We start from the raw sequence: 72,089 nt of genomic DNA on the forward strand, positions 1-72,089 counted from the left end.
CAGCGTCTCAGCCACCACATCTGACCGACGGATGGGCGACAAATGGCAGCGTCTCAGCAGATCTGGCCGTCTGATCTGTGACAAGTGGCTGCCTCTCAGCCGCCAGATCTGACCAACGGATATGTGACAAGTGGCAGCCTTCAACGCTCAGATCTGGCCGTCCGATCTATGACAAGTGGCAGTCTCTCAGCTGCATAATCAGCCAACGGATCTGCGACAAGTGGTGGCTTCTCAGCCAGAGGATAGGTAACAAGTGGCGCCCTCTGAACGGCCTTTTCAAACCAACGGATTTGTGACAAGTGGCAACCTCTCAGCAGTCTGATCTGGCGACGGATCTCAGGACATGTGGCAGATTTACATTGGGTGTACGCACCCGATCACCAGCGGTTTTGGTTTAGCTTGTAACGCAGGTAATTTACAACTCTTTCGCCATAAAAAAACGGGAGAGGGCCATGAGAAATGCAGATCTTTCCTTTCGAACCAGACGCAGCGCCATTGATGCAGAGCTCTATCAGACGCTAAAATGGAGTTATAACGATTTACCTGATCATAACTTATTTTGCGCTGGTTTTCTTGAGGATGCAGAGATTCCTGTGGAGACGTGGGTAGAAACGCAGAGCGCAGAAAATTTGGTCTGCTATCTGATTACAAACTTATGAAATTATCGGCGTACAAACTGCTCGAAAAATTATCAGTTTATATGCGTATACGCTTATAAGTTGATACACAGAAACTTATCGTCTCATAACTAGATAAGCTTATGAATTTATAAACAGAGGAGCTTATAATATTATAAGTCATGGGCTTATCTTCCTATAACCACAAGAGCCTATCATCTTATAAGTCCAAGGTCTTATTAGTCTAAACCTGAGATGCTTATCAAATTATAAGTGCGTAAACTTATCATTTTATAACCCAACAAACTTTTCAGTTTATAATCTGATAAGCTTATAATGCTATAAGCAGAAGAGGTTATCAAGCTATATGCATACGTGCTTATAGTATTATAAGTCATTGGGCTTATCTTCCTATAAGCAGATTAGCATATCATCTTATAAGTCGGAGTTCTTCTCATTTTATAAGCATCAGTGGTTATCAAATTAAAAGTGCAAATACTTATAATTTTATAAGCATCTACGCTTATCAGCTTATAATAAGATATTCTAATGTTCTTATAAGCAGAGTTCTTATCAAACTACAAGCAGGGAAGCGTATCAGTTTATAAGCAGATCAGCTTTTCAATTTATAAGCAGATAAGCGTATACTCTTATAAGCACCAGCAATTATCAGTTTATAAGCTTATCAGATTATAATCCAGTGAACTTATCCGTTTATAAGCCGAAAGTAGATTATCAGTTTATAAGATATCTACAATGAACAGTCGGGCTTATCAATTTGTAATCAGATAAACTTATCAGTTTATAAACTATCAAATTACAAGCACATAAACCCATAGGCGCATACGCTGTTCTGTTATCCATTTATCTGCAACAGCCGAAGCACAAAAGAACTCTGAGGCGCTGCGGCGGGAGACAGCAACCGAAGCAGGTCAGGTTGCAGGTATGTTTGAGGCGTTGCGGCGGACATAATACCCATTCAAGCTCTTCACAGAGATTAGGGTTGCATATGACCGTCTTCGTTGTTGGTTGGCACGCGCGATTTATAATACAATACGGGACTCAGTATCGACAACGGTCGCCATAATGTTTGACACCATGTGAAGCGACTGTAATTTTAGATGTCATTATACGATCGTAGCTCTCTCCATGAATCATATTGGAGACAAAGGACTGCCATTGAGAGTCTTAAGGAATTGTAGTTCAAATATGCATTAAAACGTCTTTGCATTAAACACATGAAAACAATGGGAAAAACAATTAAAGCACCCAATTAGAGTTCCCGTTGCTGCAGACTGCCATAAACTGAGTTCATGATTTCCGAAGAAACATCTACTTCACATGAAAACCATGTACAGGTAACCTGCCAGATCTCGGCTGTTTAGGACGTGACAAGTGGCGCCCGTTCAATGGTGCTGTTTTGGGCTTGACAAGTGGTGCCCATCCAATGGCCAGGTAACCTGCCAGATCTCAGCTGAGGTAACGTGACAAGTGGCACCACAGGACAGTGGAGTAAGGAAACAAGGGTTGACTGAAGAATTTAGGTTACAAGATATGATGGATTTGTAAATTGGTTCCTTTGTATGAATTTTTGGTGGGATGATATACTTGTTGTGCTTTCGATATTATCATTGTTATGAATGTTAGGTTGGGCTAATAGTGTAATAAATTGAAAGATTGGTGAACTATTATTGTATTGTGAAAAACTACTGCTATGCTACATTGTCATACACTGTATATCATCTCTGTTTAGAATATTATTTTAAAATCAACAGAAACTACCTTGTGATATTGAAACCCTAGGCTTGTGATATTCCAATGCACCTCATGTCTCTTGAACATTAAATTGTTCACTGAAATTATCTTGTGATATTGAAACCCTAGGCTTGTGATATTCCAATGCACCTCATGTCTATTGAACATTAAATTGGTCACTGTTTTTACATTTCTGACTTGTGTCCCCACAACATTAAATTATTCACTGTTTTTACATCTCTAAGCTATGATAGCTCTAAAGGTGTTTTATTTAACGAAAGTAATCATCATGAAATGCACAAACACATAGAGTAACTCCTTTGTGAGTTAAAATAAGATCTTTGTATCTTTATCATTATTCAATCACTATGAATGCATAATTTGTGACTCTCACAATCACAAGCATAATGTGTGGTCCATTTCTCAACATTTTTTCTCTGCTTAATTTTATATTTATCCTAAAAGGATGTCAACATTTTTTCTCTGCTTAATCTTATATTTATCCTAAAAGGATGAAGACATTGAAATTAAAGTAAGAAAAACTAAGAGGGACCAACAACGACCAAAAAGAAAGATAAATTAAATTAAGGAGACATGCCACAATAAGAATTTTACTCACCTTCTAGTGGAGGTGGAGGAAGATCCGACCAATGGTTCATGAATTTTTATGCTTTTTTCTAATAGGTTCTCGATTTTTTATGCCATTTTTTCTAATGCATGCTTCTTGCTTCCATGGTGGGGATGCCTCTAATTTAATTAGAAGAGCTTTTTTCATAGTATGGATCTCTCTATATAGATTATAGATTATCGATATATACATGCATAATAGCCCACAAATCAGAGTCGTCTACTAGAACGATATCAATTTATGAATATGGATTCCTTTGGCTCCCATTCATAAAGCTGACCGTCTTCCAATAAGTTATCCTATGTTGCCACATCTCCGCATGATTCCTATGACTCGTGGTCCATCCATTTTTTTTTTTGAAAACTATGTAGAGCTTCCCAAATTTTCTTGGAACTTTGGAATAGATAATTTGATGGATGTTCCAATGGACACGCCTTTGGTTTTGCAGTCACCTTCCGTAGTCCACTACATTACCAACCAATAACATCTCCGCATGATTCCCATGACTCGTGGTACATCCTGTTTTTTTTTTGAAAATCTATGTAGAGCTTCCCAAATTTTCTTGGAACTTTGGAATAGATAATTTGATGGATGTTCCAATGGACACACCTTTGGTTTTGCAGTGACCTTCCATAGTCCACTACATTACCAACCATGAGTGACATATCATTGAGCCTAACCTCACTACTGTTAAGTAGAGTCCTTTGGCCATAAATGCAGTAAATATATGTGCTATGGACATGCTTATATGTACTATTGACATGCCCTTTGGACAATAACTTTTCCTCTAATGATGCTCCTAGTCCAAGTGGAACTGAGTCCAGATGGGGTAACTGGTGTTGTAATTGATTCTTTTAAATCACCATCCCAATTGTTAATTACACCTAACTTCCTATTTAACTCACCTTACCCCAATTCAACTAATGCCATCCTTTGGTGGTGTAATTGATTCTTTTAAGTCACTCTCTCAGTGGTCAATTACACCTTATTGCATATATAACTCTCCTTACCCGAATTCAACTAATGCCATCCTTTGGTGGTGTAATTGGTTCTTTTAAATCACTCTCTTAGTTGTCAATTACACCTTACTGCATATTTAACTTACCTTACTCCAATTCAACTAACGCTATCCTTGAGAGTGACTTTTATGTATCCTCTATCTCATCATTCTTAGCATTCCTTTACCTATTGGACCTAGTCATTTCTGAAACAACATGATTGTGTTGTTTTGTAAGTGGCAGTGATAGTGGGCACTAGAAAAAAAATAAAATAAAATAAAAATAAATAAATAAATAAATCCCACAAATTCCACACTTATAAAGCATGTAATTCATGTAAGATAGTTCATAAAAAAAAAAAGAAAAAAAAAAAAAAAAAATTCCACAAATTCCACACTTATAAAGCTTGTAATTCATGTAAGATAGTTCATAATCAAACAAATTAATATAATAAGTTCACAAATAGATTGACAATTGCTAGCATCATAGTCTTCACTTGCATATAGATCTCAGACAACTACTCCATTAGGTTCATCTGTTGATTAATTGGATTAGGTTCATCTATTGACTAATTTGATTAATCTTAGTGAGACACCTTTTAGTCTTCTTCACTTGCATAAAGATCTCAAACAACTACTCCATTAGGTTCATCTGTTGACTAATTGGATTAGGTTCATCTATTGACTAATTGGATTAATCTTAGTGAGACACCTTTGAGCCAGGTTGTGATCCAGGTGTTGACACTTTGATTGTAGGTAGGTACGAGATCTTTCAATGTGTGGGGTTCTCCTTTAGTGATCGCTGAGAATGTGGAGATTGTTGATCTAGTGGCTAGTGCAATTCGATTTAGCTAGGCTTCAACAACTTGTACTCGCAATTTTATCAATCATTTAGCTAGGTGCAAGAACTAGTAGTTCTCCTTTTTATGTTTTATCTTCTCAGCAATAACAATTCCACTTTTGTGTTTTATCTTCTCAACAATAACAATTCCACTTTTGTTGTATCCTCTTCAATTTATTAGTTGGATTGCTTGTCAATTTGCTTGGATTTGCCAACCTTTTCATGTCAATATAGACAACTAGTAACTTGTCCTTTTGCATTTCGATTGATGTGTGACTTACTTATTCTAGATGGATTTGACTTCTTTCTCCAATTATTCTTGGCTTTAATAGCCATTACCTTACTATCAATATCTTTCAATGTCCATACTTCAAACAAGTTTACCTCTCATTGGAGAGACATTTAGAGTACACCTAGGTATTCCAGTATGACATACTTTCACGTTCAAAAACTTTTGTGATTTTTTGTCAAGATCGCTGAAATTCATGGAAAGTAATTAACAATTTAACACTAGGCTCATAATGTTCAATATTTCATTTAAACATAATGTAAAAAACAAACATTTTGTAAAAATGATTCATTAGACAATGGAAAAACTTGTCAACATAACACGAAAGCAAATATGGATGATTTTATATTTTTATTATGCATTACCTAACACAAAAGCAAACATGGATGAGATTTTATCTTTTTATTATGTGTTCTATCCGTTATATACACTCGCCTTAATTTGCAATCCCTTCCTTGCATTGAAACAATTATTTTAAAGCAAATATGGATGATTTTATATTTTTATTATGCACTGCCTAACACAAAAGCAAACATGGATGATATTTTATCTTTTTATTATGTGTTGTTCTATCCGTTATATACACTCACTTAAGTTTGCAATCCCTTCCTTGCATTGAAGCAATTATCTTTAAATCAAGTTTTCCAATTTCTATAAGCATCTATCATCTCTATCTTCACAAACAAAATTTTTGCTTGATAAAAATTACTCATAAAAATAACTAATAACCCATAACAATAGCACAATTCAGCTCTCAACATTCTAAAAACTTAGATGTTTTGTTTCTATGAAAAAAGAAGCCCCTCCATTTGTGGGTTGGGTTATGAATAATCTCCAATGAAATGAAAATCAATATCAATGTAAGTTGTTGAAGCATTAATTCATAATCATGCAATTTAGCTTTGCTTTTCCATATATTTAAATATATTTCATGAAGAAATTTTGTTAAACCTATCAATAAGTAATCAACATTATCAATTTGTCGATTACCTATCTAAACCTCTAAGAACATCCACTATGTGTCTAGACTTCTAATACCTCTAATAGCATCCACTAGACTCAAGACTAACATTATTTCGACATAGACTCAAGACAATAACATTATTTCAACATTATTTCCACTAGACTCACCTCTGAAAACATCAAATTATTTCGACATAGACTCAAGACAATAACATTATTTCAACATTATTTCCACTAGACTCACCTCTGAAAACATCCACTATGTGTCTAGACTTCTAATACCTCTAATAGCATCCACTAGACTCAGGACTAACATTTTTTTCGACACATTATTTCAACATTATTTCCACTAGACTCACGACTAACATTATTTCGACATAGACTCAAGACAATAACATTATTTCCAAATTGACATTATTTCTGCCTCATTCACACTCCAAGAAACAAAGTTGTGTGCTATAGACCACACTCCAAGAAACAAGGTTGTGTGCTATAGAGCACACTCCAAGAAACAAAGTTGTGTGCTAGGCGTAACAAGTGGAGGCATAACAAGTGGAGAAGATGAAACAATGGGTAGTAAATCAGGCACATTCTAACAATGACCCACATTTTGTTTGAAAGTTTGCCAATTTACAATAAGCTATATGCTCTCCATGTTATCAAAGCAACTAGAATTCATGCATTCAGAGATAGTTACAGATTCATGTATTCAAAGATAGTTATAGATTCATGCATTCAGGGATCAAAGCAACTAGAATTCATGCATTCAGAGATAGTTACGGATTCATGCATTCAGAGATCAAAGCAACTAGAATTCATGCATTCAGAGATAGTTACAGATTTCATGCATTCAGAGATAGTTGAAAGCGCTATAAGCATGCAAGTCTTGTAAATTGCAACTACCAATGGTATAAACGAAGCCTAGCAACTAGAATTCATGCATTCAGAGATAGTTACAGATTTCATGCATTCAATTCATGAATTCAGAGATAGTTACATATTTCATGCATTCAGAGAATCCTAAGCAACTAGAATTCATGCATTCAGAGATAGCTACAGATTTCATGCATTCAGAGATAGTTGAAATCTCATGCATTCAGAGATAGTTGAAAGCGCTATAAGCATGCAAGTCTTGTAAATTGCAACTACCAATGGTATAAACTTTCATGCATTCAGAGATAGTTACAAATTTCATGCATTCAAAGATAGTTGAAAGTGCTATAAGCATGCAAGTCTTGTAAATTGCAACTACCAATGGTATAAACGAAGCCTTTAAGGCAGAAATAAAAAAATATGAGCAGTATTCCATCAATTGCTTTTGGTAAATATCTATATCAATATAGGTTTTTATTGCAAGTGCTTTCTGGTTTATTGTTTATTATAGAATTCCATCAAAAGCAAAACACAAAGGCTGCGGCAATGGAAATATATGAGCAATAAATATCTGTATCAATATGTTTTTGTCTGTATCAATATGTTTTTTTTTTTTACAAAAGTCCATCAAAAACAAAACACAAAGGCTGCGGCAATGGAAATATATGAGCAATAAATATATGTATCAATATGTTTTTGTCTGTATCAATATGTTTTTTTTTTTACAAAAGTCCATCAAAAACAAAACACAAAGGCTGCGGCAATGGAAAAATATGAGCAATAAATATCTGTATCAATATGTTTTTTAACAGAAGTCCAAAAAAACAAAAAAACAAAACACAAAGGCTGCGGCAATGGAAAAATATGAGCAGTAGATATATGTATCAATGTTTAAACAATAGCCATCAACTGCAAGATTCTTGCTTTCTTGCTTTCCATAGATATCTGTATCAATGTTTAAACAATAGTCATCAACCTTTCCATAGATATCTGTATCACTGTTTAAACAATAGGCATTTTTTCTCAATTGAATTACTGAATCTGAGTTCCAATAGTATTCAACCCAAACATGCTGACTGAGTTATTAAATATGATATTCCCGAGTCTGACAAAGTTTCGGCATAAACCAGATTTGTCTGAATGCACATGAACATATGAAAATATTCGTGGTACAAAGAAAGGTTAGATATATGTATCAATATTTAAACAATAGCTATCAACTGAAAGATTCTTGCTTTCCATAGATATCCATATCAATGTTAAACAATAGTTATCAACCTTTCCATAGATATTTGTATCACTGTTTAAACAATAGGCATTTTATAGGCATTTTTTCTCAATTGAATTACTTGAATCTGAGCTCCAATAGTATTCAACCCAAAAATGTTGTCTGAGTTAATAAATATAATATTCCCGAGTCTGACGAAGTTTCGGCATAAACCAAATTTGTCTGAATGCACATGAACATATGAAAATATTCGTGGTACAAAGAAAGGTTAGATATATGTATCAATATTTAAACAATAGCCATCAACTGAAAGATTCTTGCTTTCAGTAGATATCCGTATCAATGTTTAAACAATAGTTATCAACCTTTGCATAGATATATGTATCACTGTTCAAACAATCGGCATTTTTTCTCAATTGAATTACTTGAATCTGAGCTCCAATAGTATTCAACCCAAAAATGCTGACCGAGTTAATAAATATAATATTCCCGAGTCTGACAAAGTTTCGGCATAAACCAGATTTGTCTGAATGCACATGAACATATGAAAATACTCGTGGTACAAAGAAAGGTTAGGTTTCAAATATAGACACTGAGAAACCCTCGAAAAGAATATTCATGAATTGCACTCCAATGACACACTTTCAATTTTTACACGACTTAGAAAAATATAGTGACCAAGATTGCACAGTTGCCTAATCTCATCTATAGTACTGAACAATATCTGGTGAAAATTACATTCCTCATGGAATGCCTCGAAAACAAGTGAAGCATTTCACTCACAATACTCTACCATTATTCATGGTATTCTTGTAAATAAAGAGTCGGTAGACACTTGTTCTTATGTTCCCATTGAACTACCTTGACGATGGTTCCGAACCTTGGTGACTTGATGTTGGATTTGATCCGACAGTTGCATTATCTGGGGGAGGTCCAACACCCCATCTCTCAATTGAATTACTTGAATCTGAGCTCCAATAGTATTCAACCCAAAAATGCTGACTGGGTTAATAAATACAATATTCCCGAATCTGACAAACTTTCGGCATCAGAATTTGTCTGAATGCCCATGAACATATGAAAATACTCGTGGTACAAATAAAATGGAAACTGAGGAACCCTAGGAAAGAATATTCATGAATTACGCTCCAATGGCAGAGTTTCAATTTTTATACGACTTAGAAAAATATAGTGACCAGGATTGCACAGTTGCTTGATCTCATCTATAGTACTGAACAATATCTGGTGAAAATTACAATCCTGGTAGAATGCCTCCAAAACTTCCATTATCTGGGGGAGGTCCAACACCCCATTTCTCAATTGAATTACTTGAATCTGAGCTCCAATAGTATTCAACCCAAAAATGCTGACTGGGTTAATAAATATAATATTCCCGAGTCTAACAAAGTTTCGTCACCAGAATTTGTCTGAATGCCCATGAACATATGAAAATACTCGTGGTACAAAGAAAATGGAAACTGAGGAACCCTCGGAAAGAATATTCATGAATTACGCTCCAATGGCAGACTTTCAATTTTTATACGACTTAGAAAAATATAGTGACCAGGATTGCACAGTTGCTTGATCTCATCTATGGTGCTGAACAATATCTGGTGAAAATTACAATCCTGGTAGAATGCCTCGAAAACTGGAACACAAGCGAAGCATTTCACTAACAATACGCTACCATTATTCATGGTATTCTTGTAAATAAAGAGTCGGTAGACACTTGTTCTTATGTTCCCATTGAACTACCTTGACGATGGTTCCGAACCTTGGTGACTTGATGTTGGATTTGATCCGAGAGTTCCATTATCTGTGGGAGATCCAACACCCCATTTCCCTTCTTACTCCGAAGGCTCAATAACATGAACTCCATCTGTCATTCCAAGAGCAAATTGATTCGGTTCGGATGGATGTGATGCAACGACCAGGGGATAGGGATTACTGCTGCATAAATAACCCAAACAATAAATTAAATTGTAATATGAACAATAAATTAAATGACAGTATGCGCTTGTCAAAAGCCAAATCTTAAAAATAGATGTATCAACCATGACAGAATGAAAGAGCTCATTTACCTGTTCATTCCCGTTGGTAAATATGCACCTAAATATGCAGAAGGTGCAGTGCGACAGTGAGACATCGAGCTTTGTGCATCAAACACTCCAATTGCACCATCACAGAAGCTCGCATAAATTAGGGCGCTGTTACATGAGTGTATAGCACTTGGCACTTGAAAAAGGAGTAGATAGGGAATCATGAGGAGACTACTGCGATGCAACCATGTAACAAGGTCATCCAATCAGATACATAAGGTAGGTGACATTATATGACTGTCTATGTTTGAATTCAAGACTGCTTACAAGTACTTCATGAGGAGACTACTGCAATGCAACCATGTAACAAAGTCATCCAATCAGATACAGAAGGTAGGTGACATTATATGACTGTCTATGTTTGAATTCAAGACTGCTTACAAGTACTTACATAGTGCAAGCGTTCCAACTTGGAAGCATTATATACAGTGAGCTGGTTCTCATGCACAACAAACAAGTGAATTTAATTATTATGAAACTGTACTTTGTATCCTCGATTTGTATCCTCGACTGTTTGGTAATGATCTTCCTGGCTGTACTGGTACAACTTAATTTAATTATTATGAAACTGTACTATTGTATCCTCGACTGGTGGTGATGATCTTCCTGGCTGTACTGGTAGAATTTTTAACTTCCGCTTGTCTCACCCATCTATGCCCCGAGGACGTAACTGCCAAAAGACGTGGTTGTGAGTACATGAACATTTCTACTCGGTAAATTTATGTATTTTTTAAAGTGAACATCATGGAATCACTAATTAGCATGCCATGAAATCAGTGATCTAGATAAATTGGGAGCCTTTGAGTTCTTAGCCTATAGTGAGGAACGTTAGGCAAGAGCCTTCTAGAGTGATCCTAAACTGAACACCATTTCTCCCATAATTTGAAAGTTGAAGGTGAGATTAGAGAATAAACCCTTAATTAGCTTGCCATGAAACCAGTGATTTAGATAAATTGGGAGCCTTTGAATTCTTAGGCTATAATGAGGAGCATTAGGCAAGAACCTTCTACAGTGATGATCCTGAACTGAACACCACTACCCACAATTACCCACATAATTTGAAAGATGAAGGTGAAGACCAGAATAAACCCCTAACCAGACCAATGTAACAATAAATTATATATATATATATATATCTATATATATATATATATATATATATATATATATATATATAATCGGAATCATTAAAATGAAACTAGTCTTTAGGTAAAAGGCTCTGTTACCTTAAATGCCATCATATTGAATAAGGAGACCTTGCCACCAGTTCACCAGAAGCAGACATCATATAAAAATCATTCTTAGACAAAGCTATACAAGCAGCGGCTTCTTCTAAATTTGTGTCAACAATGTCATTATTCATAATAATCCCACTAACTGGCTGCCACATCTGTGGTGGAATCATTACTACATAAAAAACAGCTGCAAATTATATATCCAAAAGTATAACAAACAAATAAATAAAACAAGCTAAAATAAAAAGGAAGCAAATAACAACTACTAAAGAACCCCACCTTTCCAGGATTCGGTCACTCCGCGAGAGCATTGGATGGTAGTACTAAAACAGCAACACCGGAATTGGTGTATATCACTCTTACTACCTGCAAAAAATAGCGCATCACTAGTTTGGATCGATCAATATCGACAGAATTTAGTGTTTTCTGTAATAGAAGGATGATTGCATACCTCACTCGCATGCAACCTGAGAGTACTACACTGACCCGAATCATTGATTCAGTCAATTTCCAGTTCTTGCTCGTCTGTAACCTCATCGAGAAGCCTTGGTTTAACCTTTGGGGTCAGATTGCTATCTATACTACTGTGCACACATGTCTCGAGTGTCAGATATTGTTTTAAAGGGGGAAAAAACAAAATCCTATGCTATAGGGAAACTTGAAAGCAACAATATCTGGACTCTGGAGTGTAAGTTTAGAAAATGATAAGACAAACTAAATTGAATCTAGCTGGACAAATATGCTAGATTCTAAAGAATAATACTTGAAAGCAACAATATCTGGACTTTGGAGTGAAAGTTTAGAAAATGATAAGACAAACTAAATTGAATATGGCTGGACAAATATGCTAGATTCTAAAGAAATAATTCTAGGGGAAAGCACTTACAAAATTGGTCATTGACAATGCAGGTGGAAGTCTCCCTGAACGTTCTATACCGTTGGGAAGGGAACCAGGAGCATTGACGGCGGGAGGCATGACATTCACAATTGAAGTCTGAATAGTAAAATGATTAGTTAGAATTTAAACTTTACTATTAATTAGCAGTGCATGTACACAGTAAATGTGCATGGAAGAAGCAATTTACCTTTGTTGGCATTGTCTCTGGTGCCGACCCTCGTTCCCTCCAAGGATCACTCTCCAACATGTGAATTAAGCGAAATCCCTCTGCATTGGCTAAGATCTTTGTGCCATTGTCATTTGTTGCGACTTACTGAAATCCCTCTGCATTGGCTAAGATCTTTGTGCCATTGTCATTTGTTGCGACTTACCGAAACCTGAAACGAAGGTGATTGGCTAAGATCTTTGTGCCATTGTCATTTGTTGTGACTTACTGAAACGAAGGTGAGGACTAGCCTGCAGCTTTTTGGAAATAATACAAAGATTAGATCAAGACAACTTAAAATAATGCGTTGAAACTTTTTTGGTCAAAACCATTATCTTTCAAACTATAAAAATAAACCATCCTCATCTTAAAAAATAACTTCTTACCAAACTACCCTCAACATCAATTGTTGCCAGGATATTGGTGTTATCCATGCCCCAGAACTTTATTTGAAATTCGTCACCAGCTGCCAAGAACCTATTCCTAGTTGCATCAAATTGCACAACACTTAAGGAACGCTTCCTAAAACCACAATATGTCTGCTTGATTGTTCCCTCACTTTCATTCCACTCAACCAGGTATGAATCACCATCTTTACATGCTCCACAAGAGAAGCGCCTAATAAAACACAGATGATTATATACTTCAGAAAAGGCATAGTCTTGAAAGAGCAAGCATAGAAAATTGGAGAAAGTAACATTCATGTGGAAAGGGCACAGTATTGACAGAGCAAATATAGAAAATTGGAGCAAGTAACACTCAAATCCACATGAAGACACTTTACAAACTAAACATCATTCCAAGTTGACATTTTACCTTCTTCCGTCAGCGCTACAAGTCATTGTAGTGCACCATAAGTCATTGTAGTGCACCAGAGGCCCTGCAAGATCATACAACCAGGCTTTGATCTTTCCATCAATCGATATAGAAAATTGGAGAAAGTAACATTCATGTGGAAAGGGCATAGTCTTGACAGATCAAATATAGAAAATTGGATAAAGTAACACTCAAATCCACATGAAGACACTTTACAAACTAAACATCATTCCAAGTTGACATTTTACCTTGTTCCATCAGCGCTATAAGTCATTGTAGTGCACCAGAGGCTACAAGCCATTGTAGTGCACCAGAGGCCCTGCAAGATCATACAACCAGGCTTTGATCTTTCCATCAATCGATATAGAAAAAACACAATGCATATTAACAAAGAATCATAATCCGTCTATCTTTAGTGCAATAAAGTATTTTTCACATGGCCAAAAATTCAAAGGAAGCCAAACATCAAACAAAAATAGAATATGCAAACTCGAAAACAACAAGAATTTAATATTACTCAGCCGCAATGCACATAAAGTGTTCAGGGCTCAAGGAACGAAGTACCTGAATATTTTCTTACTAGTGAGGACAAAATGAATATACAGGGCCTTCACGACCTTCAAATGTGTATTGTTTTCGACCAATTATTGTATCCCACATCTACAAGCACAAACAATTTTCTTTTTCTTTTTCTTTTTTTAAATTTTCATATACAAGTAAACAACAACTATTATCCACATCTACAAGCACAAACAATTTTATTTTTCCTTCTTTTTTTTTTTTAATTTTCATATACAAGTAAACGACAACTACAATTTTATTTTATCCTTTTTTTTTAATTTTCATGTAAAAGTAAATGACAACTATTAGAATGAGTATGGACATATGATAAAGCAGATTACCTTGATGATCCTATCATCCCCACATGCAATTATGTGGGGATTTGGGAGGTAGGGATGATGGGCATTCAATGCTACATGATCAAACTTAATTGCTTTCTTAGGGCATCTGAGCACTCATAACAAGACACAAGAAATAAATTGACCTTGTTAATTTTCTTCGATCATATATTCCTTAGGGTATCTAAGCACTCATAACGAGACACAAGAAATAAATTGACCAGTTTGGACGATCATGGCCACCTTGAAGGATGATGGCCTTCATCCAAGATGTTTTCCATGTATCGTACTCAATGAAATATCTTCAAGTATCTTTAACTTTGATAAGGGGATGACCCTATATCAACATGTATTTGCTAATCTTACCTTTAGCTCTTTTCTCTTTCCTTTTTATCTTGCTAGTCTATATTAGAAAATTCTTTTGATTTTACATGAATAAAGGGCTGTGTCCCACCAACAATCTATTAAAATTGACAACTAGGGCCAAATTCCACTTTGGATAACTCATTTGGAGATAATGATTCCAAATTTCCTTTGATGTTACATGAATAAAGGGTTGCGTCCCACCAACAATCTATTAAAATTGACAACTAGGGCCAAATTCCACTTTAGATAGCTCATTTGGAGATAATGATTGCATTGAATTCCTCTAGGCATCTGAGCACTCATAAAAGACACAAGAAATAAATTGACTAGTTTGGACGATCATGGTCACTGTGAAAGATGATGGCCTTCACACAGGATGTTTTCCATGTATCACACTAAACGAAAGATAGATGATGGCCTTCATCCAAGATGTTTTCCATGTATCACACTCAACCAAATATTTACAAGCATCTTTAACTTTGATAAGGGATGACTTTATATCAACATGTATTTGCTAATCTTACTTTTAGCTCTTTTCTCTTTCCTTTTTATCTTGCTAGTTTATATTACAAATTTTCCTTTGATTTTACATGAATAAAGGGTCGCGTCCCACCAACAAACTGTTAAAAATGGCAACTAGCGCCAAATTCTACTTTGCACAACTCATTTGGAGATAATGATTGTATTGAATTCCTCTTTTTGAGAGGACCCAAATTGACCTAAAGATCATCAAATTTGGACAAGGGAAAATGTATTTTCAAATTGTAAGCCCACATGTGCATATTTGATCAGGTCAGCTATAAATACAAGTGACCTCAACCTCATTTGAACATTATCATGAGATATTCTTCTATTCTCTTTCTTATTTTTGGTTCGCATCACTGTTTTAGGGTTTTGGGCCTCAGTCGCAGGCATGTCACAGAGAGATCTCAGTTGCAGTCACTCGCTGGCCGACTCATCTGTGTGACTAAAGCATTTTAGTCGCTTGCACAACATGTCCTCCATGCGACCGAAAGTTAGTGTTTGGTTTTTCAGTTATCTGAAATTTTTGCTCGTTCACTGCAGTGTTCGGCGATTGATCGCAGAGAATGAAAATTCATTATAGGCTTCTGAATTCGGGTTTTGAGTATGAGCATGGTTAGGTTCATCTCATGGATATTGTTTAGTTGATTTTTGTTGGATAAGCTGAGGGTTTTGCACCCAAAGTTGTGGGTGTGAATCCATGAAGAGATTTGATGACTTGGCACTTAGACATGATAGAGCACCCTTAAAGGGGCAATGGGTTGCTTCAAGCACACAAAGAGCCTTTGTCACTGTGGAAAAATAATGTTTATATGTTTTGGGTGGCTGAATTGTTTTAAAGATCAAGTCGGCCTTCATTAAAGAGTCCCTTCTTGAAGGGATAAATGTCACCCTAAGAGAAAGATATAAATATGTGAGAGGAGAGACCTCATTCCACACATCCAAGGAGCAACACATAAAAGAATATACCTCTAAAATAGCTGCAGATTAGGAGTTCAAGTGAAGTGGAGGAGCATTTTTGTGTCTTCTTGAGACTGTTTTGAGGATGATATTAATAGGCAACAAGCCAAGGACTAAGAGGGTAATTTTGGGCAAATTTTGTGCACGTTTGAGGAGGTTTTTCTCTATATTTCATGCCGCAAGTTCTTTGGATTGATAGCAGGTGAACGACAAATCTTTTGGGGAGGGCAAAGAGACCTAGTAGGATGCCTAACCTAGGCCACAATGACAACAGGGGACAACGTAGTTAGAAGAGCCCTGAAGTGAGGGAAAACACAAGTTTTGTATCGGAATTTAGGGTTGACGTCTGCCCTCACTAGAGCTCAAAAATTGCATTGAAACAGAGGTCAAGGGGAGCAGGGGGAGGTTGCAGAACAAGGTATGTTTGTCCTTCTGTTTTGATGTTGTTTTTTAGTGGATGGTTGTCCTAGTTTTGACAAAGTTGGAGAGGCATCTAAAGGACAGTGTGGAGGGTAGAAGAAGGTGTCCTTGCAGCCCTAGATCAATTTAACAAGGAATTTGGCTACTATAAGAAGGACAAACTTTGAGAAGCCTAAGGGTTTGGTTCTCGGAGAAATAAGGGTAGCCAAGTAGGCTTATGAATCATCCCTAAGTTAATCTTCGGAAAAGGACTATAGACAATCATAGTAGGCAACCCTCCATGCCCTAAGATTGTCTACATTGGAGCAACACAAGAAGGCAATAGTGGCAAGAAGTCCCAATGAGCTGAGGAGCAACAATGGGTAATCTCAGAGTTATTCACAAACAAATTTGTGAACAACTCACAAGAAGACCCTATGTGTTGATTCATGGATGGACTAATGATCAACTAGAGGGCAATTGGTGGACGTGTTCAGAGACCTAAACAAGCGGGATTCATTGATAGAGGCAGATTGGTGTTGTAGTTTGGGAGCCAAAGGACCGACATATGTGTTCAGGACACATGGACTGAAAGGGTTGTGGAGCACTAGATCATGTTGGAATTTCTAAGTCTAACTGTTAGAAATCCTTCATGTACTTTCTGATTTATTTCTTCCTACTTGTTGCGTTAATTAACAAGTTATTTACCATGTAAATACTGAAATTAACAAGTTATTTACCATGTAAATACTGAAAATAAATACAAGTACAATCTCAACACATACAGATCATCAACTGAAGGAAAAACAAGCACACATGTGACATTGTTATTTTTGGACTAATGTCCCCAGAAAAACCTAATGCGGGAAAACCAGTGCAGCGATCTGAGGGTTTTATTATTAAGCAGTTTCAAAATACAATCTGGGTGCAAAACATGGCTCACCCAACAGAGAATGCCCTCGGCAGTAGTACCTCTCAGTGGGAGACAGATATCAGCCCTAATCTGCTCCACGAAATATCCCAGCGTCAGCCTCTCTGGCCCAGCGTCAGCCTCTGTGGCCTCTGCGTCTCCCACGCTGGCCCTCCTCAGGCTTTGCACAGCTCCTGGCTGCCTCTACATGGCCTCTGGTTGCTTTTGCGTGGCCTCTAGCTGGCTCTGCATACCCCCTCTCCCGGCTTCTACGCTGATGCTACCAGTGCTATCTCTGCCTCTTTGCTATTGCATTCACTACCCCTCAACTGCAACTCTTTCGATTTCCTCAGCAAACCCTGCCCCAAAAAATCAAATTCTTGATCAACTCGGTGTGTCCTCCAACTGACCCTCAAGTCCCTTCTTATACTTTTCTCGTTGGCAATTCAACGACCGAGATTAAGTCCCTAATCAACAACTAAGATTAGATCTGGCTTGATCCATGACTTTTGGACCATTCTAACTCAGTTTTATATTAATTCACATTAATATTTTCTTTTCCCTAAGTCTAAACTTAGGGATTCCATTAAAAATATTAATTATTTTAATATCTCCCAAATTGGTTAGATTCTGCCCAAACCATTTCTGGGTCATGGAGATCTCATGTGCTTTAGCCTCGCCACCAATTTTCAAGGCTAGAGCACATCTGATGCTACCCCAAATCAACACTCCCTCTTAGCGAGGACTGTGCTCTAGTAATACTCCTCACTGAGCATCACCCTGATCATCTGGCATCGGTCCCTGTGCTGATGCTAGCCCTGTTGCCCAACATTCTCTACACTGCTGCATCATGTACTGCTACCCAGGGCCCTACTACTGTCACTGCTGCATCTGTACGACAACTCCCTCTACATCTGTGTTGCTGCCCATGGCCCTACCACTACCACTGTTGCATCTACCCTTCAACCCCTCTCATCATGCTGCATCATGCTGCCCATAACACTGCCATTGTTAACTGCTGCACTGCAACTTAGTTACTGAGAAGTAAGTAACTGATCTCCCAACTCTAACATCTCCGTCAGGCTAGAAATACTCTGATGTTGAAGCTCCCTCTGTCACTGACAAGTGCTCCCTCTCTGACCTCTGTGCTACTGCAACAACTCTGTGCATCTCGCACTGTTGCCTCATGTTGTCTTAAGACACCTGCACTGTAGCTCCCTCTGTTGCTCCATCTGCATCCGTCTCTACCGACATCCACCAGTCTTGCTACTCCTCTTCGGGGCTCCCCTAGCAAGGTAATATCCAAGAGGTTGTGTACCTCGAGGGTCCTGCCCCTCATCGCTTGTAGTCTGTCTAACTATAGCTCGATGTCTCCCGACTTCCTTTCAAGTGGCGCATGAACACTCATGGCACAGTCATCATCTGTCTCCACTTCTTTCTCCGCTACCCAGTTCCCCACAATGCTTCCTACCTTGGGTAGCCTTTTGATCTCTTCTTGACGAAGAACCGCCCACAGTTCCACCCAATTTGGAAGGGTCGACTTGCCCAATATGCTCTGGACAAATACCTCCCAATCCTTTAAGACTGCATTCAATTCGGTCCTCACCATCATCTCCTCATCCGGCGTGGCCCCTATGGAAGTCAGTTGATCTCAGATCTCCTTCAATTGACCGAGGAAGGTGTCAATCTGTTCTCCCTTCTGCATCTGGTATGACCGCCACTGATTTTCTAGTAGCATCTTCCTCTGCATGGAATACAATTTCGTCAGGGCCTCCCACATCGCATTTGTCGTGTCCTTTTCGGCAATATGTGGTACTACATGGTCCTTGACCTTGTCGAGGATGATGCTATTGGCCCTCGCCATTGCTTCCTCGTACTTTTCGTTCTTAGCCGGGTCAACTGGGATCGCTATCGTGTTCAAGGCGAAGTGCTTGAGACAATCCCTGTCTAGAACGAACAAGATCCTGGCCTTTCAGACTACGAAGTTTGAGGCTATGTCCTGTCTGTCCTCATCTCTTACCCCATTCGTTGCCATTTCGCTGCTCCTGTTTTAACTCCCCTGAGTCTCTCTACTTCCCTCCTGGAAGTTCTCGATGTCACTCCCTTTGAGCCTCGATTTCCCTCTTGGAAACCCCTTTGTCAATGTCGAGATGCCCTTACTTTGATCAGTAGTGCAGTTGCACCACTGATCCGGATTTCTTGGCTAGAAATCCTCGACAGCGACTCCCTCCTCCTTGGTCTTGCCCTGTTAGGTACTGTTCTGACCACAGTACCCACTAGCTTCACTCCGCAACTTACCCACATCGTCTTATCCCCTAGCAAACTGAAGGTTAGAGCCTTTAAGCTCTGCGCAATCTCGGCACCATCAAAATCTACACCTCTTGGCCACGGGCGTCAATCCTTACTCACTGAGAAAGATGACCGGGCACTACGTAGGTCAGGTCAGCTCCTTTCTGCAATTGCGTTGATCCTTTTCCCGGCTCAAGCTGCTGACACAGGCACTGCGTCACCCCTGCCTCGCTGCTTTTCTGTTAGGAACAACTTCTGTCACTCGAGACATCTGTTTCTGTTGTTGCTGCTTTGCTCGGCTGATGCCCTCAGTTATCCTATGATCAGCAACCATGCTCCGATACCATGTTGGAATTTCTAAGTCTAACTGTTAGAAATCCTTCCACAACTTTCTGATTTATTTCTTCCTACTTGTTCCATTAATTAACAAGTTATTTACCATGTAAATACTAAAGTAAATACAAGTACAGTCTCAACACATACAGATCATTAACTGAAGGAAAAGCAAGCACACAAGTGACACCGTTATTTTTGGACTAATGTCCCCGGAAAAACCTAATGCGGGAAAACCAGTGCAGCTATTTGAGGGTTTTATTATTAAGCAGTTTCAGAATACAATCTGAGTGCCAGAGATGGCTCACCCAACAGAGAATGCCCTCGACAGTAGCACCTCTCAGCCGGAGACAGATATCAGCCCCAATCTGCCCCACGAAATCTCCCAACGTTAGTTTCTAGGGTCTGTGTTAGCCTTTCTGGCCCAGCATCAGCCCAACATCAGCGTATTTGGCCCAGCGTCAACCTCTCGGGGCTCTACGTCAGCCCCTGGCGCCTTTGTGTCTCCCACGATAGCCCTCCTTAAGCTCTACGCAGCTCCTCACTGCCTCTACGTGGACTCTGGCTGCTTCTGCGTGGCCTCTAGCTGGCTCTGCGTCAACCCTCTCTTGGCTTCTGCGCTGATCGCTGATGTTCTCCCGGCTTCTGCGCTGATGCTCCCGGTACTATCTCTGCCTCTTTGCTACTGCATTCACTGCCCCTCAGCTGCAACCCTGATCACTCCTTTGATTTCCTTAGCAACGGCTAGGATTAGGTCTGACTTGATACATGACTTTTGGACCATTTTAACTCAGTTTTATATTAATTCACATTAATATTTTATTTTCCATAAGTTTAGACTTAGGGGCTCCATTAAAAATATTAATTATTTTAATATCTCCCAAACTTGTTAGATACTACCCAAACCATTTCTGGGTCATGGAGATCTCATGTGCTTTAGCCTCTCCACCAATTTTCAAGACTAGATCACATATGATGCTACCCCAAATCAACACATCAACAAGTAGGTCAAGTGTTGTCTTGTTCAGGGTAGATTGGTTGAAGCACTGACACCGAACCCTAGTTTGTATTTCTAGTATTAGTGATTGTATGAGGGCCATGATCCCTGGTACCAGAGCTCTAAACAATGTACTACAGTTTGTTAATATAACGAAGTTTTGTTAATATAACGAAGTTGGGTTGTTGAAAAATGATAAGTTGTCTATTTATGTACATGTTGATTTTTTGTTGTATTTATTCCATTGTGCAAAGTAGTTTGTTATGTCATTTGAGTTGGTTGTGTAATAGATTCTTAGACCCTAACCTACATTCTCTAGTGACGTGGGAAAACAACATCCTCATCTCTAGTGCACATTGTGTAGGGGTGTGCGTGTGATGTGGAGCAAAAAAGCACATAAATCTAAACATTCCATTTGATGTATATGTCAAACCACTAACTGAGTGGTACTACCCAAGAACCATGCTAGAAGGAAAAAACTTAAAGTAAATAAATAATAATAATAACACTATTTTGTTGGAAACCAACATGACTCACCCATCCTTTGGGTGGCATTTACATTGCCTATCTTCTCAACTTGACCCTCCGAGACACTACAATTGCAGTCACTCAATTCACAAAGTAATATTCTATATGAGATCATGAATAAAGCACGAGTTTAAATAACAAATATACAAAGCGATGTATTAAACATACACATACCGAGCCTACTCCCTGAGAACCATGCTAGAAGGAAAAAACTTAAAGTAAACAAATAATAATAATAACACTATTTTGTTGGAAACCAACATGACTCACCCATCCTTTGGGTGGCATCTACATTGCCTATTTTCTCAACTCGACCCTTCAAAAACTACAATTGTAGTCACTCACTGCGCAAAGTAATATTATATATGAGATCATCAATAAAGCACGAGTTCAAATAACAAATATACAAAGCAATGTATTAAACATACACATACCTACCATATACAAAGCGATGTATTAAACATACACATACCTACCCTCCCTTCCCTTGGCTTATATTTTAGCAACAAATAGAATAAATCACTTACAATTTGTAGAATGTCTCACCCATCCACTGCCGAAATTGTAGAATGTCTAATGCATCTTCACCACTTCACCTTTGTAGATTGTACAATTGTAGCTCTTCACTATATAAAGAAGATCAATGTAGTTGATTATGACAACATAGATAAAGCATATTATTAGAATATTTCTATTTAGTATTTAATGCTCAGTCTTTTAGCTGTTGCTATTTTTATTCTTTTAGCAGTTTCTTAGATGAAACTATTTGTTTCCATATTCTACATAGAAACTTGATGTTTCTATTATTGTAAATATCTTTGTATTATCATTGAGTTGTTTGCTCATTTCTGAATTAGTTCATTCGATATTCTTTTATGGTATCGGAGCTTGGACCCAGGTTCAATTCCCCCAAGTTGCGTTTGAGGGGGGGTGTTGGAAGAATCACCGCACCTCTATAGAATCCGTAATTTCCACCCTGGGATCCTAGTTACTGGCTTGTAATGTTTAGCAATACCTGTGGGTTTTGGTGTAACGGCAAACCTCCACATGGTATCAGAGCACAGGGATTTTTTTCGAAATAATTTTTCATAGTTTGAAAAATTCAGTAGTTCATTTCGAAACTGCTCTCAGGGTCTGTAGATTTCTTGATTAGCTATCCTCTTCGTATCCTAATCTCTTGAGTTCCTTCATTCCTTTCTAAGGTCGAGCCCTCTGTAAGCCAGGTAGCCTTCACTAAGTCTTAGCCTCGGCTTTGCTCACTGTGATAAAAGCTTACAGTTGTCAATCTCGATACAGAAAGGGATTCTTCTCCTGCATTATCACTTTATGAGGAATTAACTTTGTGGCGGTGCTCGGAATCGTAAAATTGCTTTGAAATTAAAATCCGGCATTTTGAATCCGGGGGCAGCAGTCTATTTGTCGGTTGAACAGTTTATTTGTTTGAAGACGTGTTGTCTCATGGTTCTCGTGGTCCTTGAAGTCTAGCCACTGAAGAGGAAGAATACACGCAAGTTCAAGGACTCGGTATTTTTTTGTCGCAATTGACGGGGATGAGCACAATCTGTAAAACCCGTATCCGGTTCCCACCATCGCTGTAATAGCCAGTAGCCAGCTTCTGCGCTTTCTGCACACGGAAACCGCGTTCGTGCTCATTTTCTGAGCCATCCTCTGTAATTCCATTGCACAATTTATGGGATATGTCGAACTGAGATAAAGGCTGGGAGGAACGATACTGTGGCGCCGTCACGATATTTGGAATCGCACGCCCGAAACATATCCACCAGATCTGATTCCGAAACATCCGTCTAAGCCTGAATCAGAATCCGTCTAAGCCTGAATCGCACGCCCGAAACATCCGTCTAAGCCTGAATCAGAACCGGAAGCTGTAGCGGAAACCGAAGTTGAAGTGTTTGCGTCACCAGAAGCAAAATCCAAAGCCGAAGCTAAAGTTAAACCGTATTTTGGCTCACGTATTTTGGCTCACGTATTCGACAGATCGAGATTCTGACGGCATTTTTCACATGACGGCATTTTCCAGATCATAGCCAAGCACCTGATACATTATGGTCGATACACAGTAAAACTTGTTCAGGCTTCCGCAAGGGTCTTTCTGAGCTCCGTTATTTTAATTTTCTTTGAAGCGGTGGGACCAGAACAGCAAATATAATCGTGGACAGCTTCAGTCTACGTATTTTTTTCTCTCTCTTCAAATCAGCTTTAATTTTATGAAGATACATGCGACCTCTTGTCATGGTTTTGGTCTGGTGTTTTGATCTGGTACAGATCTGAGTTATTTTTTTTGTGCAAGCCTATTTCTTTCAAAGCAGAATTTGTTAAGGTTTGGTACAGTCATCTTGAAAGAGGAATTTTAAGCAGGCAGCTACATTTTTTTTGTGTGTCAGACTTCTGTATTGTCTTTGGAAAAATGGCCACGCTCACCAATCTGATGTTAGAAGGAAATCAACGCTTTAATGGCAGCAACTATAACATTTGGAAACAAAGAATGCTGACCATTTTTTAATACAGGCGTCTTGATCAGCTCATTTTGGGCAAAGAGCCTCGTCCCGGTACAGCTGGTACCGATCAAGATAAATTTGATGATCGAAATCGAGAGGTTGTTATGCTTCTCAAGCTCTCTGTCGCTGATGATCAGTTACCACAGATTCCTTCTGGCAAGACCGCTGCCGAAATCTGGCAACAATTGAAAGAACTGCACGAGACATCTGACAAAAGCAGAGCATTTTTTCTCAAAAATCAGTTGTTCTCCATCATGATGGATGAACATATGTCTTTACAGGAACATCTCAACAAAATTAAAGACATTCGAGATCAGCTCGAAGCCATTGGTCGGACCATGGAGGAGGAAGATATGGTAGTCATTACTCTGAAAAGTCTACCGAAATCTTATGAACACTTCATCGAAACACTCAACATTACGACCACAGATGTTGATCTGAAGTTTCCAGATTTATGTACCAAACTTCTGCAGCAGGATCGGTGGAAACAACAGTTTAGTAGTGGTGCTTCATCAGTGTCCTCGGAAAATGCATTTGCTGCAAAATACCAGTCCTCTCAGTCCTTTCAGCAGAAAGGCTCTTCTCAGCCTTTTGATCCTGCTAGGAAGAAAAGTGTGCAGTGTAATTACTGTCACAGGTTCGGTCACATGAAGAAAGATTGCCGACAGAGGATTGCTTCTGAACAGAAGAAACAGGGAGGGCCACATCAGACCGCAAATGTTGCAGAACATTCCGAGCAGACAGATTCTTCCTTTTACGCCTTTATGGCTAAAAGGTCTTCAGAACATGTTCCCTCCTCTGCATGGTACATTGATTCTGGTGCATCACGCCACTTCTCTCACAGGCGTGACTGGTTTATTGACTTCTCACCTTTCAGTGATTCCGTGGTATTTGGTGGAGGTGAAAAGTACACTGTAGCTGGCAGGGGTACAGTTCAAATTCAGTCTGGTGGACGTACACTCATATTTCTGAATGTATACTATGTTCCTGGTATGGAGATTAATCTGCTATCTGTCAGCCAGATTATGAGGAATTCTCCTCAGCTTGATGTTGTGTTCAGTGCACACAAGTGCTCCATCATTGACAGGGAGACTAGTCTAACAGTTGCTGTTGGGCTAGAGGACCATGGTCTATACAGGCTACTTGACACTGGTGACTCTCCAGAAGTGGCTCTAGCAGCACGTGTCTCTCCCATCAGCACTCTATGGCATCAGCGATATGGGCATCTAAATATGCAGTATCTCTCTCAGCTCTCTCGGGAGGGACTTGTGTCAGGATTACTTGATATTCAGACTCAGCAGTTGGGGGTATGCAGCACCTGTCAAGCGGGAAAGCAACATCGGTCTTCATTCAAAAATGGAGAATCTTGGCGCGCAACTAAGGTACTTCAGTTACTTCATGCTGATATTTGTGGTCCTATGAATACAGCTTCTATCACTGCTTGCAAATATTTTTTACTTATTGTAGATGACTTCAGTAGAAAGATGTGGGTGTATTTTTTAAAAAATAAATCTGATGCTCTTAGTACCTTTCAGAAGTTTAAAACCTTAGTTGAAAAAGAATTTGGTTGTAATATCATGACCCTTAGGACCGACAATGGGGGGAATTTTGTTCTTCAGCTTTTGCCAACTTCTGTGATATCCATGGCATCAAACGTCAATTAACCACACCTTACACTCCCCAGCAGAACAGTGTTGTCGAGCGTCGCAACCGCACGGTTGTTGAAATGGCTCGTTCCATGTTACAACACAGGAGTGTTCCAAACAAATTCTGGGCTGAAGCAGTATTTATTGTTGTTTACCTTCTTAACCGATCACCTACTCAGGCTGTTAAAGGGAAGACTCTTGAAGAAGTTTGGTCTGGTCGTAAGCCTAAGATCAGTCACCTCAAAGTATTTGGCTCAGTTGCATATGTTTGGATTCCATCTGCTAAGCGCTCTAAGTTGGATTCCAAAAGCCAGAAACTCATGATGACAGGTTACAGTGATCATCACAAGGCCTATAGGCTGATAGATATAGCCACTGGTCGTCTTAGCTTCAGTCGAGATGTAGTATTTGATGAAGACAGAGGATTCTTTCAGTCTTCTTCTTCTGAGCAGCGTTCTGAGGATCAGCCTCACAGTGTTCTTCTTCCGGTCGGTCCACCTGATGGGAGGGATGATGTAGCATCAGTATTTGATAATACTCTATCTGAGCTTCCTCCAGAAGCTAACCCTCCCCTTGCTGCCCCTATTGCTCTTGAGTCTTCTCCACCTCCTCCTGATATTGGTTCCTCTACTCCTGATATTGGTTCTTCTTCTCTTCGGCCTAAATGGTGGGCTAAAACCATTGGTGATCTCCGGGATGATGAGCTCCTTGAAGGTAGAACTTCTAGACATAAGAACAGACAACAGTCTACAGTCAATTTTGCTCTTATGGCTAACCTACACAGTATTTTTGAGCCTCAAACCTATTCAGAGGCTAAGGGTACATCTGAGTGGGAACAAGCTATGGAAGCCGAATTCCAGAGTCTTCAGAAGAATCACACCTGGACACTTTCTGATCTTCCTGCCGAAAAAAAGCCCATAGGCTGCAAATGGGTGTATAAAGTGAAATACAAAGCTGATGGAACCATAGACAAGTATAAAGCTTGTCTTGTGGCTCGAGGGTTCTCACAGAAGGAAGGCATCGATTATGAGGAGACTTTTGCTCCTACAGCCAAGATGAGTACCATAAGGCTTGTCCTTGCCCTAGCAGCTCAGTTCAATTGGAAAGTTCATCAGATGGATGTAAAGAGTGCTTTCCTAAATGGTGATCTCCAAGAAGAAGTCTACATGACGCAGCCTCCAGGGTTCAAGGTTGCTGGTCAAGAATAGAAAGTGTGTTGGTTAGCTAAAGCAATCTATGGATTGAAACAAGCTCCTCGGGCTTGGTACATGAAAATTGATCAGTACCTGACAGATCAGGGTTTTCAGCGGAGCACATCTGATGCAAACCTGTATATCAAGCATACTGGTGATGATATCTTGTTTGTGGTTGTCTATGTGGTTGACCTTATCATTACTGGCAGCTCTGCACATTTGATCCATGGGATCAAACAAGATCTATGCAGAACTTTTGAGATGACAGACTTGGGACTTCTTCATTACTGTCTGGGGGTTGAAGTCTGGCAGACTGAAAATCAGATCTTTCTCTCTCAGTCCAAGTATGCCAAAAATCTTGTGGAAAGGTTCAGAATGCAGGATTGCAAACCGGCCACGACTCCTATGGAACCAGGGCTCAAACTTTCAGCACAGTCACCCTCTCCCCTTGTGGATGAAACTTTATTCAGGCAATTAGTGGGCAGTCTCATCTATCTTACTGCTACCAGACCTGACATCAGTTTTGCAGTAAGCTACATTTCCCGCTTTATGTCAGCTCCTAAAGCTGATCATTGGATAGCAGCAAAGCGGGTGCTACGATATGTGCGTGGTACTTCTGATTATGGCCTCTTATATACTCACAGTTCCAATCCTATTCTCAGTGGCTACACTGACTCTGATTGGGCCGGTTCGGTTGATGACCGTAAATCTACAGCTAGGTATGTGTTTAGTCTAGGATCTGGTGCTGTTACTTGGACTAGTAAGAAGCAACAGGCAGTGGCTCTCTCCTCAACAGAAGCAGAGTATCGAGGAGCAGTTAAGGCATCCTGTGAGGCAGTTTGGCTTCGACGTATGCTTGCAGATATGCATGTTTTCCAGACAGGGCCTACTTCTTTGTTTTGTGATAATCAGGGAGTGCTCAAACTTGCCAAGAATCCAGTCTTTCATGAACGAACAAAGCATGTGGAAACTCATTGCCACTACATTCGCCAGCTGGTTGAAGACGGCTCAGTTCAGTTGCAATATGTTCCCACAACAGAGCAGCCAGCCGACATTTTCACCAACCCTCTTGGTCCTGATAAATTTGTAAAATTCCGAGGGTCTATTGGTGTTGTAAATAGATTGAGCATTAAGGGAGGGTATTAGAATATTTCTATTTAGTATTTAATGCTCAGTCTTTTAGCTGTTGCTATTTTTATTCTTTTAGCAGTTTCTTAGATGAAATTGTTTGTTTCCATATTCTACATAGAAACCTGATGTTTCTATTATTGTAAATATCTCTGTATTATCATTGAGTTGTTTGCTCATTTCTAAATTAATTCATTCGATATTCTTTTACATATAATAAATTTAATAGCAAAAAATGGAGCCACAAATTAGCAAAATATACTTTTAAGTGAAACGCATTAGGTGTGTTGACTCACCCTCATTTATGAACAATAACCTCCTCCATTTTTTTTGTCTGCTTCCTTTGTTTCCTTTTCCACACCAACAAGTGAAACCGAGACCAAATTACAAAGAATGTGAAAAAAGAAAAGAAAAACGAGTACAACAAACCCAATAAATGAAACCAAGGCAAAACTACAAAAAAGAGAAAAAAAAAAGGTGAAACAAAGAAAAACGATTACAACACAAAGCATGGCCATGCTCAAACTCAACAAAAAAAAATATGAACAAAGAAAAAAATGCAAACACCCGTTCTACACATTATCTCTCCTGCAATGTACCGTCCTCTCCTGGAAGGAAAAGAAGTAAACTAAATGAGGTTAAAATACACATAGTTAGTAATGGTACACATATTTCAAAACCAATAATTATTCATACTAGGAAACATACCTCCCCTAGAGTTTGTTTTATAACAATGAATCATCTCTTTTGTATTCCACTTGCTTGTGCTCATCAAAACAAGTCATCTCGAAGGAAAATAAGTAAATTGAATAAGTTTAAAATACACATAGTTAGTAATGGTACACATATTTCAGAACTAATAATTATTCATAATAGGAAACATTCCTCCCCTAGAGTTTGTTTTATAACAATGAACGATCTCTTTTGTATTCCACTTGCTCGTTTTCATCAAAACAGGACATCTATAGAAGATACAAAATAAGCTATTAGAATTGTTATATAAATTAAACTAGAGATTAGAATGAAATTATTAATCATAATAAGAAACACACCTTTCTTTGAGTTTGTTATATAAAAAGAGAGGCCATTTTGTATTTCGCATGTTCATGCTCACTGGACAAATATTCTGCAATAAATACATAAAAAATATTAAATTTCTAATAAAAGTTAAACTAGAGAGTTTGAGGCATGAACTTGTCATGCAACTTAGTTTGAGTCCAATTGACATATGGAAAAAAAATATAAATTATCACACAAAATATAAATTTTCTAGACTACATGTACTTGTACTAGGAATAATACAAACAATGCTTTCATAAGAGGTAAATTTTTTTGTTTGAAAATGAATCTAAACATATCTAAACAAATTGAACTCCCAAAACCATAGGGTCCACAAGGCAATATTTTTTTTTGTTTGAAAATAACCTAAACATATGTAAACAAATTGAACTCCCAAACCATAGGGTCCACAAGGCAATAGTGTTGTATGTTGGCATGATGGTTGGTTGGTTGAAAGGTCAATATGCTTGCTTGCTCAATTTTACCCACTTCTTCTTGCTTGCTCAACTTCACCCACCTCTCTTAAAAAGACAAAAAAAAAATACAAATTTAAAAAAACCATGTGATGTATACGTGAAACCACTAATTGAGTAATACAACCCAAGAACCATGCTCGAAGGAGAAATAGTAGTGCAAACAAATAATAAAAATACTATTTTATTGGAAAACTATGACTCACCCATCCTCTATGCTCCATTTGCATTGCTTAAAGTATCTTCTCCACTCGACCATCCCAGACACTACAACGGTAATCACTCACCGCACAAAGTAATCTTGTATGTGAAATCATAAATAAACCATGATAGAAATTGAATAAAAAATATACATAACGATAAATTAATCATACACATACCTGCTAACTCTTCAGTAATGTTATAGCAGCAACAATTATGAACAGTAAGCCTGGAAATGTGAACCCCGTTATAACTTTTCTCTCTATTTTGTATCAAATTTTTCGGAAAATCTCAAACCTCACACCCATTAACAAGATCATACTACCTTGCAGCCATGACAAAAGGATGAATCATTGTGCAAGAAACATATATTACGGTGGATTAAAGCACAATATTATTATGTAGGAAAAAAATATGGCTCACCAATCCTTTGCGATATGTTTGTAGAATCTCCCAGGTATTTTCACCACTTCACCTTCATAGACTACACAACTGTAGTCGCTCACTACACAAAGAAAATAAATATAGTTGAGTTGTGAACACATATAAACCATATAATAAATTGAAAAACAAGCAAATAGAGTCACGAATGAGAAAAAGATAATTGTGAGTGAAGTGCATTATGTATAGTTAGGGTGATTCACCTTCATTTATCAATGATAACCTCCACCTCATTTCTTTTCATATTTTCTCCATGCAAACGAAACCAAGACCAAACTACAAGAAATGAGAAAACGAGTACAACACAAAGCATGGTCACTCTCAAACTTGACAAAAGCAAAACATGTAGACAACAACAAACAAAAAATTGCAAGCATCCCCCTTGCATATTATATCTATTGCAATGTCCTCTCCTCCACTGAAAAGAAAAAAAGTGGGGTGATTGACATATCAACATAGATAGTAATGATAAGCATATTTAAAAACTAATAATTATTTAGAATAAGAAACATACCTCCTTTAGAATTTGTTATTTTAACGGTAGACATTGCTTTGTATTCCATTTACTTGTGCTCACCAGAATAAGCCATCTACAACAGATACATAATAAAATATTAGAATCATTATACAAGTTAAACTAGAGAGTTGAATGTAATAATCAATCATAATATGAAACATACATGTCTTTGAGTTTTGTAGGGGAGCAACAAGAGATTGCAGAACGAGGTATGTTCGTCCTCTTGTTTTGATGTTGTTTTTTAGTGGATGGTTATCCTAGTTTGGACAAAGTTTGGGGGGCATCTAAATCATTGTGTGGAGGGTAGAAGAAGGTGTCCTTGCAGCCCTAGATCAGTTTGAAAAGGAATTTGGCTGCTATAAGAAGGAAAAACATTGAGAAGCCTAAGAGTTTGGTTCTTGGAGAAATAAGGGTAGCCAAGGAGGCTTACGAATCATCCCTAAGTTAATTGTTGGAGAAGGACTATAGACAATAATAGTGGGCAACCCTCCATGACCTAAGATTGTTTACATTGGAGCAGCACAAGAAGGCAATAGTGGGAAGAAGTCCGAAAGAGTTGAGGAGCAACAGTGGGTAATCTCAGAGTTATTCACAAACAAAGTTGTGAACAACTCACAAGAAGACCCTATGTGTTGATTCATTGATGGACTAATGATGAACTAGAGGGCAGTTGGAGAGTCGTGTTCAGAGACCTAAAGGAGCAGGATTCACTGATAGATGCAGATTGGTGTTGCTATAGTTTGGGAGCCAAAGGAACGACATGTGTTCGGGACACATGGACTAAAAGGGTCGTGGAGCGCTACATCAACAAGTAGGTCAAGTGTTGTCTTGTCCCAGGTAGATTGGTTGAAGGATTGACACCGAACCCTAGTTTGTATTTCTTGTATTAGTGATTGTATCAGGGCCATGATCCTTAGTACCAGAGCCCGAAATAATGTACTACAGTTTGTTAATATAACGAAGTTGGGTTGTTGAAAAGTGGTAAAAAGTTGTCTATTTATGTACATGTTGATTTTTTGTTGTATTTATTCCATTGTGCAAAGTAGTTTGTTGTGGAATTTAAGTTGGTTGTTTCATAGATTCTTCGACCCTAACCTACATTCTCTAGTGACGTGGAAAAACAACATCCTCGTCTCTAGTGAACATTGTTTAGGGGTGTGCATGTGATGTGAAGCAAGAAAGCACATAAATTTAAACATTCCATTTGATGTATATGTCAAACCACTAAATGAGTGGTACTACTCGACAACCATGCTAGAAGGAAAAAACTTCAAGTAAACAAACAATAATAACACTATTTTGTTGGAAACCAACACGGCTCACCCATCCTTTGTGTGGCATCTACATTGCCTATCTTCTCAACCCGACCCTCTGAGACACTACAATTGTAGTCACTTACTGCACAAAATAATATTATATATGAGATTATGAATAAAACACGAGTTTAAATTACAAATATACAAAGCGATGTATTAAACATACACATACCTGCCCTACTACACGAGAACCATGCTAGAACGAAAAAATTTCAAGTAAACAAATAATAATAACACTATTTTGTTGGAAACCGACATGACTCACCCATCCTTTGCGTGGCATCTACCTTGTCTATCTTCTCAACTCGACCCTCCGAGACACTACAATTGTAGTCACTCAACGAACAAAGTAATATTATATACGAGATCATGAATAAAGCACTAGTTTAAATAACAAATATACAAAGCGTTGTATTAAACATACACATACCTACCCTCCCTTGGCTAATATTTTAGTAATGAATAGAATAAATCACTTAAAATTTGTAGAATGTCTCACCCATCCTCTGCGACAGTTGTAGAATATCTAATGCATCTTCACCACTTCACCTTTGTAGATTGTACAATTGTAGCTCTTCACTACATAAAGAAGATCAATGTAGTTGATTATGACAACATAGATAAAGCATATAATAAATTAAATAGCAAAAAAATGGAGCCACAAATTAGCAAAATATACTTTTAAGTGAAGCACATTGCATATAGGTGTGTTGACTCACCTTCATTTACGAACAATAACCATCATTTTTTTTGTCTGCTTCCTTTGTTTCCTTTTCCACACCAACAAATGAAACCGAGAAAATTACAAAGAACGTGAAAAAAAGGAAAACGAGTACAACAAATCCAATAAATGAAACCAAGACAAAACTACAAAAAAAAGAGAAATAAAGCTGAAACAAAGAAAAACGATTACAACACAAAGCATGGCCATGCTCAAACTCAACCAAAAAAAACATGAACAAAGAAAAAAATGCAAACACCCGTTCTGCACATTATCTCTCTTGCAATGTACCGTCCTCTCCTGGAAGGAAAAGAAGTAAACTAAACAAGGTTAAAATACACATAGTAATGGTACACATATTTCAAAACCAATAATTATTCATAATAGGAAACATGCCTCCCCTAGAGTTTGTTTTATAACAATGAATGATCTCTTTTGTATTCCACTTGCTCGTGCTCATCAGAACAAGTCATCTACAAAAGATACAAAATAAGCTATTAGAATTGTTATATAAATTAAACTAGAGATTAGAATGAAATTATTAATCATAATAAGAAACACACCTTTCTTTGAGTTTGTTATATAAAAAGAGAGGCTATTTTGTATTTCACATGTTCTCATTGGAGAAATACTCTGCAATAAATACATAAAAAAATATTAAATTTCTAATAAAAGTTAAACTAGAGAGTTTGAAGGCATGAACTTGTCATGCAACTTAGTTCGAGTCCAATTGTATTCCATGCCATATCACAAAAAAATATAAATTATCACAAAAAATATAAATTTTCTAGAATAGATGTACTTCTACTAGGAATAATACAAAGAATGCTTTCATAAGAGGTAAATTTATTTTGTATGAAAATGAACCTAAACATATCTAAACAAATTGAACTCCCAAAACCATAGGGTCCACAAGGCAATAGTGTTGTATGTTAGCACGATGGTTGATTGGTTGAAGGGTCAATATGCTTGCTTGCTCAACTTTACCCACCTCTTATATAGGGCATGTACTATGGAGAGCCAAAAAAATACAAATTTAAAAAAACCATGTGATGTATACGTGAAACCACTAATTGAGTAATACAACCCAAGAACAATGCTCGAAGGAGAAATAGTAGTGCACACAAATAATAAAAATACTATTTTATTGGAAAACTACGACTCACCCATCCTCTATGCTCCATTTACATTGCTTAAAGTATTTTCTCCACTCGACCATCCCAGACACTACAGCGGTAGTCACTCACCGCACAAAGTAATCTTGTATGTGAAATCATGAATAAACCACGAGAGAAATTGAATAAAAAATATATAGAGAGATAAATTAATCATACACATACCTGCTAACTCTTCAATAATGTTATAGCAACAACAATTATGAACAATAACCCTGGAAATGTGAACCCCGTTATAACTTTTCTCTCTATTTCGAATCAAATTTTTCGGAAAATCTCAAACCTCACACCTATTAACAAGATCATACTACGTTGAAGCCATGGATTAAAGCACAATATTATGTAGGAAAAAAATATGGCTCACCAATCCTTTGCTATGCGTTTGTAGAATCTCTAAGGTATTTCACCACTTCAAGTTCATAGGCTATACAACTGTAGTCGCTCACTACACAAAGAAAATAAATATAGTTGAGTATGAGACCCCATATAAACCATATAATAAATTGAAAAGCAAGCAAATAGAGTCATGAATGAGGAAAAGATAATGAGTGAAGTGCATTGTGTATAGTTAGGGTGATTCACCTTCATTTATCAATGATAACCTCCACCTCATTTCTTTCATTTTCTCTCCATGCAAACAAAACCAAGACCAAACTGCAAGAAATGAGAAAAAGAATACAACACAAAGCATGGTCACTCACAAACTCGACAAAAACAAAACATTTAGACAACAACAAACAAAAAATTGCAAACTTCCCCCTTGCACATTATTTCTATTGCAGTGTCCTTTCCTCCGCTGAAAAGAAAGAAAGTGGGGTGGTTAAGGTTAAAATACAAACATAGATAGTAATGATAAGCATATTTAAAAACTGATAATTATTTAGAATGAGAAACATACCTCCTTTAGAATTTGTTATATAACGATAGACATTGCTTTGGATTCCATTTACTTGTGCTCACCAGAACAAGCCATCTACAACAGATACATAATAAAATATTACAATCATTATACAAGTTAAACTGGAGAGTTGAATATAATAATCAATCATAATATGAAACATACATGGCTTTGAGTTTTGTTATATAAAGGGGAATAATCCATTCTGTATTTCACGTATTCGTGCTCACTGGAATCAACCATTTGCTTGGTAGGTCCTCCAAACCCTAGGGTACAAGGTTGTGAAGGATTTGGAACTGCATGGGATTTGTGGGCAAAAGTACCCAAGTTGTCGTCTTTGCACCCAAAGTTGTGGGTGTGAATCCATGAAGAGATTTGATGACTTGGCACTTGGACATGATAGAGCACCCTTAAAGGAGCAAGGGGTTGCTTCAAGCACCAAGAGAGCCCTTGTCACTGTGGAAAAATGAACGTTTATATGTTTTGAGTGGGTGAATTGTTTTAAAGATCAAGTCGGCCTTAGTTAAAGAGGCCCTTCTTGAAGGGATAAATGTCACCCTAAGCGAAAGATATAAATATGTGAGAGGAGAGAGCTCATTCCACACATCCAAGGAGCAACACATCAAAGAATATACGTCTGAAATAGATGAAGATCAAAATGAGTTCAAGCGAAGTGGAGAAGGAGCATTTTTGTGTCATTTGAGACTGTTTTGAGGACAATATTGATAGGCAATAGGCCGAGGGCTAAGAGGTGAATTTTGGGCAAATTTTGTGCACGTTTGAGGGGATTTTTCTCTGTGTTTAAGGCCTCGACAGGATTGATTGCAGGTGAATGACATATCTTATGGGGGGGGGCGGAGAGGCCTAGTAGGATGCCTAACCTAGGCCACAATCACAACAGGGGACAACGTAGATAGAAGAGGCCTGAAGTGAGGGAAAACACAAGTTTTGGATCAGAATTTAGGGTTGAAGTGTGCCCTCACTGGAGCTCAAAAATTGCACTGAAGCTGAGGTCAAGGGGAGCAGCAAGAGGTTGCAGAACAAGGTATGTTTGTCCTCTTGTTTTGATGTTGTTTTTAGTGGATAGTTATTCTAGTTTGGACAAAGTTTTGAGGGGCATCTAAAGGACTGTGTGGAGGGTAGAAGAAGGTGTCCTTGCAACCCTAGATCAGTTCAACAAGGAATTTGGCTGCTATAAGAAGGACAAACTTTGAGAAGCCTCAGGGTCTGGGTCTTGCAAAAATAAGGGTAGCCAAGGAGGCTTATGAATCATCCCTAAGTTAATTGTTGGAGGACTATAGACAATCATAGCGAGCAACCCTCCATGCCCTAAGATTGTTTACATCGGAGCAGCACAAGAAGGCAAGAGTGGGAAGAAGTCTGAAAGATCTGAGGAGCAACAATGGGTAATCTTAGAGTTATTCACGAACAAAGTTGTCAACAACTTAGAAGAAGACCCTATGTGTTGATTCATTGATGGACTAATGATAACCTAGAGGGCAATTGGAGAGCCGTGTTCAGATACCTAAAGGAGCAGGATTCATTGATAGAGGTAGATTGGTGTTGTTGTAGTTTGGGAGCCAAAGGAACGACATATGTCTTCGGGACACATGGACTGAAAGGGTTGTGGATCGCTACATAAACAAGTAGGTCAAGTGTTGTCTTGTTCAAGGTAGATTGGTGGAAGGAATGACACCGAACCCTGGTTTGTATTTCTTGTATTAATGATTGTGTGAGGGCCATGATCCCTGGTACTAGAGCCCTAAATAATGTACTACAGTTTGTTAATATAATGAATTTGGGTTGTTGAAAAGTGGTAAAAAGTTCTCTATTTATGTACATGTTGATTTTTTGTTGTATTTATTCCATTGTGCAGCGTAGCTTGTTGTGGCATTTGAGTTGGTTGTGTAATAGATTCTTAGAGCCTAACCTACATTATCTAGTGACGTGGAAAAACAACATCCTCGTCTCTAGTGCACATTGCCTAGGGGTGTGTGTGATGTGGAGCAAGAAAGCACATAAATTTAAACATTCCATCTTATGTATATGTCAAACCACTAACTCAGTGGTACTACCTGAGAACCATGCTAGAAGGAAAAAACTTCAAGTAAACAAATAATAATAACACTATTTTGTTGGAAACCAACACGACTCACCCATCCTTTGTGTGGCATCCATATTGCCTATCTTCTCAACCCGACCCTCCGAGACACTACAATTGTAGTCACTCACTGCAACAAGTAATATTATATATGAGATCATGAATAAAGCACAAGTTTAAATTATAAATATACAAAGCGATGTATTAAACATAAACATACCTGCCCTACTACACGAGAACCATGCTAGAAGGAAAAAACTACAAGTAAACAAATACTAATAACACTATTTTGTTGGAAACCAACATGACTCACCCATCCTTTGGGTGGCATCTACATTGTCTATCTTCTCAACTCGACCCTCCAAGACACTACAATTGTACTCACTCAATGAAAAAAGTAATATTATATATGAGATCATGAATAAAGCACAAGTTTAAAAGACAAATATACAAAGCGATGTATTAAACATACACATACCTACCCCCCTTTGGCTAATATTTTAGCAACGAATAGAATAAATCACTTACAATTTGTAGAATGTCTCACCCACCCTCTGCCACAGTTGTAGAATGTCTAATGCATCTTCACCACTTCACCTTTGTAGATTTTACAATTGTAGCTCTTCATTACATAAAGAAGATCAATGTAGTTGATCATGACAACATAGATAAAGCATATAATAAATTGGATAGCGAAAAAATGGAGCCACAAATTAGCAAAATATACTTTTAAGTGAAGCACATTGCATATAGGTGTGTTGACTCACCCTCATTTACGCACAATAACCTCCATTTTTTTTGTTTGCTTCCTTTGTTTCGTTTTCCACACCAACAAATGAAACCGAGACCAAATTACAAAGAACGTGAAAAAAAAAAGGAAAACGAGTACAACAAACCCAAAAAATGAAACCAAGACAAAACTAAAAAAAAAAGAGAAAAAGAGCTTAAACAAAGAAAAACGATTACAACAAAAAGCATGGCCATGCTCAAACTGAACAAAAAAAAACATGAACAAAGAAAAAAATGCAAACACCCTGTTCTGCACATTATCTCTCCTGCAATGTACTGTCCTCTCTTGTAAGGAAAAGAAGTAAAATGAACAAGCATAAAATACACAGTTAGTAATGGTACACATATTTCAAAACCAATAATTATTCATAATAGGAAACATACCTCCCCTAGAGTTTGTTTTATAACAATGAACACTCTCTTTTGTATTCCACTTGCTCGTGCTCATCAGAACAAGTCATCTACAAAAGATACAAAATAAGATCTTAGAATTGTTATATAAATTAAACTAGAGATTTGAATGAAATTATTAATCATAATAAGAAACACACCTTTCTTTGAGTTTGTTATATAAAAAGAGAGGCCATTTTGTATTTCACGTGTTCTCACTAGACAAATATTCTGCAATAAATACATAATAAAATATTAAATTTCTAATAAAAGTTAAACTAGAGAGTTTGAAGGCATGAACTTGTTACACAACTTAGTTTGAGTCCAATTGTATTCCATGCCATATCACAAAAAAATATCAATTATCACAAAAAATATAAATTTTCTAGACTAGATGTACTACTAGGAATAATACAAACAATGCTTTCATAAGAGGTAATTTTTTTTGTTTGAAAATGAATCTAAACATATCTAAACAAATTGAACTCCCAAAACCATAGGGTCCACAAGGCAATAGTGTTGTATGTTAACATGATGGTTGATTGGTTGAAGGGTCCATATGCTTGCTTGCTCAACTTTACCCACCTCTTCTATAAGGCATGTACTATGGAGAGCCAAAAAAATACAAATTTAAAAAAACCATGTGATGTATACGTGAAACCACTAATTGAGTAATATGACCCAAGAACCATGCTCGAAGGAGAAATAGTAGTGCAAAGAAATAATAAAAATACTATTCTATTGGAAAACTACGACTCACCCATCCTCTATGCTCCATTTGCATTGCTTAAAGTATCTTCTCCACTCGACCATCCCAGACACTACAGCGGTAGTCACTCACCGCACAAAGTAATCTTGTATGTGAAATCATGAATAAACCAAGAGAGAAATTGAATAAAATATATACACAGCAATAAATTAATCATACACATACCTGCTAACACTTCACTAATGTGATAGAAGGAACAATTATGAACAAGAACCCTGGATCCATTATAACTTTTCTCTCTATTTCGTATCAAATTTTTCGGAAAATCTCAAACCTCACACCGATTAACAAGATCATACTACCTTGAAGCCATGACAAAAGGATGTATCATTGTGAAAGCAACATATATTACGGTGGATTAAAGCACAAAATTATTATGTAGGAAAAAAATATGGCTCACCAATCCTTTGCAGTGCGTTTGTAGAATCTCTAAGGTATTTTCACCAACTTCACCTTCATAGACTATACAACTGTAGTCGCTCACTACACAAAGAAAATAAATATAGTTGAATATGAGACCCCATATAAACCATATAATAAATTGAAAAGCAAGCAAACAGAGTCACGAATGAGGAAAAGATAATTGTGAGTGAAGTGCACTGTGTATAGTTAGGGTGATTCACCTTAATTTATCAATGATAACATCCACCTCATTTCTTTCATTTTCTCTCCATGCAAACAAAACCAAGACCAAACTACAAGAAATGAGAAAACGAGTACAACACAAAGCATGGTCACTCTCAAACTCGACAAAAACAAAACATGTAGACAACAACAAACAAAAAATTGCAAACTTCCCCCTTGCACATTATTTCTACTATAGTGTCCTCTCCTCCACTGAAAAGAAAAAAAGTGGGGTGGTTAAGGTTAAAATACAAACATAGATAGTAATGGTAAACATATTTAAAAACTGATAATTATTTAGAATAAGAAACATACCTCCTTTAGAATTTGTTATATAATGATAGACATTGCTTTATATTCCATTTTCACAAGAACAAGCCATCTACAACAGATACATAACAAAATATTAGAATCATTTTACAAGTTAAATTAGAGAGTTGAATGTAATAATCAATCATAATATGAAACATACATGTCTTTGAATTTTGTTATATAAAGGGGGATAATCCATTCTGTACTTCACGTATTCGTGCTCACTGAAATCAACCATTTGCAATAGATACACAATAAACTATTAGGACCCTAATCAAAGTTAAACTAGAGAGTTGAAGGCAGGAACTTGTCATCCAACTTAATTACAATCCATTTATATTCCATGCTATATCTCCAAATATATAAATTTTCTAAACTAGAAGTAATTCTACTAGAAATAATGCAATTAATGTTTTCATAAGAGAAATAATTATTTTTGTAGAGGGATCTAAGCATATTTAAACATATTGAACAACCAAAATCCTAGAGGCCACAAGGCAATAGTGTTGTCTATTAGCACAATGGTTGATTGGTTGAAGGGTCTGTATGCTTGCTTGCTCAACCTTACCGTCCTCTAATGATATTTGTAGCTTGGTAGGTACTCCAAACCCTACGGTACAAGGTTGTGAAGGATTTGGAACCGCATGGGATTTGTGGGCAAGAGAGTACCCAAGCTGTGGGCTTTGCACCCAAAGTTGTGGGTGTGAATCCATTAAGAGATTTGATGACTTGACACTTGAACATGGTAGAGCACCCTTAAAGGAGCAAGGGGTGGGGTTGCTTCAAGCACCTAGATAAATGTCACCCTAAGCGAAAGATATAAATATGTGAGAGGAGAGAGCTCATTCCACACATCCAAGGAGCAACACATCAAAGAATATACCTCTGAAATAGATGAAGATCAAAAGGAGTTGAAGTGAAGTGGAGAAGGAGCATTTTTGTGTCTTCTTGAGACTGTTCTGAGGACAATGTTGATAGGCCACAGGCCGAGGGCTAAGAGGTGAATTTTGGGCAAATTTTGTGCACGTTTGAGGAGATTTTTCTCTGTGTTTAAGGCCACAGGTTCTCTGGATTGATTGCAGGTGAACGACATATCTGTTGGGGATGGCGGAGAGGCCTAGTAGGATGCCTAACCTAGGCCACAATCACAGCAGGGGACAACATAGTTAGAAGAGGCCCTCACTAGAGCTCAGAAATTACAATGAAGCCGAGGTCAAGGGGAGCAGCAGGAGGTTGCAGAACAAGGTATGTTTGTCCTCTTGTTTTGATGTTGTTTTTTAGTGGATGCTTATCCTAGTTCGGACAATGTTTGAAGGGTATCTAAAGGACTGTGTGGAGGGTAGAAGAAGGTGTCCTTGCAACCATAGATCAGTTCGACAAGGAATTTAGCTGCTATAAGAAGGACAAACTTTGAGAAGCCTAAGGGTTTGGTTCTTGGAGAAATAAGGGTAGCCAAAGAGGCTTATGAATCATCCCTAAGTTAATTGTTGGAGAAGGACTATAGACAATCATAGTGGGCAACCCTCCATGCCCTAAGATTGTTTACATTGGAGTAGCACAAGAAGGTAATAGTGGGAAGAAGTCCCAAAGAGCTGAGGAGCAATAGTGGGTAATCTCAGCGTTATTTGCAAACAAAGTTGTGAACAACTCACAAGAAGACCCTATGTGTTGATTCATTGATGGACTAATGATCAACTAGAGGGCAGTTGGAGAGCCGTGTTCAGAGACCTAAAGGAGCAGGATTCATTGATAGAGGCAGATTGGTGTTGTTGTAGTTTGGGAGCCAAAGGAACGACATATGTGTTCGGGACACATGGACTGAAAGGGTTGTGGAGCGCTACATCAACAAGTAGGTCAAGTGTTGTCTTGTTCAAGGTAGATTGGTTGAAGGACTGACACCGAACCCTAGTTTGTATTTCTTGTATTAGTGATTGTATGAGGGCCATGATCCCTGGTACCAAAGCCCTAAATAATGTACTACAATTTGTTAATATAACGAAGTTGGGTTGTTGAAAAGTGGTAAAAAGTTGTCTATTTATGTACATGTTGATTTTTTGTTGTATTTATTCCATTGTGCAAAGTAGTTTGTTGTGGCATTTGAGTTGGTTGTGTAATAGATTCTTAGACCCTAACCTACATTCTCTAGTGACGTGGAAAACAACATCCTCGTCTCTAGTGCACATTATCTAGGGGTGTGCGTGTGATGTGGAGCAAGAAAGCACATAAATTCAAACATTCCATCTGATGTATATGTCAAACCACTAACTAAGTGGTACTACCCAAGAACCATGCTAGAAGGAAAAAACTTCAAGTAAACAAATAATAATAACACTATTTTGTTGGAGTCTTACACGATTCACCCATCCTTTGTGTGGCATCAACATTGCCTATCTTCTCAACCCGACCTTCCCAGACACTACAATTGTAGTCACTCACTGCACAAAGTAATATTATATATGAGATCATGAATAAAGCACAAGTTTAAATAACAAATATACAAGGTATGTTTAAATTGCAGAACAAGGTATGTTTGTCCTCTTGTTTCGATGTTTTTTTTAGTGGATGGTTATTCTAGTTTGGACAAAGTTTGAGGGGCATCTAAAGGACTGTGTGGAGGGTTTAAGAAGGTGTCATTACAGCCCCAGATCAGTTCGACAAGTAATTTGGCTGCTATAAAAAGGACAAAGTAATATTATGTATGAGATCATGAATAAAGCACAAGTTTAAATAACAAATATACAAGGTATGTTTAAATTGCAGAACAAGGTATGTTTGTCCTCTTGTTTCGATGTTTTTTTTAGTGGATGGTTATCCTAGTTTGGACAAAGTTTGAGGGGCATCTAAAGGACTGTGTGGGGGGTTTAAGAAGGTGTCATTACAGCCCCAGATCAGTTCGACAAGTAATTTGGCTGCTATAAGAAGGACAAACTTTGAGAAGCCTAAGGGTTTGGTTCTTGGAGAAATAAGGGTAGCCAAGGAGGCTTATGAATCATCCCTATGTTAATTGTTGGAGAAGGACTATACACAATCATACTGGGCAACCCTCCATGCCCTAAGATTGTTTACATTGGACCAGCACAAGAAGGCAATAGTGGGAAGAAGTCTGAAAGAGTTGAGGAGCAACAATGGGTAATCTCAGAGTTATTCACAGACAAAGTTGTGAACAACTCACAAGAAGACCTTATGTGTGTATTCATTGATGGACTTATGAACAACTAAAGGGCAGTTGGAGAGCCGTGTTCAGAGACCTAAAGGAGCAGGGTTCATTGGTAGAGGCAAATTGGTGTTGTTGTAGTTTGGGAGCCAAAGGAACGACATATGTGTTCGGGACACATGGACTGAAAGGGCTGTGGAGTGCTACATCAACAAGTAGGTCAAGTGTTGTCTTGTTCAAGGTAGATTGGTTGAAGGACTGACACCGCACCCTAGTTTGTATTTCTTGTATTATTGATTGTATGAGGGCCATGATCCCTGGTACCAGAGCCCTAAATAATGTACTACAGTTTGTTAATATAACGAAGTTGGGTTGTTGAAAAGTGGTAAAAAGTTGTCTATTTATGTACATGTTGATTTTTTGTTGTATTTATTCCATTGTGCAAAGTAGTTTGTTGTGGCATTTGAGTTGGTTGTGTAATAGATTCTTTTACCCTAAACTACATTCTCTAATGACATGGAAAAACAACATCCTCATCTCTGGTGCACATTGTCTAGGGGTGTCCGTGTGATGTGGAGCAAGAAAGCACATAAATTTAAACATTCCATCTCATGTATATGTCAAACCACTCACTGAGTAGCACTACCCGAGAACCATGCTAGAAGGAAAAAACTTCAAGTAAGCAAATAATAATAACAATAATTTGTTGGAAACCAACATGACTCACCCATCCTTTGTGTGGCATCTACATTGCCTATCTTCTCAACCTGACCCTCCGAGACACTACAATTGTAGTCACTCACTACACAAATTAATATTATATATGAGATCATTAATAACGCACGAGTTTAAATTAAAAATATACAAAGCAATGTATTAAATATACACATACCTTCCCTACTACACGAGAACCATGCTAGAAGGAAAAAAATTCAAGTAAACAAATAATAATAACACTATTTTGTTGGAAACCAACATGACTCACCCATCCTTTGCGTGGCATCTACATTGTCTATCTTCTCAACTCGACCCTCCGAGACACTACAATTTTAGTCACTCAATGAACAAAGTAATATTCTCTATGAGATCATGAATAAAGCACAAGTTTAAATAACAAATATACAAAGCAATGTATTAAATATACACATACCTGCCCTCCCTTTCCTAATATTTTACAAACAAATAGAATAAATCAGTTACAACTTGTAGAATGTCTCACCCATCCTCTGCCACAGTTGTAGAATGTCTAATGCATCTTCACCATTTCACCTTTGTAGATTGTACAATTGTAGCTCTTCACTACATAAAGAAGATCAATGTACTTGATTATGACAACATAGATAAAGCATATAATAAATTGAATAGCAAAACAATGGAGCCACAAATTAACAAAATATACTTTTAAGTGAAGCACATTGCATATAGGTGTGTTGACTCACCCTCATTTACAAACAATAACCTCCATTTTTTTTGTCTACCTCCTTTGTTTACTTTTCCACGCCAACAAATGAAACCGAGACCAAATTACAAAGAACGTGAAAAAAAAAGGCAAACGAGTACAACAAACCCAATAAATGAAACCAAGACAAAAAAAGGTTGAAACAAAGAAAAATGATCACAAGATCGCATGGCCATGCTCAAACTCAACAAAAAAAAAAAAAACATGAACAAAGAAATAATGCAAACACCCATTCTGCACATTATCTCTCCTGCAATGTACCGTGCAATGTATCGTCCTCTCCTGGAAGTAAAAGAAGTAAACTGAACAAGGTTAAAATACACACAGTTAGTAATGGTACACATATTTCAAAACCAATAATTATTCATAATAGGAAACATACCTCCCCTAGAGTTTGTTTTATAACAATGAACGATCTATTTTGTATTCCACTTGCTCGTGCTCATTAGAACAAGTCATCTACAAAAGATACAAAATAAGCTATTAGAATTGTTATATAAATTAAACTATAGATTAGAATGAAATTATTAATCATAATAAGAAACACACATTTCTTTGAGTTTGTTATATAAAAAAGAGGCCATTTTGTATTTAACGTGTTCTCACTCGACAAAAATTCTGCAATAAATACATAAAAAAATTATTAAATCTCTAATAAAAGTTAAACTAGAGAGTTTGAAGGCATGAACTTGTCATGCAACTTAGTTCGAATCGAATTGTATTCCATGCCATATCACAAAAAATTATAAATTATCACATAAAATATAAATTTTCTAGACTAGATGTACTTCTACTAGGAATAATACAAACAATGTTTTCATAAGAGGTTATATTTTTTTGTTTGAAAATGAATCTAAACATATCTAAACAAATTGAACTCCCAAAACCATAGGGTCCACAAGGCAATAGTTGATTGGTCGAAGGGTCAATATGCTTGCTTACACGACTTTACCCACCTCTTCTATAGGGCATGTACTATGGAGAGCCAAAAAAAATACAAATTTATAAAAACCATGTGATGTATACTTGAAACCAGTAATTGAGTAATACAACCCAAGAACCATGCTCAAAAGAGAAATAGTATTGAAAACAAATAATAAAAATACTATTTTATTGGAAAACTACGACTCACCCATCCTCTATGCTCCATTTGCATTGCTTAAAGTATCTTCTCCACTCGACCATCCTAGACACTATATCAGTAGTCACTCACTGCACAAAGTAATCTTGTATGTGAAATCATGAATAAACCACGAGAGAAATTGAAAAAAAATATACAGAGCGATAAATTAATCATACACATACCTGCTAACTCTTCAGTAATGTTAGAGCAACAACAATTATGAACAATAAGCCTGGAAATGAACCCCGTTATAACTTTTCTCCCTATTAAGTATCAAATTTTTTGGAAAATCTCAAACCTCACACCCATTAACAAGATCATACTACCTTGAAGCCATAACAAAAGGATCAACCATTGTGCAAGCAACATATATTACGGTGGATTAAAGCACAATATTATTATGTAGGAAAAAAATATGGCTCACCAATCCTTTGTGGTGCGTTTGTAGAATCTCTAAGGTATTTTCACCAACTTCACCTTCATATACTATACAACTGTAGTCGCTCACTACACAAAGAAAATAAATATAGTTGAGTATGAGACCCCATATAAACCATATAAAAATTGAAAAGCAAGCAAATAGAGTCATGAATAAGGAAAAGATAATTGTGAGTGAAGTGCATTGTGTATAGGTAGGATGATTCACCTTCATTTATCAATGATAACCTCCACCTCATTTCTTCCATTTTCTCTCCATGCAAACAAAACCAAGACCAAACTACAAGAAATGAGAAAACGAGTACAACACAAAGCATGGTCACTCTCAAACTCAACAAAAACAAAACATGTAGACAACAACAAACAAAAAATATCAAACTTCCCCCTTGCACATTATTTCTATTGCAGTGTCCTCTCCTCCGCTGAAAAGAAACAAAGTGGGGTGGTTAAGGTTAAAATACAAACATATATAGTAATGATAAGCATATTTAAAAACTGATAATTATTTAGAATAAGAAACATACCTCCTTTAGAATTTGTTATATAACGATAGACATTGCTTTGTATTCCATTTACTTGTGCTCACCAGAACAAGCCATCTACAACAGATACATAATAAAATATTAGAATCATTTTACAAGTTAAACTAGAGAGTTGAATGTAATAATCAATCATAATATGAAACATACATGTCTTTGAGTTTTGTTATATAAAGGGGGATAATCCATTCAGTACTTCACGTATTCGAGCTCACTGGAATCATCCATCTACAATAGATACACAATAAACTATTAGGATTCTAACCAAAGTTAAAATAGAGAGTTGAAGTCGAGAAATTGTCATCCAACTTAATTACAATCCATTTATATTCCATGCTATACCTTAAAATATATAAATTTTCTAAACTAGAAGTAATTCTACTAGGAATAATGCAATTAATGTTTTCATAAGAGAAATAATTCTTTTTGTAGAGGGATCTAAGCATATTTAAACATATTGAACAACCAAAATCCTAGAGGCCACAAGGCAATAAGTCTTGTCTATTAGCACAATGGTTGATTGGTTGAAGGGTTTGTATGTTTGCTTGCTCAACCTTACCATCCTCTGTTGAGATTTGTAGCTTGGTAGGTACTCCAAACCCTAGGGTACAAGGTTGTGAAGGATTTGGAACCACATGGGATTCGTGGGCAAGAGAGTACCCAAGTTGTGGGTGTGAATCCATGAAGAGATTTGATGACTTGGCACTTGGACATGATAGAGAACCCTTAAAGGAGCAAGGGTTTGCTTCAAGCACCAAGAGAGCCCTTGTCACTGTGTTAACGTTTATATGTTTTGAGTGGGTGATTTGTTTTAAAGATCAAGTCGGCCTTAGTTAAAGAGGCCCTTCTTGAAGGGATAAATGTCACCCTAAGCGAAAGATATAAATAAGTGAGAGGAGAGAGCTCATTCCACACATCCAAGGAGCAACACATCAAAGAATATACCTATGAAATAGATGAAGATCAGAAGGAGTTAAAGCCAAGTGGAGAAGTAGCATTTTTGTGTCTACTTGACACTGTTTTGAGGACAATATTGATAGCCAATAGGCCGGGGGCTAAGAGGTGAATTTTGGGCAAATTTTGTGCACGTTTGAGGAGATTTTTCTCTGTGTTTCAGGCCGCATATTCTCTAGATCGATTGCAGGTAAACGACATATCTTTTGGGGAGGGCGAACAGGCGTAGTAGGATGCCTAATCTAGGCCACAATCATAGTAGAGGACAACGTAGCTAGAAGAGGCCTGAAGTGAGGGAAAACACAACTTTTGGATCAGAATTTAGGGTTGATGTGTGCCCTCACTAGAGCTCAAAAATTGTACTGAAGTCGAGGTCAAGGGGAGCAATGGGAGGTTGCAGAACAAGGTATGTTTGTCCTCTTGTTTTGATGTTTTTCAGTGGATGGTTATCCTAGTTTGGACAAAGTTTGAGGGGCATCTAAAGGAGTGTGTGGAGGAAGAAGAAGGTGTCCTTGCAGCCCTAGATCAGTTCGACAAGGAATTTGACTGTTATAAGAAGGACAAACTTTGAGAAGCCTAAGGGTTTGGTTCTTGGAGAAATAAAAGTAGCCAAGGAGGCTTATGAATCATCCCTAAGTTAATTGTTGGAGAAGGACTATAGACAATCATAGTGGGCAACCCTCCATGCCCTAAGATTGTTTACAATGGAGCAACACAAGAAGGAAATAGTGGGAAGAAGTCCGAAAGAGCTGAGGAGCAACAATGGGTAATCTCAGAGTTATTCACAAACAAAGTTGTAAACAACTCACAAGAAGCCCTTATGTGTTGATTCATTAATGGACTAATAATCAATTAGAGGGCAGTTGGAGAGCCATGTTCAAAGACCTAAAGGAGCAGGATTCATTGATAGAGGCAGATTGGTGTTGTTGTGATTTGGGAGCCAAAGGAACGACATATGTGTTCGGGACACATGGACTGAAAGGGCTGTGGAGTGATACATCAACAAGTAGGTCAAGTGTTGTCTTGTTCAAGATAGATTGGTTGAAGGACTGACACCGAACCCTAGTTTGTATTTCTTGTATTAGTGATTGTATGAGGGCCATGATCCCTGGTACTAGAGCCCTAAATAATGTACTACAGTTTGTTAATATAACGAAGTTGGGTTGTTGAAAAGTGGTAAAAAGTTGTCTATTTATGTACATGTTGATTTTTTGTTGTATTTATTCCATTGCGCAAAGTAGTTTGTTGTGGCATTTGAGTTGGTTGTGTAATAGATTCTTAGACCCTAACCTACATTCTCTAGTGACGTGGACAAACAACATCCTCGTCTCTAGTGCACATTGTCTAGGGGTGTGTGTGATGTGGAGCAAGAAAGCACATAAATTTAAACATTCCATCTGATGTATATGTCAAACCACTAACTGAGTGGCACTACTCGAGAACCATGCTAGAAGGAAAAGCTTCAAGTAAACAAATAATAATAACATTATTTTGTTGGAAACCAACACGACTCACCCATCCTTTGTGTGGCATCCATATTGCCTATCTTCTCAACCCGAACCTCCAAGACACTACAATTGTAGTCACTCACTGCACAAAGTAATATTATATATGAGATCATGAAAAAAGCACGAGTTTAAATTATAAATATACAATTAAACATACACATACCTACCCTACTACACGAGAACCATGCTAGAAGGAAAAAACTTCAATTAAACAAATAATAATAACACTATTTTGTTGGAAACCAACATGACTCACCCATTCATTGCGTGCCATCTACATTGTCTATCTTATCAACTCGACCCTTTGAGACGCTATAATTGTAGTCACTCAATGAACAAAGTAATATTATATATGAGATCATGAATAAAGCACAAGTTTAAATAACAAATATACAAAGCGATGTATTAAACATACACATACCTGCCCTCCCTTGGCTAATATTTTAGCAGCAAATAGAATAAATCACTTACAATTTGTAGAATGTCTCACCCATCCTCTGCCACAGTTGTAGAATGTCTAATGCATCTTCACCACTTCACCTTTGTAGATTGTACAATTGTAGCTCTTCACTACATAAAGAAGATCAATGTAGTTGATTATGACAACATAGATAAAGCATATAATAAATTGAATAGCAAAAAAATGGAGCCACAAATTAGCAAAATATACTTTTAAGTGAAGCGCATTGCATATAGGTGTGTTGACTCACCCTCATTTACGAACAATAGCCTCCAACATTGCCTATCTTCTCAACCCGACCCTCCGAGACACAAATATTGTAGTCACTCACTGCACAAAGAAATATTATATATGAGAACGTGAATAAGGCACAAGTGTAAATTACAAATATACAAGGTATGTTTAAATTGCAGAACAAGGTATGTTTGTCCTCTTGTTTTGATGTTTTTTTTAGTGGATGGTTATCCTAGTTTGGACAAAGTTTGAGGGGCATATAAAGGACTGTGTGGAGGGTAGAAGAAGGTGTCCTTGCAACCGTAGATCAGTTCAACAAGGAATTTGGCTGCTATAAGAAGGACAAACTTTGAGAAGCCTAAGGGTTTGGTTCTTGGAGAAATAAGGGTAGCCAAGGAGGCTTATGAATCATGCCTAAGCTAATTGTTGTTGAAGGACTATAGACAATCATAGTGGGCAACCCTCCATGCCCTAAGATTGTTTACATTGGAGCAGCACAAGAAGGCAATAGTGGGAAGAGGTCTGAAAGAGCTGAGGAACAACGGTGGGTAATCTCAAAGTTATTCACAAACAAAGTTGTGAACAACTCACAAGAACACCCTATGTGTTGATTCATTGATGGACTTATGATCAACTAGAGGGCAGTTGGAGAGCCGTGTTCAGAGAACTAAAGGAGTAGGATTCATTGATAGAGGCAGATTGGTGTTGTTGTAGTTTGGGAGCCAAAGGAACGACATATGTGTTCGGGACACATGGACTGAAAGGGTTGTGGGGCGCTACATCAACAAGTAGGTCAAGTGTTGTCTTGTTCAAGGTAGATTGGTTGAAGCACTGACACCGAACCCTAGTTTGTATTTCTTGTATTAGTGATTGTATGAGGGCCATGATCCCTGGTACCAGAGCCCTAAATAATGTACCACAGTTTGTTAATATAACGAAGTTGGGTTGTTGAAAAGTGGTAAAAAGTTGTCTATTTATGTACATGTTGATTTTTTGTTGTATTTATTCCATTGTTCAAAGTAGTTTGTTTTGGCATTTGAATTGGTTGTGTAATAGATTCTTAGACCCTAACCTACATTCTCTAGTGACATGGAAAAAACAACATCCTCGTCTCTAGTGCACATTGTCTCGGGGTGTGCGTGTGATGTGGAGCAAGAAAGCATATAAATTTAATCATTCCATTTGATGTATATGTCAAACAACTAAATGAGTGGTACTACCCAAGAACCATGCTAAAGGAAAAAACTTCAAGTAAACAAATAATAATAACACTATTTTGTTGGAAACCAACACGACTCACCCATCCTTTGTGTGGCATCTACATTGCCTATCTTCTCAACCCGACCCTCCGAGACACTACAATTGTAGTCACTCACTGCACAAAGTAATATTATATATGAGATCATGAATAAAGCACGAGTTTAAAGTATAAATATACAAAGCGATGTATTAAACATACACATACCTCCCCTACTACATGAGAACCATGCTAGAAGGAAAAAACTTCAAGTAAACAAATAATAATAACACTATTTTGTTGGAAACCAACATGACTCACCCATTCTTTGCGTGGCATCTACATTGTCTATCTTCTCAACTCGACCCTCCGAGACACTACAATTGTAGTCACTCACTGAACAAAGTAATATTATATATGAGATCATGAATAAAGCACAAGTTTAAATAACAAATATACAAAGCGATGTATTAAACATACACATACCTGCCCTCCCTTGGCTAATATTTTAGCAGCGAATAGAATAAATCACTTACAATTTGTAGAATGTCTCACCCATCCTCTACCACATTTGTAGAATGTCTAATGCATCTTCACCACTTCACCTTTGTAGATTGTACAATTGTAGCTCTTCACTACATAAAGAAGATCAATGTAGTTGATTATGACAACATAGATAAAGCATATAATAAATTGAATAACAAAAATATGGAGCCACAAATTAACAAAATATACTTTTAAGTGAACCGCATTGCATATAGGTGTGTTGACTCACCCTCCTTTACGAACAATAGCCTCCATTTTTTTTTTGCTTCCTTTGTTTCCTTTTCCATACCAACAAATGAAACCGAGACCAAATTACAAAGAACGTGAAAAAAAAAGTAAAACAAGTTAAACAAACCCAATATGAAACCAAGACAATACTACAAAAAAGGAGAAAAAAAAAGGTGAAAAAAAGAAAAACGATTAGAACACAAAGCATGGCCATGCTCAAAGTCAACAAAAAAAAACATGAACAAAGAGAAAAAATGCAAACACCCGTTCTGCACATTATCTCTCCTGCAATGTACCGTCCTCTCTTGGAAGGAAAAGAAGTAAACCGAACAAGGTTAAAATACACATAGTTAGTAATGGTACACATATTTCAAAACCAATAATTATTCATAATAGGAAACATACCTCCCCTAGAGTTTGTTTTATAACAATGAATGATCTATTTTGTATTCTACTTGCTCGTGGTCATCAGAACAAGTCATCTACAAAAGACACAAAATAAGCTATTAGAATTGTTATATAAATTAAACTAGAGATTAGAATGAAATTATTAATCATAATAAAAAACACATCTTTCTTTGAGTTTGCTATATAAAAAGAGAGGCCATTTTGTATTTCACGTGTTCTCACTCGACAAATATTCTTCAATAAATACATAAAAAAAATATTAAATTTCAAATAAAACTTAAACTAGAGAGTTTGAAGGCATGAACTTGTCATGGAACTTAGTTCAACTCCAATTCTATTCCATGCCAAATCACAAAAAAATATAAATTATCACAAAAAATATGAATTTTCTAGACTAGATGTACTTCTACTAGGAATAATACAAACAATGCTTTCATAAGAGGTAATTTTTTTTTGTTTAAAAATGAATCTAAACATATCTAAACAAATTGAACTCCCAACACCATAGGGTCCACAAGGCAATAGTGTTGTATGTTAGCACAATGGTTGATTGGTTGAAGGGTCAATATGCTTGCTTGCTCAACTTTACCCACCTCTTCTATAGGGCATGTACTATGGAGAGCCAAAAAAATACAAATTTAAAAAAACCATGTGATGTATACGTGAAACCACTAATTGAGTAATACAACCCAAGAAAAATGCTCGAAGGAGAAATAGTAGTGCAAAGAAATAATAAAAATACTGTTTTATTGGAAAACTACGACTCACCCATCCTCTATGCTCCATTTGCATTGCTTAAAGTATCTTATCTACTCGACTATCCCAGACACTACAGCGGTAGTCACTCACCGCACAAAGTAATCTTGTATGCGAAATCATGAATAAACCACGAGAGAAATTGAATAAAAAATATATAGAGCGACAAATTAATCATACACATACCTGCTAACTCTTTAGTGATGTTATAGCAGCAACAATTATGAACAATAAGCTTGGAAATGTGAACCCCGTTATAACTTTTCTCTCTGTTTCGTCTCAAATTTTTCGGAAAATCTCAAACCTCACACCGATTAACAAGATCATATTACCTTGAAGCCATGACAAAAGGATGAATCATAATGCAAGCAACATATATTACGGTGGATTAAAGCACAACATTATTATGTAGGAAAAAATTATGGCTCACTAATCCTTTGCGGTGCGTTCGTAGAATCTCTAAGGTATTTTCACCACTTCACCTTCATAGACTATACCACTGTAGTCGCTCACTACACAAAGAAAATAAATATAGTTGAGTATGACACCCCATATAAACCATATAATAAATTGAAAAGCAAGCAAATCGAGTCACAAATGAGGAAAAGATAATTGTGAGTGAAGTGCACTGTGTATAGTTAAGGTGATTCACCTTGATTTATCAATGATAACCTCCACCTCATTTCTTTCATTTTCTCTCCATGCAAACAAAACCAAGACCAAACTACAAGAACTGAGAAAACGAGTATAACACAAAGCATGGTCACTCTCAAACTTGACAAAAACAAAACATGTAGACAACAACAAACAAAAAGTTGCAAACTTCCCCCTTGCACGTTATTTCTATTTCAGTGTCCTCTCCTCCGCTGAAAAGAAAAAAAGTGTGGTGGTTAAGGTTAAAATACAAACATAGATAGCAATGGTAAGCATATTTAAAAACCGATAATTATTTAGAATAAGAAACATACCTCCTTTAGAATTTGTTGTTTAATGATAGACATTGCTTTGTATTCCATTTACTTGTGCTCACAAGAACAAGCCATCTACAACAGATACATAATAAAATATTAGAATCATTATACAAGTTAAATTAGAGAGTTGAATGTAATAATCAATCATAATATGAAACATACATGTCTTTGAATTTTGTTATATAAAGGGGGATAATCCATTCTGTACTTCACGTATTCGTACTCACTGGAATCAACCATCTGCATTAGATACACAATAAACTATTAGGATTCTAATAAAATTTAAACTAGAGAGTTGAAGGCAAGAACTTGTCATCCAACTTAATTACAATCCATATATATTCCATCCTATATCTCAAAATATATATATTTTCTAAACTAGAAGTACTAGGAATAATGCAATTTAATGTTTTCATAAGAGAAATAATTATTTTTGTAGAGGGATCTAAGCATGTTTAAACATATTGAACAACCAAAATCCTAGAGGCCACAAGGCAATAGTGTTGTCTATTAGCACAATGGTTGATTGGTCGAAGGGTCTGTATGCTTGCTTGCTCAACCTTACCGTCCTCTGTTGAGATTTGTAGCTTGGTAGGTACTCCAAACCCTACGGTACAAGGTTGTGAAGGATTTGGCACTGCATGGGATTTGTGGGCAAGAGAGTACCCAAGCTGTGGGCTTTGCACCCAAAGTTGTGGGTGTGAATCCATTAAGAGATTTGATGACTTGACACTTGAACATGATAGAGCACCCTTAAAGGAGCAAGGGGTGGTGTTGCTTCAAGCACCTAGAGAGCCCTTGTCACTGTGGAAAAATGAACATTTATATGTTTTGAGTGGGTGAATTGTTTTAAAGATCAAGTCGGCCTTAGTTAAAGAGGCCCTTCCTCAAGGGATAAATGTCACCCTAAGCGAAAGATATAAATATGTGAGAGGAGAGAGCTCATTCCACACATCCAAGGAGAAACACATCAAAGAATATACCTCTGAAATAGATGAAGATCAAAAGGAGTTGAAGCGAAGTGGAGAAGGAGCATTTTTGTGTCTTCTTGAGACGGTTTTGAGGACAATATTGATAGGCAATAGGCCGAGGGCTAAGAGGTGAATTTTGGGCAAATTTTGTGCACGTTTGAGTAGAGTTTTCTCTGTATTTCCGGCCGCCAATTCTCTGGATTGATTGCAGGTGAACGACATATATTTTGGGGAGGGTGGAGAGGCCTAGTAGGATGCCTAACCTAGGCCACAATCACAACAAGGGACAACGTAGTTAGAAGAGGCCCGAAGCGAGAGAAAACACAATTTTGGTTCAAAATGTAGGGTTGACGTGTGCCCTCACTAGAGCTCAGAAATTGCATTGAAGCCGAGGTCAAGGGGAGCAGCAGGAGGTTGTAGAACAAGGTATGTTTGTGCTCTTGTTTTGATGTTGTTTTTTAGTGGATTTTTATCCTAGTTTGGAAAAAGTTCGAGGGGCATCTATAGGACTGCGGAGGGTAGAAGAAGGTGTCCTTTCAACCCTAGATCAATTTCACAAGGAATTTGGCTGCTATAAGAAGGACAAACTTTGAGAAGCCTAAGGGTTTGGTTCATAGAGAAATAAGGGTAGCCAAGGAGGCTTATGAATCATCCCTAAGTTAATTGTTAGTGAAGGACTATAGACAATCATAGTGGGCAACCCTCCATGCCCTAAGACTGTTTACATTGGAGTAGCACAAGAAGGCAATAGTGGGAATAAGTCCCAAAGAACTGAGGAGCAACAGTTCGCAATCTCAGAGTTATGCACAAATAAAGTTGTGAACAACTCACAAGAAGACCCTACGTGTTGATTCATTGATGGACTAATGATCAACTAGAGGGCAGTTGGAGAGCCGTGTTCAGATACCTAAAGGAGCAGGATTCATTGATAGACGCAGATTGGTGTTGTTGTAGTTTGGGAGCCAAAGGAACGACATATGTGTTCGAGACACATGGACTGAAAGGGCTGTGGAGTGCTACATCAACAAGTAGGTCAAGCGTTGTCTTGTTCAAGGTAGATTGGTTGAAGGATTGACAACGAACCCTAGTTTGTATTTCCTGTTATATTGATTGTATGAGGGCCATGATCCCTGGTACTGGAGCCCTAAATAATGTACTACAGTTTGTCAATATAACGAAGTTGGGTTGTTGAAAAGTGGTAAAAAGTTATGATTTATGTACATGTTGATTTCTGTTGTATTTATTCCATTGTGCAAAGAAGTTTGATGTGGCATTTGAGTTGGTTGTGTAATAGATTCTTAGACCCTAACCTACATTCTCTATTGACGTGGAAAAACAACATCCTCATCTCTAGTGCACATTGTCTAGGGGTGTGCGTGTGATGTGGAGCAAGAAAGCACATAAATTTCAACATTCCATTTGATGTATATGTCAAACCACTAATTGAGTGGTGCTACCCGAGAACCATGCTAGAAGGAAAAAACTTCAAGTAAACAAACAATAATAACACTATTTTGTTGGAAACCAACACGACTCACCCATCCATTGTGTGGCAGCAACATTGCCTATCTTCTCAACCCGACCTTTCGAGACACTACAATTGTAGTCACTCATTGCACAAAGTAATATTATATATGAGATCATTAATAAAGCACGAGTTTAAATTACAAATATACAAAGCGATGTATTAAACATGCACATACCTGCCCTACTACACGAGAACCATGCTAGAGGGAAAAACTTCAAGTAAACAAATAATAATAACACTATTTTGTTGGAAACCAACATGACTCACCCATCCTTTGCATGGCATCTACATTGTCTACCTTCTCAACTCGACCCTCCGAGACACTACAATTGTAGTCACTCAATGAAACAAGTAATATTGTATATGAGATCATGAATAAAGCACGAGTTTAAGTAACAAATATAAAAAGCGTTGTATTAAAGACACACATACCTACCCTCCCTTGGCTAATATTTTAGCAGTGAATAGAATAAGTCACTTACAATTTGTAGAATGTATCACCCATCCTCTTCCACAATTGTAGAATGTCTAATGCATCTTCACCACTTCACCTTTGTAGGTTGTACAATTGTAGCTCTTCACTACATAAAGAATATCAATGTATTTGATTATGACAACATAGATAAAGCATATAATAAATTGAATAGCAAAAAATTGGAGCCACAAATTAGCAAAATATACTTTTAAGCGAAGTGCATTGCATATAGGTGTGTTGACTCGCCCTCATTTACAAAAAATAACCTCCATTTTTTTTCTCTGCTTCCTTTGTTTCCTTTTCCACACCAACAAATGAAACCGAGACCAAATTACAAAGAACATGAAAACAGAAGGAAAAAACGATTACAACACAAAGCATGGCCATGCTCAAATTCCACAAAGAAAAAACATGTACAAAGAAAAAAATGCAACCACCCGTTCTGCACATTATCTCTCCTGCAATGTACCGTCCTCTCCTGGAAGGAGAAGAAGTAAACTGAACAAGGTTAAAATACACATAGTTAGTAATGGTATACATATTTCAAAACCAATAATTATTCATAATAAGAAACACACCTCCCATAGAGTTTGTTTTATAACAATGAATGATCTATTTTGTATTCCACTTGCTCGTGCTCATCAGAACAAGTCATCTACAAAAGATACAAAATAAGCTATTAGAATTGTTATATAAATTAAACTAGAGATTAGAATGAAATTATTAATCATAATAAGAAACACACATTTCCTTGAGTTTGTTAGATAAAAAGAAAGCTCATTTTGTATATCATGTGTTCTCACTGGACAAATATTTTGCAATAAATACATTAAAAAACATTAAATTTCTAATAAAAGTTAAACTAGAGAGTTTGAAGGCATGAACTTGTCATGCAACATAGTTCGAGTCCAATTGTATTCCATGCCATATCACAAAAAAATATAAATTATCACAAAAAATATAAATTTTCTAGACTACATGTACTTCTACTAGGAATAATACAAACAATGCTTTAATAAGAGGTAATTTTTTTTTGTTTGAAAATGAATCTAAACAAATTGAACTTCCAAAACCATAGGGTCCACAAGGCAATAGTGTTGTATGTTAGCACGATGGTTGATTGGTTGAAGGGTCAATATGCTTGCTTGCTCCACTTTACCCACCTCTTCTATAGGGCATGTACTATGGAGAGCCAAAAAAAAAAAAACAAATTTAAAAAAACCATGTGGTGTATACATGAAACCACTAATTGAGTAATACGACCCAAGAAACCTGCTCGAAGGAGAAATAGTAGTGCAAACAAATAATAAAAATACTATTTTAATGAAAAACTACGACTCACCCATCCTCTATGCTCCATTTGCATTGCTTAAAGTATATTCTCCACTCGACCATCCCAGACACTACAGTGGTAGTCACTCACCGCACAATGTAATCTTGTATGTGAAATCATGAATAAGCCAGAAGAGAAAGTGAATAAAAAATATACAAAGCGATAAATTAATCATACACATACCTGCTAACTCTTCAATAATGTTATAGCAGCAACAATTATGAACAATAAGGTTGGAAATGTGAACCCCCTTATAACTTTTCTCTGTATTTCGTATCAGATTTTTCGGAAAATCTCAAACCTCACACCCATTAACAAGATCATACTACCTTGAAGCCATGACAAAAGGATGAATCATTGTGAAAGCAACATATATTACGGTGGATTAAAGCACAATATTATTATGTAGGAAAAAAATATGGCTCACCAATCCTTTGCGGTGCGTTTGTAGAATCTCTAATGTATTTTCACCAACTTCACCTTCATAGACTATACAATTGTAGTCACTGACTACACAAAGAAAATAAATATATATGAGTATGAGACCCCATATAAACCATATAATAAATTGAAAAGCAAGCAAATAGAGTCACGAATGAGGAAAAGATAATTGTGAGTGAAGTGCATTGTGTATAGTTAGGGTGATTCACCTTCATTTATCAATGATAACCTCCACCTCATTTCTTTCATTTTCTCTCCATGCAAACAAAACCAAGACCAAACTACAAGAAATGAGAAAACGAGTACAACAAAAAGCATGGTCGCTCTCAAACTCGACAAAAACAAAACATGTAGACAACAACAAACAAAAAATTGCAGCCTTCCCCCTTGCACATTATTTCTATTGCAGTGTCCTCTCCTCCGCTGAAAAGAAAAAAAGTGGGGTGGTTAAGGTTAAAATACAAACATAGATAGTAATGATAAGCATATTTAAAAACTGATAATTATTTAGAATAAAAAACATACCTCCTTTAGAATTTGTTATATAACGATAGACATTGCTTTCTATTCCATTTACTCATGCTCACTAGAACAAGCCATCTACAACAGATACATAATAAAATATTAGAATCATTATACAAGTTAAACTAGAGAGTTGAATGTAATAATCAATCATAATATGAAACATACATGTCTTTGAGTTTTGTTATATAAAGGAGGATAATCCATTCTGTACTTCACGTATTCGTGCTCACTGGAATCAACCATCTGCAATAGATACACAATAAACTATTAGGATTCTAATAAAAGTTAAACTAGAGAGTTGAAGGCAGGAACTTGTCATCCAACTTAATTACAATCCATTTATATTCCATGCTATATGTCAAAATATATAAATTTTCTAAACTAGAAGTAATTCTACTAGGAATAATGCAATTAATGTTTTCATAAGAGAAATAATTCTTATTCTAGAGGGATCTAAGCATATTTAAACATATTGAACAACCAAAATCCTAGAGGCCACAAGGCAATAGTCTTGTCTATTAGCACAATGGTTGATTGGTTGTATGCTTTCTTGCTCAACCTTACCATCCTCTGGTGAGATTTGTAGCTTGGTAGGTACTCCAAACCCTAGGGTACAAGGTTGTGAAGGATTTGGAACCACATGGGATTTGTGCGCAAGAGAGTACCCAAGTTCTGGGCTTTGCACCCAAAGTTGTGGGTGTGAATCCATTAAGAGATTTGATGACTTGACACTTGAACATGATAGAGCACCCTTAAAGGAGCAAGGGGTGGGGTTGCTTCAAGCACTTAGAGAGCCCTTGTCACTGTGGAAAAATGAACATTTATATGTTTTGAGTAGGTGAATTGTTTTAAAGATCAAGTCAGCCTTAGTTAAAGAGGCCCTTCCTCAAGGGATAAATGTCACCCTAAGCGAAAGATATAAATATGTGAGAGGAGAGAGCTCATTCCACACATCCAAGGAGCAACACATCAAAGAATATACCTCTGAAATAGATGAAGATCAAAAGGAGTTCAAGCGAAGTGGAGAAGGAGCATTTTTGTGTCTTCTTGAGACTGTTTTGAGGACAATATTGATAGGCAACAGGCCGAGGGCTAAGAGGTGAATTTTGGGCAAATTTTGTGCACGTTTGAGGAGATTTTTCTCTGTGTTTCAGGCCATAGGTTCTCTGGATTGATTGCAGGTGAACGACATATCTGTTGGGGATGGCGGAGAGGCCTAGTACGATGCCTAACCTAGGCCAAAATCACAGCAGGAGACAACATAGTTAGAAGAGGCCTGAAGTGAGGGAAAACACAAGTTTTGGATCAGAATTTAGGGTTGACGTGTGCCCTCACTAGAGCTCAGAAATTACAATGAAGCCGAGGTCAAGGGGAGCAGCAGGATGTTGCAAAACAAGGTATGTTTGTCCTCTTGTTTTGATGTTGTTTTTTAGTGGATGCTTATCCTAGTTTGGACAAAGTTTGAAGGGTATCTAAAGGACTGTGTGGAGGGTAGAAGAAGGTGTCCTTGCAGCCATAGATCAGTTCGACAAGGAATTTAGCTGCTATAAGAAGGACAAACTTTGAGAAGCCTAAGGGTTTGGTTCTTGGAGAAATAAGGGTAGCCAAGGAGGCTTATGAATCATCCCTAAGTTAATTGTTGGAGAAGGACTATCGACAATCATAGTGGGCAACCCTCCATGCCCTAAGATTGTTTACATTGGAGTAGCACAAGAAGGCAATAGTGGGAAGAAGTCCGAAAGCGTTGAGGAGCAATAGTGGGTAATCTCAGCGTTATTCGCAAACAAAGTTGTGAACAACTCACAAGAAAACCCTATGTGTTGATTCATTGATAGACTAATGATCAACTAGAGGGCTGTTGGAGAGCCGTGTTCAGAGACCTAAAGGAGTAGGATTCATTGATAGAGGCAGATTGGTGTTGTTGTAGTTTGGGAGCCAAAGGAACGACATATGTGTTCGGGACACATGGACCGAAAGGGTTGTGGAGCGCTACATCAACAAGTAGGTCAAGTGTTGTCTTGTTCAAGGTAGATTGGTTGAAGGGCTGACACCGAACCCTAGTTTGTATTTCTTGTATTAGTGATTGTATGAGGGCCATGATCCCTGGTACCAAAGCCCTAAATAATGTACTACAATTTGTTAATATAACGAAGTTGGGTTGTTGAAAAGTGGTAAAAAGTTGTCTACTTATGTACATGTTGATTTTTTGTTGTATTTATTCCATTGTGCAAAGTAGTTTGTTGTGGCATTTGAGTTGGTTGTGTAATAGATTCTTAGACCCTAACCTACATTCTCTAGTGTCGTGGAAAACAACATCCTCGTCTCTAGTGCACATTATCTAGGGGTGTGCGTGTGATGTGGACCAAGAAAGCACATAAATTTAAACATTCCATCTGATGTATATGTCAAACCACTAACTAAGTGGTACTACACAAGAACCATGCTAGAAGGAAAAAACTTCAAGTAAACAAATAATAATAACACTATTTTGTTGGAGACTTACACGATTCACCCATCCTTTGTGTGGCATCAACATTGCCTATCTTCTCAACTCGACCTTCCCAGACACTAAAATTGTAGTCAGTCACTGCACAAAGTAATATTATATATGAGATCATGAATAAAGCACGAGTTTAAATAACAAATATACAAGGTATGTTTAAATTGCAGAACAAGGTATGTTTGTCCTCTTGTTTTGATGTTTTTTTTAGTGGATGGTTATCCTAGTTTGGACAAAGTTTGGGGGGCATCTAAAGGACTGTGTGGAGGGTTTAAGAAGGTGTCATTGCAGCCCTAGATCAGTTCGACAAGTAATTTGGCTGCTATAAGAAGGACAAACTTTGAGAAGCCTAAGGGTTTGGTTCTTGGAGAAATAAGGGTAGCCAAGGAGGCTTATGAATCATCCCTATGTTAATTGTTGGAGAAGGACTATACACAATCATACTAGGCAACCCTCCATGCCCTAAGATTGTTTACATTGGACCAGCACAAGAAGGCAATAGTGGGAAGAAGTCTAAAAGAGTTCAGGAGCAAAAGAGGGTAATCTCAGAGTTATTCACAGACAAAGTTGTGAGCAACTCACAAGAAGACCCTATGTGTGTATTCATTGATGGACTTATGATCAACTAGAGGGCAGTTGGAGAGTCGTGTTCAGAGACCTAAAGGAGCAGGGTTCACTGATAGAGGCAGATTGGTGTTGTTGTAGTTTGGGAGCCAAAGGAACGACATATGTGTTCGGGACACATGGACTGAAAGGGCTGTGGAGTGCTACATCAACAAGTAGGTCAAGTGTTGTCTTGTTCAAGGTAGATTGGTTGAAGGACTGACACCGCACCCTAGTTTGTATTTCTTGTATTATTGATTGTATGAGGGCCATGATCCCTGGTACCAGAGCCCTAAATAGTGTACTACAGTTTGTTAATATAACGAAGTTGGGTTGTTGAAAAGTGGTAAAAAGTTGTCTATTTATGTACATGTTGATTTTTTGTTGTATTTATTCCATTGTGCAAAGTAGTTTGTTGTGGCATTTGAGTTGGTTGTGTAATAGATTCTTTTACCTAAACTACATTCTCTAATGACATGTAAAAACAACATCCTCATCTCTAGTGGACATTGTCTAGGGGTGTCCATGTGATGTGGAGCAAGAAAGCACATAAATTTAAACATCCCATCTCATGTATATGTCAAACCACTAACTAAGTGGCACTACCCGAGAACCATGCTAGAAGGAAAAAACTTCAAGTAAGCAAATTATAATAACAATATTTTGTTGGAAACCAACATGACTCATCCATCCTTTGTGTGGCATCTACATTGCCTATCTTCTCAACCTGACCCTCCGAGACACTACAATTGTAGTCACTCACTGCACAAATTAATATTATATATTAGATCATTAATAACGCACGAGTTTAAATTACAAATATACAAAGCAATGTATTAAATATACACATACCTTCCCTACTACATGAGAACCATGCTAGAAGGAAAAAACTTCAAGTAAACAAATAATAATAACACTATTTTGTTGGAAACCAACATGACTCACCCATCCTTTGCGTGGCATCTACATTGTCTATCTTCTCAACTCGACCCTCCGAGACACTACAATTTTAGTCACTCAATGAACAAACTAATATTATATATGAGATCATGAATAAAGCACAAGTTTAAATAACAAATATACAAAGCAATGTATTAAATATACACATACCTACCCTCCCTTTGCTAATATTTTACAAACAAATAGAATAAATCAGTTACAATTTGTAGAATGTCTCACCCATCCTCTGCCACAGTTGTAGAATGTCTAATGCATCTTCACCACTTCACCTTTGTAGATTGTACTATTGTAGCTCTTCACTACATAAAGAAGATCAATGTACTTGATTATGACAACATAGATAAAGCATATAATAAATTGAATAGCAAAACAATGGAGCCACAAATTAACAAAATATACTTTTAAGTGAAGCACATTGCATATAGGTATGTTGACTCACCCTCATTTACAAACAATAACCTCCATTTTTTTTGTCTGCCTCCTTTGTTTACTTTTCCACACCAACAAATGAAACCGAGACCAAATTACAAAGAACGTGAAAAAAAAAGGCAGACGAGTACAACAAACCCAATAAATGAAACCAAGACAAAACTACAAAAAAAAAAGAGAAAAAAAGGGTGAAACAACGAAAAACGATTACAAAATCGCATGGCCATGCTCAAACTCAACAAAAAAAAAAAAAACAGGAACAAAGAAATAATGCAAACACCCATTCTGCACATTATCTCTCCTGCAATGTACCGTGCAATGTACTGTCCTCTCCTGGAAGGAAAAGAAGTAAATTGAACAAGGTTAAAATACACACAGTTAGTAATGGTACACATATTTCAAAACCAGTAATTATTCATAATAGGAAACATACCTGCCCTAGAGTTTGTTTTATAACAATGAACGATCTATTTTGTATTCCACTTACTCGTGCTCATTAGAACAAGTCATCTACAAAAGATACAAAATAAGCTATTAGAATTGTTATATAAATTAAACTAGAGATTAGAATGAAATTATTAATCATAATAAGAAACACACATTTCTTTGAGTTTGTTATATAAAAAAAGAGGCATTTTGTATTTAACGTGTTCTCACTCGACAAAAATTCTGCAATAAATACATAAAAAAATTATTAAATCTCTAATAAAAGTTAAACTAGAGAGTTTGAAGGCATGAGCTTGTCATGCAACTTAGTTCGAGTCCAATTGTATTCCATGCCATATCACAAAAAAGTATAAATTATCACATAAAATATAAATTTTCTAGACTAGATGTACTTCTACTAGGAATAATACAAACAATGTTTTCATAAGAGGTTATTTTTTTTTGTTTGAAAATGAATCTAAACATATCTAAACAAATTGAACTCCCAAAACCATAGGGTCCACAAGGCAATAGTTGATTGGTCGAAGGGTCAATATGCTTGCTTGCACAACTTTACCCACCTCTTCTATAGGGCATGTACTATGGAGAGCCAAAAAAAATACAAATTTATAAAAACCATGTGATGTATACGTGAAACCAGTAATTGAGTAATACAACCCAAGAACCATGCTCAAAAGAGAAATAGTATTGAAAACAAATAATAAAAATACTATTTTATTGGAAAACTACGACTCACCCATCCTCTATGCTCCATTTGCATTGCTTAAAGTATCTTCTCCATTCGACCATCGTAGACACTACATCAGTAGTCACTCACCGCACAAAGTAATCTTGTATGTGAAATCATGAATAAACCACGAGAGAAATTGAAAAAAAATATACAGAGTGATAAATTAATCATACACATACCTGCTAACTCTTTAGTAATGTTATAGCAACAACAATTATGAACAATAAGCCTGGAAATGAACCCCGTTATAACTTTTCTCTCTATTAAGTATCAAATTTTTTCGAAAATCTCAAACCTCACACCCATTAACAAGATCATACTACCTTGAAGCCATAACAAAAGGATCAATCATTGTGCAAGCAACATATATTATGGTGGATTAAAGCACAATATTATTATGTAGGAAAAAAATATGGCTCACCAATCCTTTGTGGTGTGTTTGTAGAATCTCTAAGGTATTTTCACCAACTTCACCTTCATAGACTATACAACCGTAGTCGCTCACTACACAAAGAAAATAAATATAGTTGAGTATGACACCCCATATAAACCATATAATAAATTGAAAAGCAAGCAAATAGAGTCATGAATAAGGAAAAGATAATTGTGAGTGAAGTGCATTATGTATAGTTAGGATGATTCACCTTCATTTATCAATGATAACCTCCACCTCATTTCTTCCATTTTCTCTCCATGCAAACAAAACCAAGACCAAACTACAAGAAATGAGAAAACGAGTACAACACAAAGCATGGTCACTCTCAAACTCAACAAAAACAAAACATGTAGACAGCAACAAACAAAAAATTGCAACCTTCCCCCTTGCACATTATTTCTATTGCAGTGTCCTCTCCTCCGCTGAAAAGAAAAAAAGTGGGGTGGTTAATATTAAAATACAAACATATATAGTAATGATAAGCATATTTAAAAACTGATAATTATTTAGAATAAGAAACATACCTCCTTTAGAATTTGTTATATAACGATAGACATTGCTTTGTATTCCATTTACTTGTGCTCACCAGAACAAGCCATCTACAACAGATACATAACAAAATATTAGAATCATTTTACAAGTTAAACTAGAGAGTTGAATGTAATAATCAATCATAATATGAAACATACATGTCTTTGAGTTTTGTTATATAAAGGGGGATAATCCATTCTGTACTTCACGTATTCGTGCTCACTGGAATCATCCATCTGCAATAGATACACAATAAACTATTAGGATTCTAACCAAAGATAAAATAGAGAGTTGAAGTCGAGAACTTGTCATCCAACTTAATTACAATCCATTTATATTCCATGCTATACCTCAAAATATATAAATTTTCTAAACTAGAAGTAATTCTACTAGGAATAATGCAATTAATGTTTTCATAAGAGAAATAATTCTTTTTGTAGAGGGATCTAAGAATATTTAAACATATTGAACAACCAAAATCCTAGAGGCCACAAGGCAATAAGTCTTGTCTATTAGCACAATGGTTGATTGGTTGAAGGGTTTGTATGCTTGCTTGCTCAACCTTACCATCCTCTGTTGAGATTTGTAGCTTGGTAGGTACTCCAAACCCGAGGGTACAAGGTTGTGAAGGATTTGGAACCACATGGGATTCGTGGGCAAGAGAGTACCCAAGTTGTGGGCTTTGCAGCCAAAGTTGTGGGTGTGAATCCATGAAGAGATTGGATGACTTGGCACTTGGACATGATAGAGAACCCTTAAAGGAGCAAGGGTTTGCTTCAAGCACCAAGAGAGCCCTTGTCACTGTGTTAACGTTTATATGTTTTGAGTGGGTGAATTGTTTTAAAGATCAAGTCGGCCTTAGTTAAAGAGGCCCTTCTTGAAGGGATAAATGTCACCCTAAGCGAAAGATATAAATATGTGAGAGGAGAGAGCTCATTCCACACATCCAAGGAGCAACACATCAAATACTATACCTATGAAATAGATGAAGATCAAAAGGAGTTAAAGCCAAGTGGAGAAGTAGCATTTTTGTGTCTACTTGACACTGTTTTGAGGACAATATTGATAGGCAATAGGCCGAGGGCTAAGAGGTGAATTTTGGGCAAATTTTGTGCACGTTTGAGGAGATTTTTCTCTGTGTTTCAGGCCACAGATTCTCTAGATTGATTGCAAGTATAACGACATATCTTTTGGGGAGGGCGAACAGGCGTAGTAGGATGCCTAATCTAGGCCACAATCACAACAGAGGACAACGTAGTTAGAAGAGGCCTGAAGTGAGGGAAAACACAAGTTTTGGATCAGAATTTAGGGTTGACGTGTGCCCTCACTAGAGCTCAAAAATTGTACTGAAGCCGAGGTCAAGGCGAGCAACGGAGGTTGCAGAACAAGGTATGTTTGTCCTCTTGTTTTGATGTTTTTTAGTGGATGGTTATCCTAGTTTGGACAAAGTTTGAGGGGCATCTAAAGGAGTGTGTGGAGGAAGAAGAAGGTGTCCTTGCAGCCCTAGATCAGTTCGACAAGGAATTTGACTGTTATAAGAAGGACAAACTTTGAGAAACCTAAGGGTTTGGTTCATGGAGAAATAAGGGTAGCCAAGGAGGCTTATGAATCATCCCTTAGTTAATTGTTGGAGAAGGACTATAGACAATCATAGTGGGCAACCCTCCATGCCCTAAGATTGTTTACAATGGAGCAACACAAGAAGGAAATAGTGGGAAGAAGTCCGAAAGAGCTGAGGAGCAACAATGGGTAATCTCAGAGTTATTCACAAACAAAGTTGTAAACAACTCACAAGAAGCCCTTATGTGTTGATTCATTAATGGACTAATAATCAACTAGAGGGCAGTTGGAGAGCCGTGTTCAAAGACCTAAAGGAGGAGGATTCATTGATAGAGGCAGATTGGTGTTGTTGTAGTTTGGCAGCCAAAGGAACGACATATGTGTTCGGGACACATGGACTTAAAGGGCTGTGGAGCGATACATCAACAAGTAGGTCAAGTGTTGTCTTGTTCAAGATAGATTGGTTGAAGGACTAACACCAGAACCCTAGTTTGTATTTCTTGTATTAGTGATTGTATGAGGGCCATGATCCTTGGTACTTGAGCCCTAAATAATGTACTACAGTTTGTTAATATAACGAAGTTGGGTTGTTGAAAAGTGGTAAAAAGTTGTCTATTCATGTACAAGTTGATTTCTTGTTGTATTTATTCCATTGTGCAAAGTAGTTTGTTGTGGCATTTGAGTTGGTTGTGTAATCGATTCTTAGACCCTAACCTACATTCTCTAGTGACGTGCACAAACAACATCCTCGTCTCTAGTGCACATTGTCTAGGGGTGTGCGTGTGATGTGGAGCAAGAAAGCACATAAATTTAAACATTCCATCTGATGTATATGTCAAACCACTAACTGAGTGGCACTACTCGAGAACCATGCTAGAAGGAAAAGCTTCAAGTAAACAAATAATAATAACACTATTTTGTTGGAAACCAACACGACTCACCCATCCTTTGTGTGGCATCTGCATTGCCTATCTTCTGAACCCGAACCTCCAAGACACTACAATTGCAGTCACTCACTGCACAAAGTAATATTATATATGAGATCATGAATAAAGCACGAGTTTAAATTATAAATATACAATTAAACATACACATACCTACCCTACTACACGAGAACCATGCTAGAAGGAAAAAACTTCAAGTAAACAAATAATAATAACACTATTTTGTTGGAAACCAACATAACTCACCCATTCATTACGTGGCATCTACATTGTCTATCTTCTCAACTCGACCCTGCGAGACGATACAATTGTAGTCACTCAATGAACAAAGTAATATTATATATGAGATCATGAATAAAGCACAAGTTTAAAAATTGCAAACTTCCCCCTTGCACATTATTTCTATTTCAGTGTCCTCTCCTCCGTTGAAAAGAAAAAAAGTGGGGTGGTTAAGGTTAAAATACAAACATAGATAGCAATGGTAAGCATATTTAAAAACTGATAATTATTTAGAATAAGAAACATACCTCCTTTAGAATTTGCTATATAATGATAGACATTGCTTTGTATTCCATTTACTTGTGCTCACAAGAACAAGCCATCTAGAACAGATACATAATAAAATATTAGAATCATTATACAAGTTAAATTAGAGAGTTGAATGTAATAATCAATCATAATATGAAACATACATGTCTTTGAATTTTGTTATATAAAGGGGGATAATCCATTCTGTACTTGACGTATGCGTACTCACTGGAATCAACCATCTGCATTAGATACACAATAAACTATTAGGATTCTAATAAAATTTAAACTAGAGAGTTGAAGGCAAGAACTTGTCATCCAACTTAATTACAATCCATATATATTCCATCCTATCTCAAATATATATATTTTCTAAACTAGAAGTAATTCTACTAGGAATAATGCAATTTAATGTTTTCATAAGAGAAATAATTATTTTTGTAGAGGGATCTAAGCATATTTAAACATATTGAACAACCAAAATCCTAGACGCCACAAGGCAATAGTGTTGTCTATTAGCACAATGGTTGATTGGTTGAAGGGTCTGTATGCTTGCTTGCTCAACCTTACCATCCTCTATTGAGATTTGTAGCTTGGTAGGTACTCCAAACCCTACGGTACAAGGTTGTGAAGGATTTGGAACCGCATGGGATTTGTGGGCAAGAGAGTACCCAAGCTGTGGGCTTTGCACCCAAAGTTGTGGGTGTGAATCCATTAAGAGATTTGATGACTTAACACTTGAACATGATAGAGCACCCTTAAAGCAGCAAGGGGTGGTGTTGCTTCAAGCACCTAGAGAGCCCTTGTCACTGTGGAAAAATGAACATTTATATGTTTTGAGTGGGTGAATTTTTTTAAAGATCAAGTCGGCCTTAGTTAAAGAGGCCCTTACTCAAGGGATAAATGTCACCCTAAGCGAAAGATATAAATATGTGAGAGGAGAGAGCTCATTCCACACATCCAAGGAGCAACACATCAAAGAATATACCTCTGAAATAGATGAAGATCAAAAGGAGTTGAAGCGAAGTGGAGAAGGAGCATTTTTGTGTCTTCTTGAGACTGTTTTGAGGACAATATTGATAGGCAATAGGCCGAGGGCTAAGAGGTGAATTTTGGGCAAATTTTGTGCACGTTTGAGTAGAGTTTTCTCTGTATTTCCGGCCGCCAATTCTCTGGATTGATTGCAGGTGAACGACATATATTTTGGGGAGGGTGGAGAGGCCTAGTAGGATGCCTAACCTAGGCCACAATCACAACAGGGGACAACGTAGTTAGAAGAGGCCCGAAGCGAGGGAAAACACAAGTTTTGGTTCAAAATGTAGGGTTGACGTGTGCACTCACTAGAGCTCAGAAATTGCATTGAAGCCGAGGTCAAGGGGAGTAGCAAGAGGTTGTAGAACAAGGTATGTTTGTGCTCTTGTTTTGATGTTGTTTTTTAGTGGATTTTTATCCTAGTTTGGAAAAAGTTCAAGGGGCATCTAAAGGACTGTGTGGAGGGTAGAAGCAGGTGCCCTTTCAACCCTAGATCAATTTCACAAGGAATTTGGCTGCTATAAGAAGGACAAACTTTGAGAAGCCTAAGGGTTTGGTTCATAGAGAAATAAGGGTAGCCAAGGAGGCTTATGAATCATCCCTAAGTTAATTGTTAGTGAAGGACTATAGACAATCACAGTGGGCAACCCTCCATGCCCTAAGACTATTTACATTGGAGTAGCACAAGAAGGCAATAGTGGGAAGAAGTACCAAAGAACTGAGGCACAACAGTTCGCAATCTCAGAGTTATGCACAAATAAAGTTGTGAACAACTCACAAGAAGACCCTATGTGTTGATTCATTGATGGACTAATGATCAACTAGAGGGCAGTTGGAGAGCCGTGTTCAAATACCTAAAGGAGCAGGATTCATTGATAGACGCAAATTGGTGTTGTTGTAGTTTGGGAGCCAAAGGAACGACATATGTGTTTTGGACACATGGACTGAAAGGGCTGTGGAGTGCTACATCAACAAGTAGGTCAAGCGTTGTCTTGTTCAAGGTAGATTGGTTGAAGGATTGACAACGATCCCTAGTTTTTATTTCTTGTTATATTGATTGTATGAGGGCCATGATCCCTGGTACTAGAGCCCTAAATAATGTACTACAGTTTGTCAATATAACGAAGTTGGGTTGTTGAAAAGTGGTAAAAAGTTATGATTTATGTACATGTTGATTTCTGTTGTATTTATTCCATTGTGCAAAGTAGTTTGTTGTGGCATTTGAGTTGGTTGTGTAATAGATTCTTAGACCCTAACCTACATTCTCTAGTGACTTGGAAAAACAACATCCTCGTCTCTAGTGCACATTGTTTAGGGGTGTGCGTGTGATGTGGAGCAAGAAATCACATAAATTTTAACATTCCATTTGATGTATATGTCAAACCACTAACTGAGTGGTGCTACCCGAGAACCATGCTAGAAGGAAAAAGCTTCAAGTAAACAAACAATAATAACACTATTTTGTAGGAAACCAACACGACTCACCCATCCTTTGTGTGGCATCTACATTGCCTATCTTCTCAACCCGACCCTCGGAGACACTACAATTGTAGTCACTCACTGCACAAAGTAATATTATATATGAGATCATTAATAAAGCACGAGTTTAAATTACAAATATACAAAGCGATGTATTAAACATACACATACCTGCCCTACTACACGAGAACCATGCTAGAGGGAAAAACTTCAAGTAAACAAATAATAATAACACTATTTTGTTGGAAACCAACATGACTCACCCATCCTTTGCATGGCATCTACATTGTCTACCTTCTCAACTCGACCCTTCGAGACACTACAATTGTAGTCACTCAATGAAAAAAGTAATATTATATATGAGATCATGAATAAAGCACGAGTTTAAATAACAAATATACAAAGCGTTGTATTAAAGACACACATACCTGCCCTCCCTTGGCTAATATTTTAGCAGCGAATAGAATAAGTCACTTACAATTTCTCACCCATCCTCTTCCACAATTCTAGAATGTCTAATGCATCTTCACCACTTCACCTTTGTAGATTGTACAATTGTAGCTCTTCACTACATAAAGAATATCAATGTATTTGATTATGACAACATAGATAAAGCATATAATAAATTGAATAGCAAAAAATTGGAGCCACAAATTAGCAAAATATACTTTTAAGTGAAGTGCATTGCATATAGGTGTGTTGACTC

General features: G+C 37.2%; 1 protein-coding gene and 1 long non-coding RNA gene across 5 annotated transcripts; both read right to left on the minus strand.

Annotated features, from left to right (window-relative positions):
* Positions 1-8,621: 8,621 nt before the first annotated feature.
* LOC149143889 (protein TOPLESS-RELATED PROTEIN 2-like) lies at positions 8,622-13,240 on the minus strand. Of its 4 annotated transcripts, none has more exons than XM_089447415.1 (9): positions 13,015-13,240; positions 12,611-12,879; positions 12,412-12,519; positions 11,977-12,106; positions 11,805-11,891; positions 11,517-11,697; positions 10,682-10,960; positions 10,273-10,464; positions 8,622-10,141 (listed from the first exon to the last, which is right to left on the minus strand). In XM_089447415.1, the coding sequence occupies exons 7-9, from the start codon at positions 10,732-10,734 to the stop codon at positions 10,039-10,041; spliced, it is 348 nt and encodes a 115-aa protein (XP_089303541.1). In that variant the 5' UTR covers positions 10,735-10,960; positions 11,517-11,697; positions 11,805-11,891; positions 11,977-12,106; positions 12,412-12,519; positions 12,611-12,879; positions 13,015-13,240; the 3' UTR covers positions 8,622-10,038. The 4 variants fall into 4 exon arrangements, with proteins under 4 accessions (XP_089303541.1, XP_089303543.1, XP_089303542.1 ...); XM_089447417.1 differs by having other exon boundaries at positions 10,273-10,461; positions 11,977-12,109; XM_089447416.1 differs by having other exon boundaries at positions 8,622-10,138; positions 11,977-12,109.
* Positions 13,241-13,421: 181 nt separating this feature from the next.
* On the minus strand, positions 13,422-29,980 carry LOC149143890 (uncharacterized). Its single transcript, XR_016265057.1, has 7 exons — positions 29,869-29,980; positions 28,839-29,256; positions 28,427-28,738; positions 22,175-22,273; positions 21,918-21,991; positions 13,693-13,763; positions 13,422-13,508 (listed from the first exon to the last, which is right to left on the minus strand). It is a non-coding gene; the product is annotated as an uncharacterized LOC149143890 (long non-coding RNA).
* Between the last annotated feature and the right edge of the window lie 42,109 nt (positions 29,981-72,089).

This window comes from Pinus tabuliformis, chromosome X, assembly GCF_031772625.1.
Source record: "Pinus tabuliformis cultivar Carrire ecotype Pingquan chromosome X, CPIR1, whole genome shotgun sequence".
In the NCBI taxonomy this organism is placed as follows: Eukaryota; Viridiplantae; Streptophyta; class Pinopsida; order Pinales; family Pinaceae; genus Pinus; species Pinus tabuliformis.

What these genes read in the sequence shown, in the direction of transcription:
- LOC149143889 (XM_089447415.1), bottom strand. Translation starts at nt 10,734, where the DNA reads ATGAGAACCAGCTCACTGTATATAATGCTTCCAAGTTGGAACGCTTGC. An exon ending in AGTTGGAACGCTTGCACTAT is followed by an intron (nt 10,465 to 10,681) that starts GTAAGTACTTGT and finishes GTTGCATCGCAG; the next exon opens with TAGTCTCCTCATGATTCCCT. An exon ending in TTACCAACGGGAATGAACAG is followed by an intron (nt 10,142 to 10,272) that starts GTAAATGAGCTC and finishes TTATTTATGCAG; the next exon opens with CAGTAATCCCTATCCCCTGG.